The sequence below is a fragment of the Nicotiana tabacum genome, chromosome 9 (assembly GCF_000715075.1).
Source record: "Nicotiana tabacum cultivar K326 chromosome 9, ASM71507v2, whole genome shotgun sequence".
NCBI classification, from domain to species: Eukaryota; Viridiplantae; Streptophyta; class Magnoliopsida; order Solanales; family Solanaceae; genus Nicotiana; species Nicotiana tabacum.
The window spans coordinates 66,235,454-66,307,542 of record NC_134088.1 but is presented as its reverse complement, the minus strand read 5'-3'; the positions used below and the strand labels follow the sequence as shown (position 1 = coordinate 66,307,542).

Below are 72,089 nucleotides of genomic sequence, written 5' to 3'. Positions count from 1 at the left end.
AATAAATTGATATTTGGAATTCTTGAATTGAGGAGAAAAGATATGAAGATGACACAGAAATATATAACGTGCTATGGAGATTAGATAGAGGAAAGACAGTTTGTTGAGTGTCGTCCATGTTAATTACGTGGCTTACTAATAAAATGCATGTTTCCCACTCAAATTAATATAGTTGGGCCAGGGCTTAGGAGGGAGTAAATAAATATAATTTTTTTAACAATAGTGGGGTGTTAGGACACCCGTAAAGTTTAGGTGTATAAGTGATTTTCCAGGACAAGTTGAATGGGGTATTTATGCATTTTCTCTTTAATATTTCCTTTTACAAAATATTCTTCCATAGCCGTATTGATCCTCCATCCTTCGCCTATTTCAGCAACTCGATGGATCCCACTGGTGGTTGACGGTTTGGACCGGTGGGTCCAGAAGATCTTGGACGTTACGACGCCCGAAACTCGCTTGTGGAAAGAGTTGGCCCCTAAATACGGGTGGAAGACCAAAATCATGATAATTCAAACTCACCTTGTTTCAATTTTTCATGTGAGGAACTTGATTGATCCCTTATAACTTGTCTATGAAATTAAGTCTACCTGCGGGCTCTGTTGTTGTTCCCGAGAAGGACATCTTGTTTGATCCTGCTGATGCAGCAAGGCTGCTTCAAGAGGTGCTTACTCGAACAGGTGTCTCTGTGTCTGCTTCAAGCACAAATGTTTCTTTACGGAGTATCCGGCCGGATGAAAAAACAATCAAATAGAAGATGCTCCTCCGCGGCCGGTGAAATGAATAAGAGGGCGAAGACCGATGCCCTCGAGTCATCTCCGGTAGCGATGGTGACTGGCCCTCCTTTCGGGCCGGTCATACACATTGTGATGATCGACGATGATAAAGAAGCTTGTGATGAGGGAGCTTCTCTACATTAAAGACGATGATCCTCATCATCTCAACAGGATGCTCGACCTGTTGAGATAGTTACACCAACTGAGGACGATGCCTCGACGCTTTGGGGAGAGTTTGATTTGGTAGATAATGCCAACTCCCGTCTTCGAGCCCCAATTGTTGTGCCCGGTACTGTGGGGCTGAGTATCGGGTCCCTGCCGTCTTTGGTTGGCGGGCATCCAATAACCAACACTGCATTTGATGCAGCTGCTTCTCACTCTTTAACTCCATCAACTTCATCTCCATCTTCACCAACACCAGCAACTGCTACATCACTTCCATCTTCATCCACTATTCTACCAGCAACTGCTACATCATCTACACCTGCCTCACCTGACCACGAAGAAGTTATTCCATCTCCCCAGTCCCTAGTTCATGGGAATTTGGGGAAAAATTATGTTGCCCCTTCTGAAGATCCACAAAGGAGGAGGAATGTTACTCTTTCGGTCTCTACCGGATGCAACTTTCTATCCTAGCCGGTGGAGCTTGCTAATTATCTAAAGCCTTTGGCTTCAGAGAAAGATTGGAAAAAGATTCAGGCACTCTTGGGAGAGTGTTTGTTGAACAACGCTATGCACAACGCCGCATCGGTACGTTCCTTTCTTCCTTTATTATTTCTTCTATTTTTGGTATGAACATATCATAAATTTTATCCTTCTTGCTTTGTAGGCCAACTTTCTTGCTTCCGAGGGCCTTCAAAGGTTGATTCGTAAGAAGGAAGAGATTAACTCCGCACGGGATTAGCTTTTAGCATAGCAGGAGCAAACATATCGCTCGCCTTTCGAAACTGGAAGCCAAAGCTGCTGAGGTTGTTGTATTGGAGGCTTGTTTGCAGCAAAGCGAGTGTTTCTTCCAAACACACACACAAGTATACGTGGTAGACAAGTAATAAAATGATAAGTCGAGTGTCGAACCCACAAGGATTTGTATTAACTACCCACTAAATTTACCAAGATTGTTATTCAGTCGAGTCAATTCGAGTTCAAAAGTGTGATTATACTAAACAATAATTATAACTAGTAACTAAATTATCAAACAGCAAAATGGTTGTTGTGTATTCAGTAGAGACGAATACTCCAGGGTTGTGATCGATTCACCAATCCTATTGTGTTCTAGTTAACTCTCTCTTTCATACAATTCACTCATGGTTGCTAATTAATCGAACAATTGCTCTCGTAACCTTCTCCAGAAGTACTACTCGCCTATTCAAAATAGATTAACGTCTATATTCCAATGAAATAAATCTATTAAGAACACATTAAGATTACGATATTTAATTAAGCATGGTGACTAGGTATATTCCTATCCTAACCACAAATCCGCCCCCCTTAGAGTTAAGATCGTGCTCTCTTCAATTCTTCTCTAATCTAAACATGGCTTTCCTAAGCATAGCATAGATAGTAAATAGAATCTAACTGTTGGCCAGACAATTAAGTAATTAATCATAGAATTGAAAAACAACCATATGTTGGTGAATTATAATTAAGGTTAAGTCCACGTTAAACAAAAATATTCATGGCTAAATCACAACCCCAGAACTATGGGTTTTAGCCACTCATGATAATATCAAATAATTTCATAAGTGTTGGATAATTGAAAATACTAAGAAACGATGAAGAGAACTGAGATATCCTCTCTACCGAATGTTTCTCGTGTGTATTTTTCCTTCAAAGTGGCGTCTTCCCTCTCAAAATAGGCTTAGTCTTGCTTTTATACGAGTTGGGTAGGTCTAGGGCCGAAATAACCTTTTCCCAGGCAAAAGTTGGAGAAATTTCCGTCACCAGTGTCCAGGGCAGCGTGGGGTGCTGGCCATGATGCTGGCCTCCTGAACATTCTGTAAATGGCGACACAAGTGGCGTGGGGCACTGCTGTGGCTCTGGAATTCAACATTTTCCATTATTCCTCCGTTTTGGCTCTAATCTCGCACATTTCGCCCCCTACTGCCTCCGGATGATGCCTACATATAAAAACACCATAAATTAACAAAAAATCAAAACATTTTTCATCCAAAATCCATGAAACACGACTAAAACATGAGGTGTATACATATAAATATATATATATATATACTTTAAGCTAAATATCAGCGAGCAAGAAGTGGTAACCCTTTGCCAAGAAATTGGCCCGCTGGGGGTTAGATTTGACGAACCCAGGGCCAAATGGGCTGAAGTCCATAACGTCATTTTTGCTGCAACTGAACACGAGGTTGCCTCTGCTAAAAGAGTGATTGACTTAGAGGCAGCCTTGAACTCCAAAATTGAAGAGCTTGCTGCTGCGGGGACGAAACATACCTAGCTGGAAGAGAAGTACACGAAGATTATCGAGCATAATAGGCTCTTTAGTTCAACTATCCGCGACCTTGATTTCAGCATCAAATCTGCTAGGTTCGGCCGGGAAAACCTTTCTGCCGAGGTAACCCAACTTAAAGAAGAACTAAAGAGCCGAGAGGCTTCCCTCATTATTGAGAAAACTTACGCTATGTACAACATGAGGAGAGAACCTTGGAAGAGGCCAAAACTGGTATCATTGTTTTTGATGCCAAAATTGCTAAGGACCGTGAGCTTGAGTTAGCTGCTAAAAGTGGGCTCCCAGCGAGGTCTGATGCTCCTGGTCCTTCTGGTTTCGATTCCAAGTTCTCGGGAACTGTAGAAGAATCGAAGGATGATGATGCTGAAGGCCAAACTGGTGAAATGTTGAGCCATCGGTGGATCCATCTACTTCTCTCGGGGGAGCGGACACTTCTCTTCCTCCTAGTTCCAAAGATACTGCAGTTTAGCTTTTCTTTTCTTTTTCCAATTCTTGTACATGTGCCGTTTTGGCATGTTTTTGTAAATAAAAACATCTCTTGCTCAAGTATTGTTTGAGTTTTCCTTTAATTTGAATATTCATGAAAGTCTTTAATCTTTGCATTTTCTTCCTTTTGCTTAAGAATTTTGTGCAAGCTTTTCTGTTTTGCGTCTTATTATATGAAGCCTTGGGTGTATTATCCCCGAAAGCATTTTTGGCTCTGGGCATCAGCCCTTTTTCGTGAGGGCTTTGATAAGTATTTGTGCAAGTTTACTTTTTGCGTCCTTTCATATACGACTTCGGGTGTATCTTTCCCTGAAGGCATTTTAATTCCGGGCATAAATGTTTCCTGAACGAACCCTTTAATGTGAGGGTTTTTATAAGAGAGCGCCCTCTTATGTTTACGGTGTTCTTGATGAGGACGTCTCATGTTCATTACGGCACTAGCATTTGAAGTACTTGTTTAACTTTCAAATGACAAAGTAAATTCATCGTTCAGACAAGAAATAATATAAAAACAGAAGGATTTCAGTTCATTTTATTCCTTATATTTTCAAAGAGTACATAAGCATTTGCTATGCTAAAAGAAATTGCCATTACTTGTGGCTAACTTGTACAACTTGTTTCTGCGAGGCTGGTCGCGCAGTCCCCGGTCCCGATGATGCAATTATATTTCCGATTTTTCAATTCCTAGTTGACGTGACAGTCATTGTTGCAGTATCCTCATATCATCCCCCCAGTGTTCGAATGCGAAGAGTGCGAATTGGAACATTGAAAGTCTTGTATCTTCGAAGATTCCACTAATGAATTGCTAGATAATCCTTAACTTGGTAACACACTTTACTTCCCATCAGGAATTTATGCAATCGAGCGAAGGATTATCTAAGAACCCTCTAGTGGTTTTTGCTCGTGAATGGTCGGGTAACCTTTGCTCAATAGCAAACTTAACTTCCCGGTGGAAATTTTCTATAGAGCAAAAGATTATCTAACCGTCCCCGAGTGGATCTTTGCTTGTGTGCCTTGCTATTAAAGGTCTTATTGTTGTTGTCTTCGTAGTATGCTTTATGTTGCTGCCTCGCTAAAAACCTTGCTAGAAAACCCCAATTGGGACAAAAACTGAACGAAGGAAAAAAGAGTGCGACACATACATTCTGATCAGATAATGTTTATCAGCAATAATATCTTTTGAGGTGCGCCACGTTCCAATTGCTAGGCAACTTTTCTCCATTTTGGTTCTCCAACTCGTATGAACCTTTCCTGGAGATAGCTGACACCTAGTAGGGGCCTTTCCACATTAGACATAGTTTTCCCGCATTGAGCTCCCGGGTATTTTGAGTTACTTTCCTTAGGACCAAGTCACCTACTTTAAAATAACGGAGGTTGGATCTTCGATTACAATTCCTCTCCATTCTCTGCTTTTTGAGCTGCCATTCTTACATACGCCAAGTCCCTGCGTTCATCGAGCAGCTCCAAGTTGACTAACATTACTTCATTGTTTGATTCTTCATCTGCCTAGAAATTTCTCAAGGTGGGTTCCCCTATTTCCATCGGGATTAAAGCATCTACACCGTACACGAGGGAAAATGGAGTTTCCCCTTGGCTGTTGTTTGGTATGCCCATAGAACTTCGGGTAATTCCTTGGGCCGATTACCCTTGGCCGCTTCCAACCTTTTCTTGAGGTTTTGAATAATCACTTTGTTCATTGACTCCGCTTGACCGTTTGCGCTCGGATGATAGGGTGAAGAAATGATCCTCTTTATTTTTAAATCTTCGAGGAACTTTGTAACTTTGGCCCATTGTCGCATGTTATCTCTTTCGGTATTCCGAACTTGCAAATTATATTTTTCCATAAGAAATCTACCACTTCGCATTCTCCGATCTTCTAGTAAGGACCTGCTTCCACCCACTTAGAAAAATAGTCAGTCAAAATTTAAAAAAATCTTACCTTTCCAGGAGCCGGTGGCAGTGGTCCGACGATGTCCATCCCCCATGGTGGGCGCCAAACTATTTACCCATAAAATGATACAATTGAATTTATACGCAGTTTCTAAACAAGTGAATTAACTTGATTCTAAAATAATAAAATAATTGAAGAATTATGCAATACTTAGCCTTATGATTTAGACGAAACAGCAGAAGCAACAGTTCCAGGAACGGGATTTCTGGGCACAATAACAACGAAATCAAAAATCAAGAAGATAAGATTGTATCAAGATTTGTATAGAATGTAGCATAAGTTTGCCAGAAAATTCATGTCATTTACAATGATAACTGAGCTCACTATTTATAGCTATGTCTAGGAAAGAAGGTCCTAGGATCGTTCCCTTCTTTAAAGTCAATTATGAGGATCATTGATGAAGATGTAATCGTGAACATAAATACCAAATTCCCTGTAACGGGTAATCACAATGCCACAGAATATTCTTTATTAAGTGCTGCCGGGCGAAGAGCATTTATCACATCTTTATGAGCGTTATTCTTTTCGGTGATAAACGAAATACTTGCCTTCGATCTTTGGCCATCCCCCATTTCATGAACGGTCATGGAGACATAACCGAATGTAAGGGATCTGCCGGTTGATTCACCAGAGGTGCGTAGCATTGGCACTTATCACATTTTCGTACGAAGTCTTTGGCGCCTTGTTCCATGTGGGGCCAATAATATCCTGCCCTTACCAAATTCAGCACTAAGGAATCTGCGCCCGAGTGGTTTTCGCATAACCCTTCGTGAACCTCTCTCTTGATATAGTTAGCTTCGGATGTCCCTAAGCATCGGGCCAGCGGGCCTTAAAATTATTTTCTATACAATTGGCCTCTCTTGAAGCTATATCGCGCTGCTTTGGTGTGCAGCACCCGGGATGCTTTGGGTTCTTCAGGTAGCTTCCCATGCTCGAGATAATCGATGATTTCATTTCTCCAGTCCCAGACCAAATTAGTCAAATTTACCTTATAGTAATCATTTGTATCCAGGGCTGAGTTCATCAGTTGTACTACCGTCCCAGACTCTGATCCCTTTATTTTCATCGACGATCCTAGGTTTGCCAATGTGTCTGCTTCTGTGTTATCTTCCCTTGGGATATGAGTAACTGACCACTCCCGGAATCGCGTCAATAGATCCTGAACCTTCACCGTTTATTGTTGCATGCGCTCCTCTTTGGTTTCGAAGATCCCGTATACCTGATTTGCCACCAACTGTGAGTCGCATTTGATTTCGATGACCTTGGAGTCAAGTTCCCAGGCCAATTCGAACCCTGAAATCAAAGCTTCATACTCTGCTTCATTGTTAGTTAAAAGGACCGTTCTGATGGCTAGCCTTAGGGTTTCCCCCGAAGGTGTGATTAAGACTATACCGAGCCCGGATCCTTTTACGTTGGAAGCTTTGCCCGTAAATAAGCTCCAACCCCCGATGTCGGTTCCGACACCATTACTGCCTCCTTGGTTGCCAAAGGCAATAATCCCATACTGAAATCGGTCACGATGTCAGCCAAGACTTGCGACTTAATTGCAGTCCTTGGTTTTATATTCTATGTCGAATTCACTCATTTCGACGGCCCATTTGGCCAATCTACCCGAGAGCTCGGGTTTGTGAAGGATGTTCCGCAAAGGGAAAATAGTCACCACGACTATCAGGTGGCATTAAAAGTAGGGCCTCGGTTTCCGAGCGGCTACTACGAGAGCTAAGGCCAATTTCTCCAAATGTGGGTATCGAGTTTCTGCTCCCGTTAAAATTTTACTAACATAATAAATGGGAGATTGCGTATCTTCGTCCTCTCGGACTAAAACCGCACCTACCGCAACTTCCAAGACTGCGAGGTAAACTAGCAACATTTCACCTTCTTTTGGTTTTGAAAGCAACGGAGGGCTTGACAAGTACTTCTTTAAATCCCTCAAATCCTATTAGAACTTCGGGGTCCATTTAAAATTATTTTCCTTTTTGAGTAGTGCGAAGAAACGATGACACTTTTCTGATGACCAGGAAATAAACCTGCTCAAAGTTACCAATCTCCCATAAGCCTTTGTACTTCCTTCACGTGTGATAGTTGGTCTGGGATGTCTTCTATGGCCTTGATCTTATCGGGGTTTACCTCAATTCCCCTTTGCGATACTAAAAATCCCAGAAACTTACCAGAGCTGACCCCGAACGCGCATTACTCAGGATTAAGTTTCATATTATGCTTCCTTAGGATGTCGAAAGTTTCTTGCAGATGTTTAAGATGATCAGCTATATTTAAATACTTAACGAGCATATCGTCTATATAAACTTCCATATTTTTTCCTATTTGTTTTTCAAACATCCTATTCACGAGCCGTTGATAAGTGGCTCTAGGATGAGCCTTGATGAAAGAGTCCGCGAGCATTTCAAAGGAGTCTATAGAATGCTTGGGTAACATCGAATACCACATCAAGGATCCCCTTATGAGGGTTTGTCCAAATTTCTTTAGCAATACAGATTCAATTTCGTGAGGAGCTAAATCATTTCCCTTCACCGCCATTGTGTAAGTGGTAATATGCTCCTGGGAGTCTGAAGTTCTGTCATACTTTGGCACTTCATGCATTTTGAACCGCTTTGGGATTAACTCTAGTTTCGCACTTGGTTTATATGGCAATTGAGTATACATTTTTGAGTCCGGACTTTTCAGCACTGGTGGCGCGCCCGGGATGTGGTCCATGCGGGTGTTCACTTCCATCATAAATCGTAAAAGTTCATTCTTGAAAGGATCATTCTCGTTATTGAGGCCGTATTCGCTCCCTCCTGCCCCATCGAAGCCATCTTCACCCCTAGGAATGTTATTTTCGACCCTCTGCGTTGTTTGATTTCCGGGGCCCCAGGGAGGAATCGGATCTCGTCAGTTTGCATTATTCGTAGCCCCCGACAGCGCCTGCTTCAACTCCTTCATAACCTTATCATGTCGCATGAGGTGGCCTAGAATGATAACTTATTGCTCTTGCACCGCGTCAACGACATGTTCCTCGTCAGCATCATCGGGATTTGTCTCCCGAACATGCCGAGGATATTGCCTGTCATGCACCGGTGTGGCGCCATTACCCTCATTGTAGGTGTCACTGATTGAGTCCTCGAAATGAGGCTGATCCCCTCGAATCTCGGGGTTGTGCGTATTGTTAACAGTGTTATCTGTCATTTCTTATGATTTTTTCTAAGACAAAATAATCAAAATACGTTAGTAAAAAAGGCAAGGATCAATTTAATTGCACGGGTGTCTAGGCCACACGGTGGGCGCCAGACTGTTTACCCGTAAAATAATACAGTTAAATTTATACATGGTTTCTAGACAAGTGAATTAATTTGATTGTGAAATAATAGAACAATCGAAGAATTATGCAATACTTAGCCTTATGATTTAGACGAAATAGCAGAAGCAACAGTTCCGAGAACAGAATTTCCTGGCACAATAACAACGAAATCAAAAAGCAAGAAGATAAAGATTGTATCAAGCTTTGTATAAAATGTAGCGTAAGTTTGCCAGAAAATTCGTGTCCTTTATAATGATAACTGAGCTCACTATTTATAGCTATGTCTAGGGAAGGAGGTCTTAGGATCGTCCCCTTTTTAATGTCAATTATGAGAGTCATTGATGAAAATGTAACGGTGAACATAAATGCCAAATTCTCTGTAACGGGTAATCACTCTTAATGCCACGGAATATTCTTTATTAAATGTTGTCGGGCGAAGGGCATTTATCACTTCTTTATGAGTGTTATTCTTTCCGGTGATAAGCGAAACATTTGCCTTCGGTCTTTGGTCATCCCCGTCTTGGGTTCCACGTATCCCTTTTTTGAACGGCCACGTGTCATAGCGTATTTTACCATATACAGAAAGGACCGCTCTCCAAAAGGTATATAGTCTAACCTGATGCAAGCATGGCTGATTCTGAATTAGGATAATTAAGTATATCTCTTTTTGCTAACTCTGCACATGAACACTCCTAAAACGAAGTGGATCCCAAATTTTAAGTTACTAGATGTGGATTACCAGCGTAAGGAAACAATTGTCATAATGTAAGAGTGTAATACTCAATAGTTAAAGGTGGAAACAACAACACGTGTATGTAATTTTAGAAAAGAATCAAAATGGATATAAGAATCTGTTCCGAATACCAAAAATTAGCAAAAGAGAAAACAAAATAATACGGCAAGAGAGGAAAAATATTATCTTTCATTACCAGGCTATTTGCCGCAAAAGACATGCAGGAAAAAATTCCGATACCGAAAGTGAAAAGCGCCAAGTATCAGGTGCTAGGATTTCAGGGCTTGCTATCCTTTGGAAAAGAAGACACTCTCAAGAACAAGTTGGAAGTTGGGACCAGTACTTATGCTCCAAATTGCCTAGCCATATATATGCTTTGTAAGTAAATCCATTCTGATGTAAACATTTTACTATTCATTAATCATGTATACATGTACTACAAACAAGTGCCATTCGATCAAGCACAAGGATTTGATCCTTTTTGATTTGACTCTTTGACTAGTTCTTGTTCCTTCTAGCCTTTCTCTTTACAGCTACTATTTCGTCAGTTTTGATCTCGTAGAAAAATTCACTGCTTGTTGATGGAATACATGTTTTTATTCGTTTCTTTTTTTGAACAAGAAAAAGAAGAAATCTTGTTAAATGACAGTATAAGATAGCTGCAGATTTTGGGTCACTTTTTCTGCTTTAATAAAGTTTAATCCATTGATTTAACAGCGATCCTAAAACAGTGCCACCTTTCTTTTGGTGGAGACGATCAACAAATATCGTACAGCAGTATTCTTGTTTAACAGAGCACTAGCTTTTGTTTTCCCTAGCTAAGCAATCTTGAGAATCTGAGATCCTTTGGTTCGTCGATTTGTCCAAACTTTGATGTACATGTATCCAATTCTTTGCACGCTATTATCAAGGCATGCCTATCTTGTCAAAAGTAAGGATCAACTGCTTTACCAGTCCACATGCAAATGCTACCTTTTTCATTCAACACCAATAAAATCCAGATAGTAATGACAAAGTAGATCTGATACAAGTTGTATCCCAGCCAGGAATACTCAATTCCCAGGACATATGAACTTAAAAACTATTTAGATTCACTAGCTCTTGCGCTTGGGATTGTATTACTATATTCATTCCGAAGAACAAGCGGAGAAAAAACAAATTTGAGAAATACCAATGTACGATACAAGGTTCAGAGATATGACCATACATTCCTGCCATTCAATTACATACTTACAAACAGACAGTGTTGAATTAAATTCTTAGGGGTCGTTTGGTATGAGGTATAAGGTGGGATAAGATGTAGGATGACTTAATCCAGGATATCCCATCTTATCCCACCTTATCCCATCAAATGTGGTATAATTCCGGGATAATTTAGTCCGCGTACCAAACGATCCCTTAGAGTAGATACAACGACAACATCAGAGTTTTGACTGCTAGTTCTGGATGCTAAAAATCAATAGTACCTTTCAATTTACATATTATTGACCGCATGACTCATAGTCTAGCATAATCTACAACAATCCGAATTCTTTGCACTACCAGAAGGTTTAAAGCTCGAAAGATTTCTCAGTTGATGATTGACAATCTGTACCTAAAGTTGGAGCACAGCTCCACGAGTTCCACATGCCCATCGGTCAACTTTAGACACACGCAAAACAACAGCCACTAAGCTAAGACTCTGTTAAATGTTTGAGCTACCATAATATGGGAAATCATATATACCCCAGATTTTCCGTACTTTTAACGAACACCGCGGTTAAGCATCCCTTGGAATGATAGATAGAGATCTTTGTTATCTGTCCCAAAAATCTCTTCTGCTTTTTTCAAAGTTTCCTGGATTATTATAATGGACAAAAAGGAAAAGCAGAAAAGCATTTAGATATTGAACAGAACTACAAGGTAATACAGGATATTCTACCATAACTAAGATTATATTATTCACCTCGCGAGATTGCTTTTGAGCATTTAATTCCTTTATGTTAGCTAGAAATGCACTGAACTGCTCATAAGACAGACGACTCCTGAATCAACAATATGCAGATCATCAGGTGAAAGATCTTTTACTCGAAAAAGTCAAACAGAACAAAAGTTAAAAACGAAAAATAGATACCTGGCTTGACGGAAAAACTCCTTCCCATCAACTCGAGGAGTTTGAGCTGACAATTCACACATGCACTAATCAGTACCATTCGAATGAATATGATATTAGCTAAATAAAAAGACAGCCGAATATGTTGTCATATGTGTGTAGAATCATTCTTAAATGTAAGTGAACTTGTGAATGTAATAAAAACATTGGTTGCAACACACGTTTGCATCTCATGCAAAGAAAAGTTCCCTTGTATGTGTGACGACAGAAGTGCATAGCTGATGCAGTAACATTAGCAGAGCTCACGAACCTGGTTTTGCGCGTGCTCTTGGAGGAGAGTTAGCTGCTGAGGACTGTTGACTCGAAGGATAGAATGATGACACTGAACCTCGGCCTTGAAATTGAGGGTTTGTTGGAGTGCTGCTGCCAGATGTCCTCTGAGGAGATACAGCAGCAGAAAATCTTCTGGGGGATACACTAGCAGAAGTTGTTTTTGGTGTGTCAGTTGGAGTAAGCCGTGGTGTTATGTAAGGGATGGAAAATCTTTGCACAGCTTGCTTTGAGGCTGGATACAAAAAGAAAAATATGAATAGAAATTAAACAACTTTTGCTACATTCTAAAATTATCTTGTAAAAAACACATAGAGTCAATTACCATCATCGTAACTGCCTCTGCCATCCATTGACCCACTGAAAGAATGATGCATTGTGTAGCCATTCACCTCCTCTGCAAATAAAATTATCAAGATCAAATTCAAAACATCAGGTCTCCGAGCTTGAAGAAGCAACTCAGATAATATCTTGAACATGAAAAGCAAACAAAATCAAGGACAGATTAATAAAGGCAATGTTAAAGTTACCTATTACAGGATATGACCTGTGAACAGATTGATCGTAAGTGCCAATATCAACAGTTTCAGCTTGCTGCCAAGATAGAAAAAGGATCGCCATAGTCAATAAAGAAGAGAGGATAATTCTTAAAGGGAAACATGTGTTCTAGAAAGGAAACGATTGTGCCTCAAGTTTTTGTACAGTCCTACATGTCAATTGGAAATCACACTCATTCCTATTTAGGAATTTTAAAGATTATACCCATAATAATTTTTGTAGGATTCCTACTTTTTGGTTTACTTCTAGTATACGAGCGTTATTGTGCCCAAACATTTTAAAATTTTATTTACCTTATAAAAAAAGGTTATACCCAAAATTTCTTATTGCAAATTCTTGTTACCCTCTCAATAATATAAAGAAATGCCCAAAACTAGAAGATTATGTAATCTTACAGATGAGTCATCATCACTCAAAGACTGCACCAATTGCCTTTTAAAGGTCTCCAACTGTTGAAAGAAAGAAAAGTAAGTTTATGCAGCTGCAATGGAAATAACAGATAAATAGTGCCCAAGAATTTCCACATTCATTATTCAATCTTTACAGGGAAGATAGGAAGACTACCGCAATACCAGGAGCAAAGCAAAAAACATATAAAGCAGAAAAGCAATTACAAAGCAGAAATTAGAGAGCAAACATGCTCCAATTAAGAGTATTATGTATGACTTATTAGGGAAACACTTATCACAGTCGCTTGGAGTAGTTAGCAAGTATAATATAACAATTTTAGCTGAAATCAAGTAAAAGGATTCTTCTAAAGCATAATAGAGATAAACAAAAAGCATAAGATAACACTTGAAGAATTCAATAAGAAACAAAAGAAATATAACCTTTGCTAAGTCGCGAGCAAGCTTCTTTGCAGTCAAAGCCAGAGAATCCCTCTCTTTGGAAAGTTTCACCTTTTGTTATTCCAGAAAAGTAAAACAAAAAATATTAATTCCGGTTAAATAGAAATGAAAAGCAAAAGCTAGGGGAATAAAAGAATAGATTTTGTTTAATACATTATCTTGGAGAGTGATGTTCAATCGCAATTCGGCGGCGTGAGAGGCCTGCTCGAGCTGAGAGACCTTGTCTTCGAGGTCGAGGATCACGCGATCCTTGTCGTGAAGCTTTTGACGGAGCCTACCCATATCAGACTCCAGATTCGTAACACGAGAAGCGATTGCCATAGAGGTGATCTTCCGGGCTACATCCAATTGGTCATACGGGTCTGTCGGAATGACCGAAAGTATTTCATCGGGGAGGTGAAAGTCCGGCCCGCCATTCCGGCTGCTACTCTCCGACATATTCCGAATTCCAACCCCTAAATTTCGGAAATTGAAGAGAAATCCTCTCCAAGGGTTTGGAATGGAGGAAATATTCGTCAGCTATGCACACGACGTTTATGTTCTCTCTTTTACTTTTGTTTTCATTTTGCTTCTAAAAGGGACCTGAGTTTGAAATTTTATTGGATTTCCCTCCGAAGGTTTGGGGGTCCTTTTCTTTTTGTGTCCAGGCCCCAGACCAGACTGGAGCTGAAAGACCTTTTCAGATCTATGCCTTTTTTCTCATACTAAACTATTTTTAAGTTTTAAACAGATAAAAAAGTTACTATCACATAAAATGAAATAGAGAGACCAATAACAACTCGTGTAGCTCTGGCCTAAATTCCCGAACACATAATTTTTTCTTTTTCTTTCTGAAATAGAGTGCTCGTGAACTAGGAAAAAAAAAGAATTTTTGGGGGTGTATACGGGTAGAACCGAGCTCGACGCTTGATCGAGCATCTGAAACAATAGGTCAAAACTCGGCACATACGTGAGAGATCGAAATTATAGATGTAACCAAGCTCGATATCGAGGATCGAAGTTCGGATAAGATCATCAGATTTGCCCTCGAGTTTATCGAGGGCACGACCGACCCTACTTCTAACGGCCTCGAAGAAAAGCTTTGCCAACTCATCCGACAAGGATCCGTGATTCTCGCCATTAACCTATCATTATGGCAGAAATTACGGGATTAGGTCAAAAAGGGAGTCAATGATCTGCATAATTTTTTATAAAATAATGTCTTAAAGGCTTCATCTCCCTAGATATATAAAGGGAATTGAGTTATTCATGAGGTACATTGTAACATACTTAAAAGCACAAGATACTATTTTTTCAAGCTTTGTTCATATTATTCTGGCTTTAATAAGATCACATCTAAATTTGAAGAAAGTTAACCTTGCGAGTCTTAAGTTGTTCAATCTACATGGTTTGCATTTATTTTTTTACTTATTCTTCCATACTAAATCTGATTTTCCGCTTTGTATCAAATTAGATCACATATTCTTAAACTGCGTATAAATTCAATTGTTATCCGATTTTTGGGGTAAACAGTTTGGCGTCCACCGTGGGGCTAAGGATAATAGTGGTTATTTGATACAAATCTTCATAACACACACTACTTTACACTTTCTCTTTGAAGTATCTTTGATTTCAGGCCAAAAATGACAAACTCTCTATTAGCACCTCTACATATCGACAATGAGGCCGGTCATCAAGGTGAGAATAACAACATGGCGCCCGCTAATGCGGGGCCACCCGCTGATGTCATTGGAATTCAGATTGCGGATCCAATTGATGTAAATTGACACGTGGCCATCTACGCGAACTTGCGTACTGACCCTGAAAATAGCGTCTGGTGGAGCATGATCTGCAGCTCGAAACACACAAAACATTGAAGAAGACGGGATTAGCCTACGCATGATCTTCGAAACGTTGCAAGCTCAACAGGTGGCAATAGATCAATCGTAGAGCCAAACCCAGGCACCGAGCAGGGTTGAACCCAATCCGCCTCAAGAAGTCACCCACAGAACGGAACCGACCGTGGTAAGGTCGAATGAACAAGAGTCGAGGACTAACCCCGAAATTATAAAAAAGCTCGAGGAGTTGACAAAGAGGATAGAGTCAGGGGAAAAGAATATCGAAGCGAATGATAAAAAGGTTGAAACCTATAATTCCACGGTAGATCAAATCCCAGGAGCACCCCCGATATTGAAGACTCTTTCGTAAAAGCACATGTCGGCACCATCAAGGTCGAAACCAGGAAATCGGACCTTTAAATCAAACAGAAGGAGAACGAGATGCTTAGGGAGTTCGTGTCCCATTTTCAAATAGAACGAATGGATCTGCCGCCGGTCGCTCATGATTGGGTTGTTCAGGATTTCACTCAGGGACTCAATATTCGAAGCTCGGTGGCTTCGCAACAATTAAAGCAAAGTCTGATAGAATACCCTGGCATTACTTGGACCGATGTACACAATCGGTATCAATCAAAAATCAGAGTCGAAGATGATCAACTCGGGGCACCTTCGAAGTCTATATATCCTGCCATGACTCTCGATAGAGCCAAGAGGGACATCGATCATGAACCGGGATCAAATGGGGATCGATATCAGCCCTATAATGGAGATCGAATGAGCAGTGGGTCGGGGCGGAACCCCGTAAGAAACGACAAGAGAAGTGATCAAGGTCAAAGCAATCGGGGACTCATGACCAAAAATGGCTTCGACAAGTCCATCGGGCCTAAAGAAGCATCGAGGTTATCAGAATACAGCTTTATAGCGATGCTGCCGCCATCGTATTTGCTATCGGGCGCATCAGTGATACCAAATGGCCTCGACCTTTACAATCCGATCCAACTCAAATGGACCCTAACCAGATGTGCAAATATCATGGCACTCACGGTCATAGAACGTAAGATTGTCGATATTTGAGAGAAAAAGTAGCCATTTTATTCAACAATGGGCACCTTCAAGAATTCTTGAGCGACCGAGCCAAGAACCACTTTAGAAACAAAGATTCTAACAAACAAACAGGACAAGAAGATACTGAAACTCAACATGTCATAAATATGATCATCGGTGGAGTCGACATCCCACAAGGGCCAATGTTGAAACGCATCAGAATCTCCGTCACCAGGGAGAAACGAACTCGAGACTACATACCTGAAGGAGCCTTATCCTTCAGCGACGAGGACACGAAAGGGATCATACAACCTTACAATGATGCACTAGTAATATCTGTACTCGTAAATAAAACTAGAATCAAACGTGTGTTAATTGATCCAGGTAACTCGATCAACATTATTCGATCGAAGGTCGTAGAACAGCTCGGTTTATAAGACAGGATCGTGCCAGCAGTCCGAGTCCTAAAGGGGTTCAACATGGCATGTGAAGCCACCAAATGGGAGATAACATTACTGGTCAATACCATCAGAATCGTACGAGAGGCCAAGTTTTATGTAATCGAGGGGGACATGAGATACAATGCGCTTCTCGGAAGGCTATGGATCTACCACATAAGGGCAGTACCCTCAACTCTTTACCAAGTGTTAAAATTTCCAGTCCCAGGAGGGACCAAGACAATCTACGGGGACACAACCGGCCGCAAAAGAGATGTTTGCCATCGAAGAAGTGGTTCTGATATCAACGCTCACAACACCGAAGGAACCAAATTTTGGTGCCGACCTAGAGGCCAAATAGCAATTACCGATTCCGGTAACGATCTAATCAGATAAGCAAAAGACCTACAAAGACGATGATTACGGGGTTCTCCGATCTTTTATAATCCCCGATGACTCCGACACGACCAAATCGAGATCAACCCCGACAAGATCAAAGCTATCGAAGATATCACGATAGTGGACAACGTGAAGGCCGTGCAAAGGCTAATCGGGCGTATTGACGCCCTAGGGCGATTCATCTTGAGGTCCTCCGATAAGAGTCATCGATTTTTCTCGTTGTTGAAGAAGAAAAGCAACTTCACATGGACCCCGGAATGCCAACATGCCCTGGAAGAACTTAAGCGGTATTTATCGAGCCTGCCACTACTTCACACACCAAGGGCAGACGAATAACTATACTTGTATTTGGCAACATCGGAGATAGCGGTAAGTGGAGTCCTAGTCCGGGAAGAACAAGGTATGCAATTTTCGATTTATTATGTTAGCCGGACCTTGGGTGAGCCGAAACTAGATACCCTTACCTGGAAAGATTGGCGCTCTCTTTGCTAAGTGCCTAGAGGAAGATAAAACCATACTTCTAATGTCACCCCATATGTGTCATAACTACTTACCCGTTAAGGAACGTTATACATAAACCCGAACTCTCGGGCCGATTGGCCAAATGGGTCATGGAAGTAAGTGGGTACGATATTGAATATCGACCTCGGACCGCCATTAAGTCACAAATATTGGCAGACTTCGTGGCCGACTTTACACCGGCCCTGATACATGAGGTCGAAAGAGAGTTATTGGTTAACTCAGGGACATCTTCGGGAATCTGGACCCTCTTTACAGACGGGGCCTCGAACGCCAAAGGGTCCGAACTTTGTATCGTACTAAAGCTATCAACAGGTAATATAATTAGACAGTTTATTAAGACTGTGAAATTGACTAACAACGAGGCCGAATATGAGGCCATGATTGCAGGCCTTGAATTAGCCAAAAGCTTGGGTGCAGAGGTGATCTAAGCCAAGTGCGACTCCCTCCTTGTGGTAAACCAAGTTAACGGAACATTTAAGGTTAAAGAAGAGCGAATGATGAGATACTTAGACAAGTTATAGGTGACATTACATCATTTCAAAGAATGGACTTTGCAACATGTACCTCGGGATCAAAACAACGAAGTCGATGCCCTCGCTAACTTGGGATCGTCGGTCGAAGATAACGAGTTCAATTCAGGAGAAGTCGTGCAGCTTATGAGATTAGTGGTGGAAGAAGGCCACACCGAGATCAACTCGATAAGCCTAACTTGGGACTGGAGGAACAAGTACGTGGAGTATCTCAGGACCGGGAATTTTCCCTCGGACCCAAAAGAATCGAGGGCCCTGCGTACAAAAGAAGCCCGATGTAGCCTGGCCGAAGACAAAACCTTGTTCAGAAGAACATTCGATGGTCCACTTACAAAATGTCTAGGGCCAGGGGATACTGAGTACCTTCCGAGGGAAATCCACGAGGGTACTTGCGGAAATCATTTAGGCGCCGAATCACTGGTTCAAAAAATAATCAGAGCCGGTTATTATTGGATCAACATGGAAAAAGATGCAAAGGAGTTCGTTCGAAGATGTGATGAATGCCAAAGGCATGCTTCGATGATCCATCGACCTAGGGAGCCGCTGCATTGGTTGTCACCATGGCCTTTCATGAAATGGGGGATGGACATCGTCGGCCCCCTCTCTCGGGCACCCGGTAAGGCTCAGTTTATTTTATTTATGACTAACTATTTCTCTAAATGGGTGGAAGCACAGGCATATGAGAAAATCAGGGAAAACGAAGTCATTGATTTTTTCTGGGACCACATTGTATGCCGATTCGGGATACCGGCCGAGATTGTGTGCGACAATGGAAAATAATTTATTGGCAGCAAAGTAAGTAAGTTTCTCGAAGACCATAAGATCAAAAGAATATTATCCACTCCCTATCACCCTAGTGGGAATGGACAAGCTGAGTCTACCAACAAAACCATACTCAAAAGCCTTAAAGAAAGGTTAACCGACGCAAAAGAAAATGTTACCTGAGGTTCAATGGGCATATCGCACAACCTCGAAATCCAGTACCGAGGCCACTCCGTTCTCTTTAGTTTATGGCACCGAAGCTTTAATACCGGTTGAGGTCGGGGAGCCAAGTATCAGATTCCAACATGCAACAAAAGAATCAAATGACGAGGCCATGAATACGAGCCTGAAGCTATTGGATGAAAGACGTGAAGCCACCCTTGTTCGATTGGCTGCCCAGAAGAAGCGGATCGAGAGGTATTACAATCGAAGGGCTAACCTTCAATAATTCAATGTCGGGACTTGGTACTAAGAAAAGTTACGCTAAGCATCCGAACTCTGAACGAAGGGAAATTGGTCCTAAATTAGGAAGGACCGTACCAGATTATCGAGATCACAGGAAAGGGATCCTACAAGCTCGGAACAATGAACGACGATAAATTGCATAACAACTGGAATATAACTCACTTAAAGCGATATTATTGCTAAGGTATGGCCCCAATTCTTTCTTTCATTTTGTTTACATTCCAAACTGACAATTGCAAGCAACCTACAAAGGATAATACGAGATACTAGGTCTGAAAGCACGCGTTGCACTATTTTTCCCTTCGACTGGTTTTGTCCCAAATGGGTTTTTTGACAAGCTTTTAATGAAGCAACAAGTAAATCGTGCTAACTTAGAATCGAAGACTGGCTATGAACCGATTGCAAATGATCACAACAACATTCGAGGCCTCTCTTTGGTCAACCTCAAACACTGGGGGACAAGATCCTCGGGGATATCGAACTTAACATGGCATTTCGACTTCGAGATTAAAGGGCCTCGATTATTAGGGTTTATTGTAAGGGCCAAACGGCCGAAATAACCGTGCCCGCTCAAATCAATCGACTCTTGGAACTAACCATGTATACATGTACAACTATTATGTGCAAGAATAAAAGAGCCTCCTTTGCATATAAAAATCTCGTTCTCAAAAACGTTTCTTGCATTTTTCAAGGAATTCCCTACAGCTAAAGATATCAAGCCTAAGGGAAACCTTAATCCGAGTTCGAACATTCACTCGGGGACTAGACATCGAGCCTGAGGGCAATCTTAAAATCTGAGTTCGAACATTCACTCGAGGACTGCCGATCAAAAAACAATCTCGGACGTTCCAAAATACCAGATTACAAGGGCATAAAAGCTTATTTGGCATTGCCCGAATTTAAAGGCTAAGGTCGTTCCGAGTTAATAAAACTCGAGGGCATAAAAGCTTATCTAGAATTGCCCGAATCTAAAGGCTAAGGCCGTTCTTAGTTAATAAAAGACTCGGGGGCATAAAAGCTTATCTGGCATTGCCCGAATCTAAAAGTTAAGGTCGTTCCGAGTTAATAAAATTCGAGGGCATAAAGCTTATCTGGCATTGCCCGAATCTAAAGGATAAGGTCATTCCGAGTTAATAAAACACTCGGGGGCATAAAAGCTTATCTGACATTGCCCGAATCTAAAGGCTAAGGCCGTTCTGAGTTAAAAACACTCAAGGGCATAAAAGCTTATTTGGCATTGCCCGAATTTAAAGGCTAAGGCCGTTCGAGTTAAAAATACTCGAGGGCATAAAAGCTTATTTGGAATTGCCCGAATCTAAAGGCTAAGGCCGTTCCGAGTTAAAAACACTCGAGGGCATAAAAGCTTATTTGGCAGCGCCCGAACTGAAAAGGCCATGGCCATATTAACACGACTCGGAGACGTCCGAGGCTCGTAACAAAAGCAAGGCCTTTAAAAAACTCTTATAACCGATTCAAAAGGCTTCCCTCGGCAAAGCTATAAACCTAAGATATTTCAGGGGGAAATTATCGGTAATGCCGAACCCCTACAAAGCCTTAACCCATAATGGCGATAAAAGTAAGGTTTGTTCGAACCTTCGAACATAGCCTAATTATCTCATGCTAAGGCATCTCGACCTTTTGCAAGAACAAATAATAAAGCAAAGGAAAAGTTCGTTAAAGGCAAGGTTCGAACCTTCGAACACAACCTTATTATTTCATACTAAGGCACATCGACTTCTGCGAATACAAGTAAAGCAAAGGAGAAATTCGAAAGCTACGAAAGGGAAAAGCCTTATATATATATATATCAAAATTTTCTTTACAAAGGTTGAATAACCCCGTTACATGTTATATACAAAGGTCACAATGCCTCGATAAAAAAGACAGTATAATTTTTTTTGAACAGCCTAATCTTCACCAGGGGCTGCGCCATCACCTTCGGGGTCTTCTTCGCCACCAGACTCACCCGACTCTTTGGACGCCTTGGAATCCTCCTCGAAAAAAGCTAGACTCCGAGCATTGGCTTCGCATGTCTTGGCGTTCTCGATTTCGATCAATATGTCAAAATTCTGGGCATGAACTCCCTCGAGGGTCTCCCTTCGGGATTCCTACCATGCATGTTTCATCATATTGTTTGCCTGCTCCTGGATAGCTTCGGCATCAACTTTAAGTTGGGCCACCCTTTTATGAGCTTCGTTCCGGGCCGTAATAACTTCTGACATGGCAGCCTTGAGCTCTTTGGCCAGATTCTCTTGGCCAGAAATAGCTGAGCTCAACTGAGATTGGAGTTCCTCGATCATTTTGGCTTGTGCCAAGTTCTTCTCCTTTGCAGTCCAAAGCTGAACCTCAGCATAAGCCAACTGTGTCCGGGCAGTTTCTTTTTCCGAGGCTAGAGGGTCCATATTATTCTTCCATTATTCGGCCTCGGCCTTCACCGCGTCCATCTCTACCTGAAGCTGCCCGACCTGGTCAAGTCTTTTTCGAGCCTATAGTTTCGGGTAGTTAGCCAAAGTGTCTGAATCATCATCACTAAGATTGAATATTCGTATTACTTGCTCGACCAAACTGGCATGCTCCTTCTGAGCCGCTTCTAACTCGGCCTGAAGCTTCTCACTAAGAAGCTTGTAAGTATCCTTCTTCTTGGCAAGCTCCCGAGTCTCGGACTCGTAATGCTTGAACTTCCGCCGGTATCGGAGAAAGGCCTCATGATGAAGCACCGAGGCCTGCAAACACAAAGGAAGATGTTAGGGAAGATGTTAGGACTAGTCATTATTGAATCTAAGTATATAGTGAAGGGATATGCGAAATTACCCGATTCAACGCCTGTTGAGCTTCATTGAAAAGGTAGGGCACCTCTACCTCGTTCATTTTGATTTGATCCTCTTCGGTCACCAAGCATCGAAGGTAACTAGCAATCGCAGAAAGAACCCGGGCATCCTACGGAACGGACATAAAAACTATACGTCTCCAAGTAGGATCAACACTCGAAGTAGGGAACCGGTTCACTAATTTCGGGCTCGAAGAAGACCCGCCAGCTCCCGGGGATGGTATCTTCCTTGGCACCGGTAAGTCGCCCAAACCGGTAACATCCTCCGAAGTAGTAGAGTCCAGGCCGCCAAAAAATATTATGGAAAGAATCAGCTGCTCCTTGGGCCCCTTCGCTGAGGTTACCTTTCAACGCCTAAGCCTCGTTTATCATAGAATTTATAAACGAAGGCGACCGAGGAAGGTCAATCACCCCAAGCGCCTCTTTGGGTACATTATCTTCTAACCGAGATGTACCGGTCACATTTTCTTTTACGACCTCATCGGCTCGGGCCAAATCGGTCTCGACCCTCTCGGAGACTCCAACCACTATTTCTTCTACGACCTCCATGGCTCGAGGCATTTTGGAGCCGCTTCTCACGCGGGCCACCAACTCATAATTTTTTTCTTCTTAGGACTCATCCCTCAACCGGTTAAGTAAGTTCGATGAGAGTTCTCGGGATCCATCTTTCTTAGGTTTATACGCCGGCCGCTTCCTCGGCTTTTTCTTTTCAAGGTCCGAGGGACTTGAGGATTTTCTTTTCTTTGGTAAACCTACAAAATGAAAATACAATGGATCAGAGACGGATGATGAAAAAATGAGATCAGATATATTATTAGGGAAAACCTCTTACCATGATTACGGGCCTCTCATCGGCCCTTTGAGAGCTCACACCATCAACGCTCGGAGTAAGGTCTTTGTGTTGCAATTCCCTCGACCCACTCTTTAAGTTTAGGAACGGGGTTCGACATTTGGGCGACAACTGTATCATATAACATCGATGAGAAATCAACTTAATGAAAAGCAATAAAAGGAATACCGAAGGCACAGCTAAACTTACGTTTCATGTTCCATTTCTCAGGAAATGGCATGTCCGCAGCCGGGATTAAGTCTGAGGTCCTCACTCGAATAAATCGACCGAACCAGCCCCGGTCTCGATCCTCGTCGATACTCGAGAACAAGGTCTTGGTGGCTCGGCGTGCAAGCTTAATTAACCCTCCTCGGTAAAGTCGAGGGTTATACAATGGACATCCTTCGACCATGCTCACAAAGAATCGAAGAAGAATAACGATCCTCCAAAATGAAGGATGTATCTGCCCGAGCGTCACATCATACCTTTTGCAAAAGGCTATGATGACCGGGTCTACAGGACCCATCGTGAAAGGGTAAGTATAAACACTTAAGAAACCCTCCACGTAGGTGGTGATTGATTCTTCAGGGGCAGGAACTATTACGAGGTTGGCTACCCAGTTGCAGTCCTCTTTAACTTTATCGAGGATGTTGTCCGTAATCGTACATATGTACCTCGAGACCGGTTCATATCGACCCGGTACCATGGGCGTATTCTCAACCTTGAAGTCAGCCATTATAGGGCACCCAGTAGGGATATATGATCTCAGAGAAGGTTTCTCAGTAGCAGCGTGAAAAAAGTTTTCAGAAGGCTTTGAAAAAGAAGGTGCTTCTTTTTTAGGAACAAACTTTGAAGTCTTTGTCATTTTTATAAAAAACGAAGGAAAGAGATTGTTGATAAGGGGAAGCTTTGAGGTTAACAATGAGAAAACTAGAAGATGAAGAAAGTGAAGTTTTCTTAGAACACAAGAAGGATTTAAGCGTAAAAGTTCTAACAAACAGATTAAAGGGTATTTATAGGTTCCTCAAGCAGCGATTCATCTCCCGAGGTAGTCGACCGTCAACTGACACACATTTAATGCATCGAAGATCGGACTGGCGGGATGTTTCCACTATTCTTATCACCTACGTCATATACCCATCATCATGATTTATCGAAGTGAGGACCGAAGGTTCATATCGTTTTCTATCGATTACTCTCCAAAAAACGAGGGGACTATCTGTATACGGGTATAGCCGAACTCGACGCTTGATCGAGTATCTGGAACAATAGGTCAAGGCTCGGTACATACATAAGAGATCGAAGTTGCAGATATAACCGAGCTCGATATCGAGGATCGAAGTTCGGACAAGATCATCAGATTTGCCCTCGAGTTTAACGAGGGCACGACCGACCCTGCTTCTAACGGCCTTGAAGAAAAGCTTTGCCAACTCATCCGACAAGGATCCATGATTATCGCCATTAACCTATCATTATGGCAGAAATTACGGGATTAGGTAAAAAGGGAAACCAACGGTATGCATAATTTCTTATAAAATAATGTTTTAAAGGCTTCATCTCCCTCGATATATAAAAAGGGAATTGAGTAATTCATGAGGCACGTTGTAACATACTTAAAAGCACAAGATACTATTTTTTCGAGCTTTGTTCATATTATTCTGGTTTCAATAAGATCACATCTAAATTCGTAGGAAGTTAACCTTGCGAGTCTTAAGTTGTTCAATCTGCATGATTTGTATTTATTTTTCTACTTATTCTTTCCCATTAAATCCGATTTCCCGCTTTGTATCAAATTAGATCACATATCCTTAAAACCACGTATAAATTCAATTGTTATCCGATTTTGGGGGTAAACAAGGGGATTTGAACTTTATAGGTTAAAATTAGATCACATATCCTTAAAACCACGTATAAATTCAATTGTTATCCGATTTTGGGGATAAACAAGGGGATTTGAACTTCAAATCTGCAATTAGTTTCATTTACATAATTTGAATTAGAGATAAAATTGAATCAACTATAAGAGAAAATTCAATCAAATCACAAACTTAGCACATACTCCGAAAGACTTGCATTTAGAATTTGTCAAAAACAGTAGAATCCGTGTAAACTCAACTCATGCTGCCACTTCAACTTGATTTCTTTTCCTTCTCTTTGTTAGTATTGTTAGTCTTAGTCCATCTATTTATAGCTTTCTAGAGAAGGGTAACAAAGCCCACTCATCTAAAATATGGTATGATGCGCTTAAAATTTAACTCTTCCATTCATCTATGTCGCAGAAAAAGGCTGAAAGAGTAGATTCCTGCGTGAAGGGGGATGGTCAGTGTTTCAACTTCAGGTATACTCTGAAAGACAACAACAACAAACCCAGTGTAATCCCACATGTGGGTATGGGGAGGGTAGTGTGTACGCAGAGGTAGAGAGGTTGTTTTCGATATACCCTCGGCTCAAGAAACAGTGAAAATAAAGTAACAAACAGTAGCAACAACAATATAATAAGAACAAATGGCACAACATGTAATATAAAGAACCAGGAATAAGAAAAAAATACAAATATAGTACTAGTACTACTGATAAGAGTATAAGACTAAGAAACTAATAACTACTGTCAATCTTCCACCTTAATTCTCGACAAGTATACTCTGAAATAAAGAGGTAAAATGGAGACAGCTTATTACCCAAAGCTGTCTGCAGATATTATTAGTAATTTAACGGGAACATTATAATTCATGATTCATTAACAATACAAGATATGTTACATTTGCTAATGTAAAAAGATACTACAACATAACCCCCAAAAAATAAAAAATAAAAAATAAAAGAAAAGGTATGTTCCTCTTCCTATTGCTGATCTTTGATCTATCGGTAGCCAATGAAATAGGAAAGAGCATTATGGGGATCTTACAATTCATTCATTCAGCAGAATCATGCATCCAAAGACGTAAATCTACATTCGTGCCACCAAAGGAGACCGTACAGCCAGCAGCATGGACACCAGTCTTCAGACATAGGGAACCAATCAAAATAGCACTATAGAGTCGAAGTAACACTGCCAGAAGCAACACAAATCTCACTTTGCCAGCGATTATCTCATTTTCTGTTGCTCAATCACTTCATATAAGATGTACATTGATTCTGTGCTCACAGAAAAAGCAACTATCAACATGACCTGGAGCTTCAATAAGTGGCTCGAGGAATAGAGCCTACCAGAGACTTCCACATATGATGCTGAATGAAACAAGTTACCATCATTCTAATCCCAATGAACTTTCAGCTCTCTTCGTATGAAACAATAAAGAATGATGTAGCCCAATTTATGCAACTTGCATTAAATATTTTTTTCATTTTACTTAACAGCTCGCACACCAGTAGTCTTGAAGCGGAGTCTAAATTGCGGCTGAGAATCCTCTTCATCGTCATCGTCATCGTCATGGTCATCTTCACTAGACTCATCTTCCACCCTGTCCCATCTAGAATAGTCAAGCCGTGAATGTCCCTTTGGCTGTGGAATTGCTTCCCAGCTAGTGGACTGTTGTTCAGATGATTTTTCAGCTGTCTGAGCATCACCAACTTCAGTTGTCAGTTCGACAGTTCCAGACTCAGCTTCTCCTGCGCTTGCTTCCATGACATCTCTGTCGTCTTTCCCTACATCACCTTCATTGGTTTCTTTATTAGTACATTGTTCTTCCTCATCTTCATTCTCATCTTCTTCGAACTCTACTTCAGCTTCAGGTATTGGAGCAAGTGACTTTCCTTGAACAAAAGAAGAAACGTCTCAAATTAAAATCTGTAAAAAGGGACAGATGGCAAGGAAAACAATCTTGTATACCTCGAACTCTTTTGGCCGGGAACAAAGAATCATGAAACCATTACTCTATATGAGCACTTAAACTAGACTCTATGGTGACTCAATTTATGAATAGCTGTATGAAAACCAGGATATAATGAGAGTCCATTCATTTGCTTGACTAACTTATGCCTCAACTCTGTCTTAATTTAGTGGTTGATTCCCCCAAAGATAGCAAGGACGAATGCTTTAATTATGACATTTTGTTAAAGTAAATGAAAACAAACAAATACATTGTTGAAAAAACACAGGCTAATATACAGTTAAGCCATATGCAGAGACATAGACGGGAGCTGGTAAAAAAGTTAAAAACAAATATAAAAAGGAAACGCAACAAAAAAGCAAAATAACTACCAGTTGTGTCTTCAAACGGGAATGAAGATTTTGATACATTTCTGATGATGGATTCAACTCAATCAGCCTATTGACATCGAAAAGTGCTGAATGGTACTCCTTGAGGGTGACTAAGGTTTGAGCGCGCAACATCAGCGCACCTGTGTGTTTCTGATCTAGTTCAAGCACCAATGTACATTCATCCGCTGCCTGCAGCACAAGGCAATACCCAACAATAGGATTAAAACAAGCGCTGAAGAGAGATAATGCTTATCCTCCCTTTCCTCCCTATTTTATCTTTCTAATAGCACCAAGCAGAAAATAGAGTATACTTCATCAACACAAACTACAGAAACAGTGCTCAACTTTTCAATAAAAAATTTGCACAGATAGCAGGCCATATATATCTGGTAGAGAACATGTTCAACGCTGTTGGAATACTGGCCCTCATTGTTAGTACCATCATCAGTTTAACAGTTTACCAAAAGGGAGACTGACCGATCTTCTCTTCTTCAGCTGACTTATATCCTTGATATGTCAGTATGGTATTACATTCTTATATAGGGAAAACCTAAAATAAAAAGACAACGACCAAGCTTACGTGGATATTTCTAATAGGAAAACCAATATGCTATTTTCGACTTTCGTGATTAATAAATAACGTATTCAGAAACTTTTGGCAGTATTCTGGTATCACGAACACAATGGATAGACAAAAGTCCGCAGCTACCCAGTTTGAATTTATGTACACAGCCTGGGTAAAAACTTACCCTCATCCGGTGTTTACAGCAAACTAATGTACTTTACTATGATTAAGTAATAAAGAGGTGATGCACATTAATTAACCATAATTAAGTGATAAAAGACCCTTGCAGAAACAGCCTCTTGCAGAAATGCAGGATAAGATTGCGTATGATAGAACCTTATGGACCGGCCCTTCCCCGAACCCCGCGCATAGCGGGAGCTTAGTGCACCAGACTGCCCTTTTTTTAAGTGATAAAAGAGTATGCAGAAGACACATGTCATGCTATCATTGGTTTGGTATAAACGCCGGGTGCACGTAAATTGAAAAAGATGATTTATTGAATTGGAACTTAAAGCCCTACAAGTAGGGTCAACATTAACTTAAAAGAGAAAATCCTTTTTTGTTTCATTTGCACTATGTTATTAATGAAAAGGAAAAACTTTATAGTCATGCTGAATTCAGTAAAAGGCTAATCTTCAAGCAATTTCCCAAAAGAGTAACCATTTACTCTCACGAACCATAGCAGCAAGAAGTTCCCATTTGAAAGCTGAAAGCATCAGGTTCCAAAGTAGGAGTATCAAGATTTGAGGTTTCAAGTTTTTTATATCGAATTCAACATATTTCTGCTTTGTAATTATCGATGATAGATCTGACCTTTTTGAAATCGTGAAGTTTGAGGAAACAAGCAGCGCGATTGCTGTGGAGAGCGATCTTTTGGGACTTGGTCTTGGTCAAAGAAAGCGCGTCTGTATAAAAACCCAGGGCTTCCGCGTATTTGCCTTCTCTGTACATCAGGTGTGCTCTCTCGATCTTGTTCATGGTACCTGATGATGCCATGTTTGTTTGTATATATGTCTAATTCGATATTTGAGCAAGATATTGAATCGGATTAAACAGGTAACAGTGACTTGAATTTGAAAATTTGTAGAATTGATTTCGAAACAAATCAAACAGTAGGAGATAAGTAAGCGATACTCGGGGCAAATAGCGGTCAGCGGGTAAGCGGCATTGCGCGTCTGAGCGGGAGCAAATTTACGGGTCCACCCCTCTTCCGAATGCTCCCAAAAAAAGTTTATTCTGTTTACTAGAGTCAAAGTTCGTATACTATCAGGGCCTCAGGTCAGCCATTGATTAATATTTTAAAATATAATTGAAAATTTATAAAATTATATTTTTTATGATTTAAAATGTATAAGAACTGTAGTTTGAGGTAAAAAAAATTGAATTCTCAAATTGAAATTGTCATATAAAATATCTTTTTAAATTTTATAAAAAAGAATCAGTTAAAATAGATAGAGTATGACTCACCTCTCCCAAAGTCCTACTAACATTTTAAGTCATTTTCATATTACTGAAGTTTTTCAAGGAACATTATTAAAAAACTCTCTCCAGGACGAGAGCTCCTCTCAGCTAAGGCTAGATGACAAGGAAATTGAAGACTAAAGGGAGAGGGCAAGGAACGAAAGGAAATTTGACGGTGCTAAACATGGGAAAATGGGGATTCCCCAATCAGAGGATGCAAAGAAAACAAAAGGTGTGAATGTGATTCAGGGGGTAATTCCACTGGAATTGAAGCAAATCCCGCCGTTGATGGTGACACTAATGACAACTAGCAGGAAAAATGGATCACCAAATGTGGTCACTGGGCAAAATGACGAACAGAGCACTGGCAAGACATCCTAGGCAGATCTGGTTGATGCTAAGGAGAAATTCACCAATGGAAAAGGTACAACACAAAACTTTGAATCTAATCCCAAATCATGGAGACAATTGAGAGAGGGGTTTGACTTAGTAGCAGCAGAATCACCTGTTACTAATGTTTAAATTACGATGGATGGTACTAAGAATGAGGTGGAATATTGGTATTCTGATGTAGTATGCTATATACTAGGATCGAACCCTCTTTTAACAGTTATAGAAGGGTATTTCAAACGCATTTAGGGAGCCCTGGGAATAGACAAAGTGGCACAAACTAGCAAAGGTGTATTCCTTGTTCGATTCCACATTGTGGAGATTCGAACTAATGCTATTGAAGAGGGGATCCAAACCTTTGATAGGAAACCAGTGATTGTGAAGCTATGGAGACCAGATGTTGAGATGAACAAGGTGATGGTTGAAAAGGTCCTCATCTGGATCAAATTGATAGGGCTTGGCTTAAAGTATTGGGGACAAACAACACTAACAAAAATTGCGGGGTTGGTAGGGAAACCTGTGAAAGCTAATACAACTACAACTATGAAGGAAAAACTGATGTGTGTTAGAGTTTTGGTTAAGGTTCAGTTGAACCAAACATATCCAGATACAATCATGTTTGAGAGTGAAACTAGGCAGATAATCAAGCAACCAGTTGAGTATGAATGAAAACCAATCTTGTGTGACCACTACAAAATATTTGTACATGACAAGCAATACTATAGGAAGCTGACCAAGCAGATAGAAGGAACCCACACAAATCAGGTGAATAACTTGTAGAAAGGTAAGGTACCAGTTGAGAAGAAATTGCTAGAAAGTGATAAAGTAAAGGAGATGCAGCATAGCCTAAGAAGACCTAAACAACAGTTACAATACAAAGAGGTAGTTGTGACTACCAGTAACTCTTTTGCTTCCCTTCCCTTGGGAAGAAAAATAGTTCAATGATGAACAACAATTCAGCTGGAACACCTACAAAGGATGACTCAAGAGCAAATATGAAACAAATTGAGATTGCTACTAGTACAGGCCTGGGGACTAGTTTGAGTCAGGCAAAGGCCTCAACTAGCAATATGACTAGCATAACAGGTGTGAGTTCAGGTACATGGAGGGGTGGGGGAGACCTCCCTCATGCTAGATAAAATTGGATTTTGGAACACCGGGGGCTTAAATAGACAGGATAAGCAGAGAAATGAATTTGTTTATGCACAACTATAAAGTTGGTCTATTTGGGCTCTTGGAAACTAAGGTTAAGAGCCACAAAGTACAAGCAACGACCATTAACCTATGTAGTGAATGGTCTTTCACCACAAATCCTAGTCACCACCTTGGTGGTAGGATTTGGTTACTCTGGAAGCCTTTGATTTTAAATGTCAACATAATGTTAATGACCTCACAACTGATACACTATGAGGTGGTACATAAAGGTACCAAACTGATGTTCCAGGTGACACTAGTATATGGTTTCATTGATCATGCCTTAAGAAGAGAACTATGGTAGAAAATTGAGAGGATTCATGGTACAATTCAAGGGGCATGGACAGTAATGGGAGATTTTAATTGTATACTTAACAGAGATGAGATAATAGGTAGTCTTGTGTCCCTATCTGAAACAAGAGAATTTAAGCATTGTGTTGGAGTATGCTCTTTAAAGGATTTGAGATAATTGGTAGTCTTGTGTCCCTAGTAAAATTGACAGATTACTGGTGAATGACTTGATTACTAGTTTGCCAAGTGTCACGACCCCCAAATTTTCTCCGTAGGATGTCGTGATGGCACCTAGTCTCTAAGACTAGGTAAGCCTATCAATGCGGAATAATAATAAATATCTGAAATAAATAAAATACAATTCAAACAATTTCAACTCCCAAAATCCGGTAGAAATAAGTCACAAGCTTCTAAGAATTTATTCTCAATGTCTCTATATGTCAAGGTCTAAATAAAATATAAGGAAGCAACATAAAATAATAGAAGGGGACTTCGGAGTCTGCTGACGCTGGTAGATATACCTCGAAGTCTCCGAGCGCAGGTAGCTTCACTAACGTCTAAACTGGTAAGATGTACCTGGATCTGCACAAAAAGATGTGCAGAAGTGTAGTATGAGTACACCACAGTGATACCCAGTAAGTGCCAAGCCTAACCTCAATAGAGTAGTGACGAGGTCAGGTCAGGCCCTACTGGAGAATAGATAATGACATGGAAATGAATCAAATAGTATGTCACATTTAATGACACCAATTAATTACAAATAATATCTCGTGGAATCAAAACAGAATTTCCTTCAACTTTATGAAAATCACAACAATTAATCGAAAGCAACTATGGCCATAAATCAATATCAACAAGGGCACTCCCGAGGTACCGCCTCGTAGTCCCAAATCATAAATAAATTCACAATATCTCATTTCCTTATATCACCGCGGGAGCCTTCACAATTTATTTAAAGAAAATATTTTTTCCGAAATAGCATCCCGCGTTTTAGCCACCCTTATCACACCGCATGACTTCTAGTAGTTACCCCTACTAGCCACGCGTATCAAGCCACCCTTATCTCACCGCATGCGTTTTAACACCCAGACCTTATACCACCGCATGCGTATCAATATCACAATATATCACAATTTGCACCTCAAGTGCTCAAATAATTTAACTTGCCAAAATAATTCAACAACAATATTTTTCCACAATAAAGAGCTCACTGCTCCATCACAATCAGTACGAAAATCTTACAAAAATATTCAGGAGTAAATAATTCAGAAAAATAATATTTTAAAATGTTTAACACATTGCTTCAATATCAAGTTTTAAAATGCCGAATACTTCAAATTAATAATATTTAATTTAGAGAAAATCAACCTTCAAATAATGTACAGAATAAAAAAAACCAAGTTCCAACTAAACAGATAAAAAAATTAGCAGAAGAAGATCAAACAAATTTAAAATATAAACATTTAATTAATGATGAAGAATATAATAACATAGAATATTTTAATAAATGCACAATAATGATTTACACAATTTAAAAATAAAATTCTTCAAATTTAGCCCGTGTACACACTTGTCACCTCGTGTACACGACTTTCAACACAATTCAAAAATTATATTAATATCAATCCTAGGGAAAATTTCCCCCACACAAGGTTAGACAAGTCACTTACCTCGACTTGCTCCAATTTAACCAAGTATTATGCTTTTTCCTCGATTTTCCGACTCCGATCGACTCGTATCTAGTCATAATTAATTCGATACAGCCAACAAAAAATATAGTAATCAATTTCATAAGAAAATATTATATTTTCATTAAAATTCGAAATTAGCTCAAAATTTGCCCGTGGGGCCCACATCTCGGAATCCGGCGAAACTTATAAAATCCGACAACCCATTCAATTACGAGTCCACCCATACCAATTTTATCAAAATCCGATAACAACTCGACCTCCAAATCTTAAATTTTCGTTTTTGGAAGATTTTGCAAAAATCTTGATTTTTCTTCCATAAATTCACGGATTCATGATGTAAATGAGTATGGAATCATGAAATATAATCAATATAGGATAAGGAACACTTACCCCAATGTTTTCCCGTGAAAATCGCCCAAGAACCGTGCTCCAAAAATCCAAAATGAAATGAATGAAATGACCATTTTTGGTCCTTAAGTTTCTGCCAATCCGTCACTAAAAGTCCATTTTCCGTCACTAAAAGTCCACCAGAAATAGCTCTACTAGACTTACTTCAATTGATCATAACTCTATGTACAAATATCCAAATGATAAATGGTTTAACTTTCTGGAAACTAGAATCCACCGACTACAACTTTCATGTTTTGCAATTATTCTGATTCCTTATGCATTACGAGATATAAGCTCCCAAAGTCGGCTGCATGCATCAGAATTTCTGGCGAAATTTCTGGCGAAACTGCTCTACCAGCCTTCATTCAATCCGTCATAACTTTCTGTACAAATGTCCAAATAATGAATGGTTTAACTTTATGGAAACTATAATCAAACGACTACGACTTTCATGTTTTGAAAATGTTCTGATTCCTTATGAATGGCGAGATATAAGCTTCCAAAGTTGGCTCCACGCACGAAATTTCTGCAACAGAAATTTCCAGCACTCTGTCCGAAATCCATTCCGTTTACCTTCCGAAATCCATCCGAGACCCTCGGGACCTTAACCAATTATTCCAACATGTCCCAAAATACCATACGAACTTAGTCGAGGCTTCAAACTACATCAAACAATATCAAAACGACGAATCGCACCTCAAATCAAAATTAATGAACTTTGAACTTTCAAATTCTATATCTTGTGTCGAAACACATCAAATCAATTCGGAATGACTTCAAATTTTGCACACAAGTCATAAATGACATAACTGAGCTATGAAAATTTTCAGAATCGGATTTCGACCCCGATATCAAAAAGTCAACTCCTCGGTCAAACTTCCCAAAAATTCAACTTTCGGCATTTCAAGCCTAATTCCACTACGGCCTTCCAAATAAAATTCCGATCATGCTCCTAAGTCCAAATCACCATACGGAGCTGTTGGAATCATCAAAGTTTTATTCCGGGGTCGTTTACTCATAATTTGACATCCGGTCACTATTTAAACTTAAACTTTTAATTTTTCATCAAAATTCCATATCTTGGGATAAGGACCTCGGAATTTGATTCCGGGCATACGTCCAAGTCCCAATTCACGATACGGACCTACCGGAACTGTCAAAATATTTATCCGAGTCTGTTTGCTCAAAATGTTGACCAAAGTCAACTCAGTTGTGTTTTAAATATCTAATTCATATTTTAATCCATTCTTCACCTGAAAACTTTCTGGAAAATTTTTACGGACTGCACACACAAGTCGAGTAATGATAAATAGTGCTTAGATCACATAATTAATCATTAAATTTAAAGATGATATTTTTGGGTCATCATATTCTCCACCTCTAAAACAAACGTTCGTCCTCGAACGGAGTTAGAAAAAGTACCTGAGCTGGTGAATAAGTGTGGATAACAGCTGTGTAAATCATTCTCGACCTCCTAAGTCGCCTCCTCGACCGGATGACCCCTCCACTGAACCCTTACGGAAGCAATGTTCTTTGACCTCAGCTTTCGAACCTGCCTATCTAAAATAGCCATTGGTTCCTCAGCATAAGATAGATCCTTGTCCAACTGAACCGAACTGAAGTCTAACACATGAGACGGATCGCCGTGATATTTTCGAAGCATAGAAACATGGAATACCGGATGAACCGCAGAAAGACTAGGTGGTAGTGCAAGTCTGTAAGCCACCTCTCCAACTCTCTCAAGAATCTCAAAAGGCCCAATATACCTAGGGCTCAACTTGCCCTTCTTCCCGAACCTCATCACACCCTTCATAGGCGAAACCCGGAGCAATACCCGCTCACCAACCATGAATGCAACATCACAAACCTTCCGATCCGCATAACTCTTCTGTCTAGATTGGGCTGTACGAAGTCGATCCTGAATTAACTTAACCTTTTCCAAGGCATCCTGAACCAAGTCTGTACCCAAAAGTCTAGCCTCACCTGGTTCGAACCAACCCACTGGAGACCGGCACCGCCTACCATACAAGGCCTCATACGGAGCCATCTGAATGCTTGATTGGTAACTGTTGTTGTAAGCGAACTCCGCAAGTGGTAAGAACTGATCCCAAGCACCCCCAAAATCTAACACACACGCACAGAGCATATTCTCCAGTATCTGAATAGTGCGTTCGGACTGCCCGTCCGTCTGAGGGTGAAATGCTGTACTCAACTCTACCCGGGTACCCAACTCATGCTCTACTGCCCTCCAAAACCGTGAGGTAAACTGTGTACCCCGGTCAGAGATGATAGATACTGGTACACCGTGAAGTCTGACAATCTCGCGAATATATACCTGAGCTAGCTGCTCTGAAGAGTAAGTAGTAATCACAAGAATGAAATGAGCTGATTTGGTCAGCCTATCCACAATCACCCAAACTACGTCCAACTTCCGCTGAGTCCGTGGGAGCCCAACAACGAAATCCATAGTGATCCGCTCCCATTTCCATTCTGGAATCTCTAACTTCTGAAGTAATCCACCCGGTCGTTGATGCTTATATTTCACCTGTTGACAATTTAGACACCGAGATACATACCCCACTATGTCTTTCTTCATCCGCCTCCACCAATAGTGTTGTCTCAAGTCCTGATACATCTTTGCAGCACCCGGATGAATGGAGTACCGCGAACTGTGAGCCTCCTGGAGAATCAACTCATGCAAGCCATCCACATTAGGCACACATAGCCTGCCCTGCATCCGTAATACATCGTCATCTCTAATAGTGACTTTCTTGGCATCACCGTGTTGAACTGTATCCTTAAGGACAAGCAGATGGGGGGTCATCATACTGACGTTCCCTGATACGATCATAAAGTGAAGACTGAGAAACCACGCAAGCCAAAATCCGACTCGGCTCGGAAATATCCAATCTAACAAACTGGTTAGCCAAGGCCTGAACATCCATGGCTAAAGGCCTCTCTACTACCGGTAAATATGCTAAGCTGCCCAAACTCTCTGCCTTACGACTCAAGGCATCGGCCATCACATTGGCCTTCTCCGGATGATAGAGAATGGTGATATCATAATCCTTAAGCAACTCCAACCATCTCCGCTGCCGCAAATTAAGATCCTTATGTTTAAACAGATGCTGTAGACTCCGGTGATCGGTGTAGATTTCACAATGGACACCGTACAAATAATGCCGCCAAATTTTTAAGTCATGAACAATAGCTGCTAACTCCAGGTCATGTACATGATAATTCTTTTCATGCACCTTTAACTGTCTGGACGCGTAAGCAATCACACTACCGTCTTGCATCAACACTGCGCCGAGACCAATACGCGACACGTCACAATACACAATATAAGATCCTGTACCTGTAGGTAATACCAATACTGGGGCTGTAGTCAAAGCTGTCTTGAGCTTTTGGAAGCTTTCCTCACATTCCTCGGTCCACCTGAACGGAGCACCCTTCTGGGTCAATTTGGTCATAGATGCAGCAATAGAAGAGAAACCCTTTACAAATCGGTGATAATACCCAGCCAAACCAAGGAAACTCCGGATTTCCGTAACTGAGGACGGTCTGGACCAACTCTGCACTGCTTCAATCTTCTTTGGATCTACCTTGATCCCCTCGCACGAAACTATATGACCCAAAAATCCCACTGAATCAAGCCAGAATTCACACTTTGAAAATTTTGCATATAACTTCTTTTCTCTCAAAATCTGAAGCACAGTCCTCAGGTGTTGTTCATGTTCTTCCTGACTCCGGGAATACACCAGAATGTCGTCAATAAACACAATGATGAACGAATCAAGATAGGGCTGAAATACACTATTCATTAAGTGCATAAATGCTGCTGGGGCATTGGTCAGCCCAAAAGACATCACAAGGAACTCTTAATGACCGTATCGAGTCTTGAAAGCAGTCTTCGGGATATCTGGATCTCGAATCTTCAACTGATGATAGCCTGAACGCAAGTCAATTTTTGAGAATACCCTGGCACCCTGAAGCTGATCAAATAGGTCATCAATACGCGGCAATGGATACCTGTTCTTCACTGTAATCTTGTTCAGCTGGCGGTAATCAATACACATCCGCATAGAACCATCCTTCTTCTTTACAAATAAGAGAGGAGCACCCCAAGGCGATACACTGGGCCGAATGAAACCCTTATCAAGCAACTCCTGTAACTGTTCTTTTAATTTTTTCAACTCTGCTGGGGCCATACGATATGGTGGAATAGAAATGGGCTGAGTGCCCGGTAACAAATCAATGCCAAAGTCAACATCCCTGTCGGGCGGCATACCCGGAAGATCCGCTGAAAATACATCAAGAAAATCCATTACTACAGGAACTGACTCCACATTAGGAGTATCAATACTAACATCCCTCACATAGGCCAGATACGCATCACACCCCTTCTCAACCATTCGTTGAGTTTTAAGAAATGAAACAACCCTGCTAGGAACATGATCTGAGGTACCTCTCCACTCTAGCCGCGGTAGACCTGGCATAGCCAACGTCACCGTCTTAGCGTAACAATCAAGAATAACGTGATAGGGAGACAACCAGTCTATGCCCAAAATGATATCGAAATCCACCATACTGAGCAATAATAAATCAGCTCTGGTCTCAAAACCACTGATAATAATTAAACACGACTGATACACACGATCCACAATAATAGATTCACCCACAGGTGTAGATACATAAACAGAAGAACTCAAGGAATCACGTGGTACGCCCAAATACGAGGCAAAATAAGATGACACATAAGAATAAGTGGAGCCTGGATCAAATAAGACTGACGCATCTCTATGATAGACCGGAATAATACCTGTGATAACAGAATCATATGCAACAACATCTGTCCTAGTAGGAAGGGCATAATATCTGGCCTGGCCTCCCCCTCTAGGGCGACCTCTACCTGCCCGACCTCCACCTCTAGTTAGTTGTGCAGGTGGAGTGGCAACTGGTGCAGAAATCATGGCCTGAGAAGCCGGAGGACCCTGTGGAATAGGTGGGGCCTGAGAAATCTGTGGAGCTGCACCCCTCCTAAATCTGGGGCAATCTCTCATAATATGGCGAGTGTCACCACATTCAAAACTAGCCCTCGGAGGATGTGGCTGCTGGGACTGGCTCGGGCCTGATCAACTAGATTGTCCGCTGAAAGCACCCTGTACAGGAGGTACAGAAGACACTGGTGGTGCATAATATGGAACCTGAGGTCTGGGAGTAGTCGGAATACCACCGGAAGCTGGAAGTGCTGAATGAATAGGATGACTCACATAACCTCTACCATGTCGGGCTGTAACTGGGGCACGAGAATTATTATATGTGCCAGAATCTCGGGGTCTCTTAGCTTCCCTCTCTTCCCTCTCCCGAGTCCGCATACCTTCCAATCTTCTAGCAATTGACACCACCTGTTGGTATGTGATGTCCATCTCTAGCTCTCGGGCCATACTGTATCTGGTACTAGGGTGAAGACCCTCAATAAACCTACGAACCCTCTCTCGAACAGTAGCAACTAAGGCTGGTGCATGCCTAGCCAAATCACTGAATCGGACCGCATATTCTGACACGGTCATAGAACCTTGGTGCAGCTGCTCAAACTCTGTGCGCCAAGCATCCCTAAGACTCTGAGGAACATACTCCTTCAAGAACATATCTGAAAATTGAGTCCAAGTAAGTGAAGCTGCCTTAGCCGGACTATCCAACTCATATGCCCGCCACCACTGGTAGGCTGCTCCTCTAAACTGGAATGCCGGGAGGGTGGTACTTCTTATACCTCTCGAGCCTGAGCTGCTCTCCCTCTGAAACTACTGTCCTAATCTCAGGCCGAACTGGGATAATTGGCTGCACTGGTATAACCTCTGGGGCATGGTCAACTTGGGCTCGTGGTTCTGGAGTACGGGCGGCGGGAGTCTGTGCTCCTCCCCCGGCCTGAGATATGGCAGGAGCAAGTGGAATTAACCCTGCCTGAGCTAGAGTGCCAAACATGCTAAAAAACTGGGCAAAAGTCTCCTGAAGTGTAGGAGTAGTAACAGGCGTCTCAGGTGCCTGCTCTCCAACTGGGGCTACTGGTGGCTCTGGTGCAGCAGTTCATGCAGATGCTCTGGCTGCACCACGTGGTCTTCCTCAGCCTCTGGCTTGGCCTCTGCCCCGACCCCGGCCTCTTGTGGCTCCAACAGGGGGCGCGAGTGTCTGATCATCAGATCCAGTTGTGCGTGTCCTCACCATCTGTGAGAGAATAGAAAGACAATTGTTTAGAACTTTGAAATCAACAAAGGCGCACGATAAGGAATCAAAGAAGTGAATATTTCCTAACAGTCCCATAGCCTCTCGAAGATAAGTACAGACGTCTCCGTACCGATCCACAAGACTCTACTAAACCTGCTTGTGACTAATAATACCTATGAACCTAGTACTCTGATACCAACTTGTCACGACCCCAAATTCCCTCCGTAGGATGTCGTGATGGCACCTAGTCTCTAAGACTAGGTAAGCCTATCAATGCAAAATAATAATAAATATCTGAAATAAATAAAATATAATTCAAACAATTTCAACTCCCAAAACCCGATAGAAATAAGTCACAAGCTTCTAAGAATTTATTCTCAATGTCTCTATATGTCAAGGTCTAAATAAAATATAAGGAAGCAACATAAAATGATAGAAGGGGACTCCGGAGTCTGCGGACACTGGCAGATATACCTCGAAGTCTCCGTGCGCAAGTAACTCACTGACGTCTAGGCTGGTAAAATATACCTGGATCTGCACAAAAAGATGTGCAAAAGTGTAGTATGAGTACACCACAGCGGTACCCAGTAAGTGTGCCAAGCCTAACCTCAATAGAGTAGTGACGAGGTCAGGTCAGGCCCTACTGGAGAATAGATAATGACATGGAAATGAATCAAATAGTATGTCACATTTAATGACACCAATTAATTACAAATAATATCTCGTGGAGTCAAAACAGAATTTTCTTTCAGCTTTATGACAATCACAACAATTAATCGAAGGCAACTATGACCATAAATCAATATCAACAGGGGCACTACCGAGGTACCACCTCGTAGTCCCAAATCATAAATAAATTCACAATATCTCATTTTCTTATATCACCGCGGGAGCCTTCACAATTTATTTAAAGAAAATATTTTTTCCGAAATAGCATCCCACATTTTAGCCACCCTTATCACACCGCATGACTTCTAGTAGTTACCCCTACTAGCCACGCGTATCAAGCCACCCTTATCTCACCGCATGCGTTTTAACACCCAGACCTTATACCACCGCATGCGTATCAATATCACAATATATCACAATTTGCACCATAAGTGCTCAAATAATTTAACTTGCCAAATAATTCAACAACAATATTTTTTCCACAATAAAGAGCTCACTGCTCCATCACAATCAGTACAGAAATCTTACAAAAATATTCAGGAGTAAATAATTCAGGAAAATAATATTTTAAAATCTTTAACACGTTGCTTCAATATCAAGTTTTAAAATGCCGAATACTTTAAATTAATAATGTTTAATTTACAGAAAATCAACCTTCAACTAATGCACAGAATAAAAGAAACCAAGTTCCAACTAAACAGATAAAACAATTAGCAGGAGAAGATCAAACAAATTTAAAATATAAATATTTAATCAATGATGAAGAATATAACAACATAGAATATTTTAATAAATGCACAACAATGATTTACACAATTTAAAAATAAAATTCTTCAAATTTAGCTCGTGTACACGCTCGTCACCTCGTGTACATGACTTTCAACACAATTCAAAAATCACATTAATATTAATCCTAGGGAAAATTTCCCCCACACAAGGTTAGACAAGTCACTTACCTCGACTTGCTCCAATTTAACCAAGTATTATGCTTTTTCCTCGATTTTCCGACTCCGATCGACTCGTATCTAGTCATAATTAATTCGATACAGTCAACAAAAATTATAGTAATCAATTTCATAAGAAAATATTATATTTTCATTAAAATCTGAAATTAGCTCAAAATTTGCCCGTGGGGCCCACATCTCGGAATCCGGCGAAACTTATAAAATCCGACAACCCATTCAATTACGAGTCCACCCATACAAATTTTATCAAAATCCGATAACAACTCGACCTCCAAATCTTAAATTTTTGTTTTTGGAAGATTTTGCAAAAATCTTGTTATTTCTTCCATAAATTCATGGATTCATGATGTAAATGAGTATGGAATCATGAAATATAATCAATATAGGATAAGGAACACTTACCCCAATGTTTTCCCGTGAAAATCGCCTAAGAACCGTGCTCCAAAAATCCAAAACGAAATGAATGAAATGACCATTTTTGGTCCTTAAGTTTCTGCCAATCCGTCACTAAAAGTCCATTTTCCGTCACTAAAAGTCCATTTTTCGTCACTAAAAGTCCACCAGAAACAACTCTACCAAACTTACTTCAATTGATCATAACTTTATGTACAATTGTCCAAATGATAAATGGTTTAACTTTCTGGAAACTAGAATCCACCGACTACAATTTTTATGTTTTGCAATTGTTCTGATTCCTTATGCATTACGAGATATAAGCTCCCAAAGTCGGCTGCATGCACCAGAATTTCTGGTGAAATTTCTGGCGAAACTGCTCTACCAGCCTTCATTCAATCCGTCATAACTTTCTGTACAAATGTCCAAATAATGAATGGTTTAACTTTATGGAAACTATAATCAAACGACTACAACTTTCATGTTTTTAAAATATTCTGGTTCCTTATGAATGGCGAGATATAAGTTTCCAAAGTTGGCTCCATGCACAAAATTTCTGCAACAGAAATTTCCAGCACTCTTTGTCCGAAATCCATTCCGTTTACCTTCCGAAATCCATCCGAGACCCTCGGGACCTTAACCAATTATTCCAACATGTCCCAAAATACCATACGAACTTAGTCAAAACTTCAAACTACATCAAACAACATCAAAACGACGAATCGCACCTCAAATCAAAATTAATGAACTTTGAACTTTTAAATTCTATATCTTGTGTCGAAACACATCAAATCAATTCGGAATGACTTCAAATTTTGCACACAAGTCATAAATGACATAACTGAGATATAAAAATTTTCAGAATCGGATTTTGACCCCGATATCAAAAAGTCAACCCCTCGGTCAAACTTCCCAAAAATTCAACTTTCGGCATTTCAAGCCTAATTCCACTACGGACTTCCAAATAAAATTCCGATCGCGCTCCTAAGTCCAAATCACCATACGGAGCTGTTGGAATCATCAAAATTCTATTCCGGGGTCGTTTACACATAATTTGACATCCGATCACTATTTGAACTTAAACTTTTAATTTTTTATCAAAATTTCATATCTCGGGCTAGGGACCTCGAAATTTGATTCCGGGCATACGCCCAAGTCCCAATTCATGATACGGACCTACCGGAACTGTCAAAATATTTATCCGAGTCCGTTTGCTCAAAATATTAACCAAAGTCAACTCAGTTGTGTTTTAAACATCTAATTCATATTTTAATCCATTCTTCACCTGAAAACTTTCTGAAATTTTTTTACGGATTGCACACGCAAGTCGAGTAATGATAAATAATTTTTAGATTACATAATTAATTATTAAATTTAAAGATGACATTTTTGGGTCATCACACCAAGCTCTGAAGCACACTTTGGGAATTAAGGAATATGATACCACTGCCCAGCTATAATTAATTGGGATAGTGGGCAAGGGACTAACCAACATAGATTCAAATATTTCAATATGTGGAGTCAGGCACCAAATTTCCAGCAGGAAGTAAAACTTAGCTGGGAGAGAAACATAGTTGGATCCAAAATGTTTGGACTGGTGGGCAAATTTAATAGACTCAAGGCAACTCTTTAGGGCATCAACAAAACTAACTTCAGTGATATAGAAGTTAATACTAACAAAATCAAGGTGTAACTGGATGAATGCCAAAGTAAACTACAAAAAGACCCAAGGAATCTACAACTGATAGAACATGAAGCAAGACTAGCTGAAGAATACCACAATTGGAAGGTGGCTGGAGATCAATACTTTAAACAGAAATGTAAGATCCAGTGGTTGAATTATGAGGATCTGAATACCAAACTCTTCCATAGTATACTCAAGGCTAGGAAGAATACTAATAGGATCTTTACAATCAGAAATAATAATGGGAACATTATCAATGAACTACCAGGGATAGCACAAAGCTTTATGGATTTCTATACTTCCCTACTTGAAACCTCAAGTTCTGAAAGGACTAGAGTCTACAGTGCAACTGTGAAGGAGGGTCCAATGATATCAACTGAGCATAGGAAGCTGCTAATAGAAGATTTCACAAAAATAAAGATAAAAACATCTCTATGGGTAACAGTAGGAGACAAAGCTCCAGGGCCAGATAGGTACAATAGTCAGTTCTTCAAAGATTGTTGGGATATCATCAAAGAAGTCCTCTTAGCTGGTGTGATGGAATTTTTCAAGTTCGGAAGAATTTTAAAGATATGGAATGCCACAGTACTTACCTTAATACCTAAGAAGGATCATGCTGAAACTGTTGGAGATTATAGACCAATAGCCTGTTGTTACACTATCTACAATATAGTATCCAAAATGCTGTCTATCATATTGAAAAAAGTGTTACCAGATATAATTTCAGTCAATTAGAATACAGTTGTGGCAAGGAGATCTATTGCCCAGAATTTCCTTATTTACCAAGATCTGGTCAGGTTATACAACAGAAAGCAAGCCACTAGTAATTGCTTGATAAAGATTATTTTGAAGAAAGCATATGATATAATCGAATGAGAGTCTGTTGAAGAGATGCTGCATGCTTTGAATTTCCCACACCAGTTCATTAAATGGGTTATAAACTGTACTACTACTGTCAAGTACTCCATAGCTATCAATGAGGGTCTATATGGAAATATAACAGGCAAGAGAGGGCTCATACAAGGTGACCCCATATCTCACATACTATTTATTATATGCATGGAATGCTTTACAAGTATAATAAGTCAGGTGGAAAAACATCAGGGATTTGGGTTTCATGCAAAATGCAAGACCTTAAGGCTGAATTGTCTTTGCTTTGCAGATGATGTACTGTTGTTTAGTAAATAGGATTTCCCAATCTGTCCTACTAATACTAAAGGGTTTGAAGACATTCTCAAATGCTTCTGGTTTATGCCCAAATTCATCCAAATCCAACATATTCTGTGTAAGCATGCCTCAATGTGAGGCGGACCTAATAAAGCTGACTGGATATGCTGAAGAGACATTACCTTTCAGATACTTAGGGGGTACCAATCTCAGCTAGAAAGCTATCTAAAATGGATTGTGATGTTCTGATTGAGAAACTTACATCACGAGTAAGAAGCTGGGATTCTAGACACCTCTCGTATGTTGGGGGAGTAATGCTAGTAAACTCAGTTTTACTCCACATTCATAGCTATCGGGCTTCCATATTTATTCTCCCAAAATTGGGGCTCAAAGGTATTACTGCAATTTGTAGAAACTTCCTATGGGATGGAAAAGTGGCCACAAATAGATCCCCACTTATGGCATGAGACCTGGTATGCAGACCAAAGAGGGAAGGGGGATTGGGAATAACTGAGTATATCAGATGAAATAAAGCTGCTATAGCTAAGTATGTATGAAACATTGCCCAAAAAGCTGATAATCTTTGGGTAAAGTGGATCAATAATGTTTGCTTAAAAGACAATGACTGGTGGCAGTACTCACAATCACAGGATTGTTGTTGGTACTGGAAAAAGGTATGCACTACGAGAGACACCTTTGCACCTAGCTTTGTTGAGAATGGATGGCTAAAGTCCAAGGGCAATATTCAGTTAATAGTGGGTACAAATGGAGAATGGGGGAACAAGAGGATTCACCCTGATTGAGATGAGTATGGAGTAGAAGAAATATGAAAGCATAATTTCATATGTTGGTTGGTTCTGCATAGGCGACTATTAACCAAAGATAGACTACATAGACAGGGTATTAGCCAAAATAATAGATGTATAATGTGTGGTGCTAATATGGAGACTGTAAAGCATCTATTCTTTGAGTGTGCTTTCTCCATGAATTGCCTACAAGGGATCCTTAAATGGACAGGGAGAGGAGTATAACACACAGACATTAATTGGATATAGAGGAGGCTGGCTAGAAGTACTGAAGAAAGAAGTTGCAGGGCTTTTGTCATTGCAACCTTGGAAGCACTAGTATATCGTATCTGGAAAGCAAGAAACAATGCTTATTGGGATCTCAAACTACCACGACCTGAACTTGTGATTGAATAAATATGACAAGAGTGCAAACTGTGAAGGAACATGTTCTTGAGCATGAAGTAGAGTAACAAGGAAAGAGACTGGTTAAACAATATACTTAAGTAGAATTGGATGATTTTCTCTTATAGGGGCCATAGTTCACATTACATGTTTCTAGTAGATAGATAAATGTGTAAATTTATATATAGAAAGTAGATATAGGGGGTAGATATTCTTAAAAGAAGATTGTACGTGGTCGAAGAAATTGTTATTGTTCGTAGAGATTAATAAAAAAATTCTTCACCCAAAAAAATAATGTTTTTCAAGGAACCAATTTTGTTCACTTCTATTCCTTCCATCTCTATTTTTAAATATATCAACTTGATGCAATACATTTATTTAATTAATTTTTTAGACAAAATACTTTCAAACTATTTCATATAATCTTACTATCATTACGTTGTTGTGTTTGTTTGGTGAAAATAGTATGGGCTAACCAGTTTTCGGATTGGTAATAAAAGAATAGCAGTGTTTGCAAAGTCATTGAAAAATAGCCACTATTTTATGCGGAGATAAAATCTGGACAAAAATACCCTAGCTGAAACACAAAAAGTTCCAGCATAATATGCTGGATTTTGGAGCTCTTGCGTATAAGTTTCCAACATATTATATTGAAACTCCAGCACATTGTGCTAGAATCTCATATGTAAAAAAAATAACATGTTATGTTGAATTTCTTCGAATTTTGAGTGTGTTTTTGTTCATATTTTATCTTTACGTAAATAATTGGCTAAATTTCGATTACTTTTGAAAGGGTGACTATTTTTTAATTACCAGTTGTAAATCAAGTTATTTCTAATTTTTTCCCATTTGTTTGGGATAAGGGAATGGGTCCGAGATCACCAAGCCCGGCTCAGGCCCATCCCAAGCATCGCCAAAGGTCAAAGTAGAAATTTTTCTAATCTTCACAATAGCATGTCAAGATTGTTCTTTACATGGGGTATTCATAACAGATAATGAAATGGCAACAAAAGTCAAAAAGTAATTCCTGAAAATCATGTACATCAACTCATCTCCAAGCCTTTCCAATTGCATGTGAAGATGTACATCCAACACTTACGTCATTGCTTATCGAAACGCATTCCATGGAAGTAATAAACTTTTCGCAAAATAATTGCAATGACCCGATCGATAATTTTGAGTATTTTCGCTCTGTTTTCTCTCTATTTGATGCTTTACATATGTGTATTTATGGTTACGTGACTTGCCGGGTGGTTGATTTATTTTCGGGGAAGTTTGGGAGTAAATTAGGACACTTAGTCTCAAGGTTGGGTGCTTAAGTTGTTAGGGTTGGTCAGAGTTTGAGTTTTATGTAGACGACCCCAAAATAGTATTTTGATTATTCCTATAGATTCGTATGATGATTTTGGACTTAGGCGTATGATTGAATTTGGATTTAGAGGTTCGTAGGTGAATTTGGTGCTTTTTGGCTTAAGTTGGTAAGTAGAACGTTTGGAAGGTTCATACGTTTGACCGAAAGTTGACTTTGTTAATATCAGGTTCGGATTGTGGTCCTGAGAGTTATAATAAGCCAGTTGTGTCATATGGGATTTGTATGCAAAATATATGTCATTCCGAGTTGATTTGATGATTCGACATGAGTTTTAGAAGTTGAAAGTTCATTAGGCTTCAATTGTGGTGCGATTCGTGGTTTTGATGTTATCATGTGGGAATTGAGGCCTCGAGTAGGTCCGTGTTATATTTTGGAACTTGTTGGTATGTTCGGAGGGGGACCCGAGGGGATCGGGTGTGTTTCGGATTGGTTTCGACTTATTTTGGATTGTGTTGCATTGCTGGAGTTTTGCTGAGTCTAATGCTTTCGCATCTGCGGATACTAGTCACAGATGCGACGTCGCAGATGCAGCCATGAGGGCGCAGATACGAGAAAGGGATGGAGGAGTTGTGTCCGCAGATGCGAAACTCTTGACGCAGAAGCGTGACCACACCAGTGATGAGAGACTACATAAGCGGGTGCGCATATGCGAGCTTGAGGCCGCAGAAGTGGGAGGTTGAAACTTAAGTGGGGACCATAAATATGGGCCTTTAACCGTATAAGTGGAGCCGCAGATGCGGCAAATTGTCCGCAAATGCGGAATCACTGGGCAACTTATTATATTTCGAGAGTGGTTTCATTTTTCACTCTTTGGAGTTGTGGAGCTCGATTGGAGGCAATATTTGGGAGACTTTTCAATACAATTGAAGAGGTAAGTTCAGTTTACTTAATTTTGATGTTAAATATTGATTACACATGGATTATTACACCTAATTTATGTAAATTAAAGGTGGGATTTGGGATTTTTTGGACTATGATTTTGAAAAGTGAGAATTGATGATTCGAGGGTCGATTTGAGTTTGGAAATGGATGAAACGTATATATTTGGACTCGTATAAGAATGGGTGGTCGAAATTTATGAATTTTGTCGGGTTTTGGGATGCGGGCCTGGGGTTGACTTTGCTAATTGATTCAAGATCATAGCTTTATTATTTGGGCTTATTTTCTATGACTATTATTGATGATATTAAGTTGTTTTGGCTAGATTCGAGTCGTTCGAAGGTCGATTCGCATGGGAAGGGCTTCTTGGAGTATTGATTCCCATGTTTTAAGGTAAGTAACATATCTAAACTTATATTTGAGGACAATTATCCCTGAGAACTATGATATTTGCATGCACCGGGGTATTTATAATTCAGGTTGTTCTTAGGCTATTATATGTCTTGTTTTGCTATCATGATTCTTTGATATCATGCTTTCTTCATTTGTATGACTACATGAGTTGTTATTCATGCTAGAAATCATGTCTAGTCTATCTACTTAATTGTTTGAGTAATGATAGGGCTATTTTGCCATATTGATCTATTTGCCTTAAGCGTAGTCATACTGTTCAGTCATGATAGTCATATTCGCATGTTATATCACTGTCTTTGTGCACTTTTGATATGATGTCTCACATGTTATTGGTGTTCTTGTACGTGACACGAGTGTTAAATTGAATTTGTGGCACATTTGTGATATTTCGTGTTGTATAATTGGATTATGTTGTCGTGAGATATTGGCATATGGAGACTTGAGTAGATTGATGACTAATGTGGGCCATAGAGCCGTGGTGATTGATAGTGAGGCGAAGCTTGCATCAAGGCTCTGTATTGGGCTGAGTGTTATTGGTATTGAGGTGACGCATACACCAGGCCCCACGTTGGGCTAAGTGGTACTGTTTAGGGGCGACGCGTGTACCAGGTCCCATGCTGGGCTATGTAATATTGATTATTGATTAGTGCTTGAGCAATGATCCGCCCTTCTAGAGTCTGGTATTCACAGTGAGTGCAAGCACATAGATATATATGTGTTTTGGTGAGGGACATTGGTGCCAGTCACCCGTAAAATGCTGAGTGTGGTTGTTTATGTGATTGTGAGTGGCATTTGTGCCATACACCGTGAGCATGCTGAGTGTGAGTATAGTTGATGGCTTCACTATGATGTTTTTGACTTGACATGTATATTTGGAGATGCGTTTTCCTTATGCTAGCTGGTAAATGAAATGTCTTATCTGTATTTGAAAGTTTGGAAAATCGCAGTTTTCTTGCTGAACTCTCATTTTTGAAATTTCGGTGAAAGATTGGGCTTTGACTGTTATACTTGGAAAGCATGTCTAATGTTCCGTATTTGTGAACGAGTTGATCATGATATCTTTTTAGTTGTTTTCATTTTTTTACTGTCATCATTATATTATGTATTTTTATTCATTATTGGTGTTGGACACTGACCTTCTTCCGAGTTCGTCACTGCTTTCAGTCTGAGGTGAAGTTTGTTACTTATTGCGTACATAGGGTCGGTTGTACTCATACTATACTTCTGCATCTTGCATGAATATTTTGGTGTTGATATTGCGGTATATGGTGAGAGTTGGCATTGAAGATGTACCTACTTTCTGGACATAGCTACCACTTGTCCTTGGTAGTTTTAGATTCGTATTCTGTTTATGTATATTCTAAACAGATGTTGACTTATTTTCATATCAGCCTTGTACCGATCCTTGGGATGTTATATGGAAAGTTTAGCTATTTCATTTGTTTTTTATTTATGATATTCAATAGAATCGTGTAACTGTTATTTGGCTTACCTAGCGGGTTGGGTTAGGTGCCATCACGACTAGGTGGAATTTGAATTGTGACAAGTTGGTATCAGAGCACTAGGTTGCCTAGGTTCTGCGAGTCATGACCAAGTGTCTAGTAGAGTCTTAAAGATCAGTATGATGACGTCCATACTTATCTTCGAGAGCCTACATGGCATGTAGGGAAATTTCCCATCTTTCTTTCCTTATCGTGCGACATTGATTCAGCTTGAAGGGTATCTCTTTTAATTTCTTCCATCCGCTCGTATGTTATGTTGAGCACTCAATATCATCTGTGCATCGACGACTTGTGATATCATGGATGAGGTGTGAGATGTGTTCTTTGTGTTGAGGAGATAGGCCAGTCTGGAGGACTTGAGGCCAGGTTCAGACTACAGCTTGGGCTCGGTGATTTTAGTTGTGTGAGTATGCGCTTTTAGACTTATATGCCCGATAGTGTCCCTAGGAGTGAGACTGATGGCTCCGTGAGTGGTTGGATAGTTATATGATGAGTATTATATGGTTGTAGAATGTGCTTAGATGGTTTAGGTATGACGAGAAGAATTTTGCTTGGGATGCGAAAAGGTTATGGATGCTTGATTCCTATCTGGATGTGCCACATCGTTTCGAGATATGGATTTATTAGTGGATGGTTCAGTTGCTCATTTGGGAAATTAAGTAGATTTTTATGTCTTGTTGACGAGTTCAGGCTCAGGATTTAGTGATTGCTTAATGGTTGTGACCATGATAGGGCATAGAGAAATTCTAGTTTGAGGCTAAGCAGGTAGGTTATCTCCTGCGGGTTGTTCTAAGGTTATGTAATCCCTATGATGTTTCTGTGAAGAGTTTATGTTCTACCAGTAGGGTGTGTGTGCTACACTTAGAGTTAAGATTGCTAAGGGAGTTCACACAACTGTCATGATGATGGATATGCGCTTAGCAGATGATTTGAGGTATCTTATGATTAGGGCTACATGAGTTCATGAAGGATTTAATTGAATTATAGTGCGAGGTCATGGAATTTAAGGAGTACGGGTATTGTGGGTTATTAGATATGGTGTTCTATTTCGAGCCAAGTGCGGATTGCATGGTCATGTGTTATATTAGTTTGTGTCTGAGGCATATTTGAGGATCGGTTTTGACTTGAAGAGGGTGATTTCGAGGATGGCCTAAGCAAAGGAATTGCTGGATGCATGATGTGTTATACTTTATAGGCATATTTGAATCTTGGAATGATTCGTGTTTGTTATTCGTGGTGAATGTAGTGTGCATGGAGTAGGGATTCACTCGGTTGCTTATAATGTAGGGGTTACTTCTTTCAGTGTTTGTGTTCTAATGGGGAACAAGTCACTCGGCTTATTTGGGCGGTGGATTGGAGCTTAGAGCGGAGTGGATGACTCTAAAAAAGATTCTAATGAGATCAAGATTCATTTGTGGTATTTGAGGATTCCCCGAAATTGTATATGGCTAAGATCTGAGATTGCATTGGATGGTGCTGAGACTTGCGGTATTTATGTATCATTGTTAATTCTCCATTTTAGTATTAGAGAGGTTGAAGAAATAGCTTCAATTTCACAGAAGGTCTCTTCAGAGTAGGTATCTCGGTTGCAGTACTATTAGGTGCTTAAGAGGGAATAAAATGGCTTATGGACCTTAAGACGATGTGGTTTCATGCTAGGATCACTTGTGGTGAGCTTGGGGGTTAAGGATCATTGTGTAATGGCGAGGAGAAGTGTTACCTTGAAGTCAAGTTGAGAGGGACTCGAAGAAATATGTCAGCTTGGTAGAGGTTTGGATCATCATAGTAATAGAAGTGATCAGTTCCTTTGGTGGTGAGACTCTATAGGTGTTTTGTAGAAAATACTCTTGGGTTTGGCGACCTGCGTGACTTCGTTGAGTTAGAGGGATTTAGTTCTGATGTCTTGGTTTTGTGATAATGGGTTCGAAGAGTTCTCGGTAATTTTGACCACGTCTTGGGACATATGTTTTCGACAGGCATGAGGAGTATGTTGCATGTTGTGATTTTCTCTAGGATAGGGGTCAAGTAGAAGGTTTTTGGCTGATGGAATATGTATTCTACTTGTGGTTCAAGGTTTATAATGGGGTTTTCGTGTTTTCATACGATGACATGATAGATGCGGAGCGACGTATGGGAATGAGGTTTGCATGTACAAGGTTGCAGTTCCGTTCGAAGGGAAAGTCATGAGTTCTAGACAGAATGGACGATTTCAGATGCTTAGAAGAATGTTGGCACTATCTGGTATCACCTGAGAAGGGTGCATATTTCAGAAGGCGCACTATGTTTTGACTTGCGGATTCTTGCTGCTATTATGGTAATCGCCTGGTTGATCGACTGTTGATGTTCAAATTTTGCTTCATGGAGCGAAAGATTCATGGGAGTTTTTCTCGTGAGATGATTGTGTATGAGGAACGTGTTAGTTATTTGAGTGGTGGAGTTGGGTTCGGATGTGGAGATTCTTGTATTTTTGGGATTTAAAGAGTGGGAGTTCTTAGAGGTAGATTGTTCCTTGATTGTGGACGGTGAAGATATGTTAAGAGTTTGACGGCTAATTGTATGTGTTATGGTTAGGTTACTATGGACTTTGTGAAGGTTATTTACCTGATTGTAGATGATCAAAGTTGATTTGGGGGCCCATTGTTAGGCCTACTGAGAATGTGTATTTTAGATCGGGTTTGTTTACTCTGCACAACTAGTGTTGAGAGGTGTGCCATCAGCTAGAGTTGATCTTATTTGTGTTCTTATATGTTCCATGTGTTACTCTCCTAAGCTACGATGGGTTGTGAGACTGTTGACTATTTACACATGACGCGGTTTTGTTTGGTCTTTGTGGCAAAATTCGAGCGAGACGGTTCTTGAGGTGTTGAATGATGGATTACGCCTTTGTTATGGTATTCATGTTTGTGATATATTGTGTTATGCGTTTCTCCAAAGTTATGGTCATGCACTTCGCGTGCTTGTTTTTGATATGCATATGGTTGTTGATTGTGGGCATCATGGCTCTAGGTATTACATGTGGATCGATGTATGGATTGGGTCACACATGCAGCTGAGTTATGTTGGGATATGGTCCTTCGTTCTTATTTCGTGTGTTTTATTTCTTCTCTGTGAGATGGGTTCATAGCATTGTGCTTTGTGGTGGTATCTGTTGAGCTTGTCCGATAGTTCTCTCATTTTATTCTCTTTCCATCATTAGGTACATTCGAGTTGTTGCTTGTTTGGTGCACGCATTGCACAGTATGTGACTTGAGGTGGTGCTGGTTTGGCGTGTCAGTCGAGCAGCTTGTACCAGATGAGATGGGGTTATTGGACCTGGAATGAATGTTATCGGATTTGATTAAGGTGAGTTGGGAGAATAATGTCATTAGTCAACTTAGATTTTGGCAATAGTTCTTATCGGGCAAGAGAGCTCCACGACTTGTTGATCTGACAAGTGGTTATGAGTTTCTGTGTGTTTCATTCATCATGGGCAGTGTACGAAGGTTTAGAACAAGGTTTTATTTGATATGAGATTTATTACCGGTGCCGGTTTTGTTATTAAGTAGCTATTGTGGTCGAAAGCTATTGCTTTGAGTATCTGAGTTATGTGGTATATCATGTGATTATATTATGGGTTATGGTTATGGCTTGATAAAACTTGTTCAGACTTATACAGTGTATATATGTGAGAATAAGGTATTATAATGAATTCCGGATGTTGGAGATTGGGTTCTAAGGTTTATGGACTAAGGTTGAAGTAAGAAACTTCAATTAGGTTGTGTTGTTGGGCTTATATGGATTGAGGTGACGTGAAATCACCCATGTGTATAGTGAGTTTATACAGTGATTTGATGGCTTTAGAACGACTCTTGGCGCGTTCAAGGACAAACATATGATTAAGTGGAGGAGAATGTAACGACCCGATGTCGTTTTGAGCATTTTAGTCATGTTCCCCCTTATTTGATGCTTTACATATGTGTATTTATGATTACGTGACTTGCGGGGTGGCTGGTTTTGTTTTGGGGAAGTCTGTGAGTAAATTGGGACACTTAGTCTCAAGGTTGGGTGTTTAAGATGTTAGGGTTAGCCGAAGTTTGACTTTTGTGTAGACGACCCGAGAATGGTGTTTTGATAGTTCTAATAGATTCGTATGATGATTTTGGACTTAGGCGTATGACCGAATTTGGATTTGGAGGTTCATAGGTTGATTTGGTGCTTTTTGGCAAAAGTTGAAGGTTTGGAAAGTTCATAGGTTTGATAGGAAGTTGACTTTGTTGATATCGTGTTTGGATTGTGGTCCCAGGAGTTAGAATAGGTCCGTTGTACCATTTGGGACTTGTATGCAAAATTTGAGGTCATTCCTAGTTGATTTGATATGGTTCGACTTGAGTTTTGGAAGTTGAAAGTTCGTCAGTACATTTGGCTTGAATTGATGTGCGATTCGTGGTTATGATGTTATCTTGTGGGATTTGAGGCCTCGAGTAGGTCCGTGTTATATTTTGGGACTTGTTGGCATGTTTGGATGGGGTCCCGAGGGGCTCGAGTGTGTTTCAGATTGGTTTCGGCTTATTTTGAATTGTGTTGCATTACCGAAGGTTTGCCGAGTGTAATGCTTTCGCACCTGCGGAAGACTGGTCGCAGATGTGACGCTGCTGATGCGGCCCTGAGGGCGCAGATGCGAGAATGGGATGGAGGAGTTGTGTCTGCAGATGCGGAACTCTTAGCGCAGAAGCGTGACCGCACTTGCTATGAGAGACAGCAGAAGTTGGTGTGCAGGTACGAGCTTGAGGCCGTAGAAGCAGGAGGTTGGGACTTACGTGAGGATCGCAGATACTTGCCTTTGACCACAGAAGCAGATCTACAGATGCAGGCCTTTGACCACAGAAGCGGAGCCGCAAATGCAGCGGATTGTTCGCAAATGCGAAATCACTAGCAGTTTATTATATTTCGAGTGTTTGGTCATTTTTCATTATTTGGAGTTGTGGAGCTCGGTTGGAGGAGATTTTTGAGAGACGTTTCACTAGAATTGAAAAGGTAAGTGAAGTTTACTTAATTTTGATGTTAGATATTGATTAGTCACGGATTATTACACCTAGTTTATGTGAATTAAAGGTGAGATTTGTGGAGTTTTGGACTATGATCTTGGAAAGTGAGAATTGATGATTTGAGGGTCGATTTGAGGTTGAAATTGGATCAAACACATATATTTGGACTCATAGCGAAATGGATATTCGAATTTGTTTGAGTTTTGTCTGGTTCCGGGGGGTAAGCGCGGAGTTGACTTTACATAATTGATTCAAGATCATAACTTTATTGTTTAGGCTTGTTTTCTATGATTTTTTTGATGATATTAAGTTATTTTGGCTAGATTCGAGTTGTTCGGAGGTCGATTCGCATGGGAAGGGCTTCTTGGATTATTGATTCCCGCATTTTGAGGTAAGTAACATATCTAAACTTGAATTTGAGGGTAATTATCCCTAAGAACTATGATATTTGAGATGTGTTGGGGGTGATGCACGTGCTAGGTGACAGACGTGTGCGCGTGCACCGGGGTATTCATCATCCGAGTAGTTCTTAGGCTATTATATGCCTTGTTTTGATATCATGTTTTCTTCATTTGTATGACTACGTGAGTTGTTATTCATTCTAGAAATTATGTCTAGGCTATCTGCTTAATTGTTTGAGACATGATAGGGCTACTTGCCTTAGCCGTAGTCATACTGTTCAGTCATGATAGTTATATTCACATATTATATCTTTGTCTCTGTGCACTTTTGATATGCTGTCTCATATGTTATTAGTGTCCTTGTACGTGACATGAGGTTTAAGCTGAATTTGTGGCACATTGTGATATTTCATGTTGTATAATTGGATTATGTTTCCGAGAGATGTTGGCATATGGAGACTTGAGCGGATTGATGAATCATGTGGGCCATAGAGACATGGTGATTGATAGTGAGGCGACGCTTGCGTCGAGGTCCCGTTTTGGGCCGAGTGTTATTGGTATTGAAGTGACGTGCATGCCATGCCCCACATTGGGCTAAGTGGTAATGTTTAAGGGCGACGCGTGCACCAGGACCTATGCTGGGCTATGTGATATTACACACACACACACACACACACACACACACACACACACACACACACACACACACACACACACACACACAAATATATATATATATATATATATATATATATATATATATATATATATATATATGTGTGTGTGTGTGTGTGTGTGTGTGTGTGTGTGTGTGTGTGTGTGTGTGTGCGCGCGCGCGTGCGCGCTTTGGTGAGGGGCATTTATGTCAGGCACCCGTACAGTGCTGAGTGTGGTCGTGTGTGTGATAATGAAGTACATTTGTGCCAGGCAGCATGAGCGTGCCCGAGTGTGAGTATACTTGATGGCTTCACTATGATGTTATTGACTTTCCATGTATATTTGACATATAGGCATTGAGATATATTTTTCTCATGCTAGTTGGTAAATGAAATGTCTTATTTGTTGTTGAAAGTTTGGAAAATCACAGCTTCCTCGATGAACTCTCATTTTTGAAATTTCGGTGAAAGATTGGGCTTTGACTATTATACTTGGAAAGCATATTTAATTTTTCGTATTTGTGCACGAGTTGATCATGATATCTCTTTAGTTGTTTACTTTTTTTAGTGTCATCATTATATCATGTATTGTTATTGATTATTGGTGTTGGACACTGACCTTCTTCCGAGTTCGTCACTACTTTTATCTTGAGGTTAGGTTTATTACTTATTGAGTACATGGAGTTGGTTGTACTCATACTACACTTCTGCACCTTGCGTGCAGATTTTGGAGTTGATGCTGCTGTGTATGGCGGGAGGTGGAATTGAAGATGTACCTGCTTTCCGGACATAGCTACCACTTGTCCTTAATAGTTTTAGATTCGTATTCTGTTTATGTATATTTCAAACAGATGTTGTACTTATTTTCATATCAGCCTTGTAAATCTAAGTCTTAGAGGCTCATGATTTGTACTACCAATCTTTGGGATCTTATATGAAAAGTTTAGCTATTTCATTTATTGATTATTTATGATCTTCATTAGAATCGTGTAACTGTTGTTTGAATTACCTAGCAGGTTGAGTTAGGTGCCATCACGACTAGGTGGAATTTGGGCCGTGACAATAACATCAAACCATATGCTTACTTAATCGATTATTGCAACTTTTCTGCGGGCAACATATCAAATCGAATTGATACGTTGAGCGAGAGCAGACAACACGAACATTAATCATATATACGGGGAGGGAAACAATATTGCTGATGAATTAGCAAAGCATGTGACAACTACAATGGACTCGGAGAGAATATAATTTAGTATTTTGTATTTCTGTACCTTGTACAAGAAATAGATCCTATATATATAGTAAGATAAATATCTTATTTATAGTAAGATATTATTTTGTAAGTGTGTTTGTATGTATATATATGTATGTATATACAAGAGCAAACTCAAAGAACAGTCATAGGAATGAAGGAAGAAAATATACAAAATAATATCTTACAATAAATAATTTGGAATTTTGGTACAAATAATATCCTACCATAAATAGGTAAATCGTGCTGACACCCTTACCAAACGCAAGGTGCGATAGTGGATGTCAACTTGAGTTTGCTCAGTAAATCGTGGAATCAATTAGAACAATGAGACCTGATGTCAGTTGTTTGATTGGCAGAGGTAACATAGAACAATTTCAGGGTACCATGATGAACATGCTAGCAAACAAAATGACAATTAATCTCAGTATATTTATTTTGCTCATGAAAGACGTCATTATGAGCTTTAAAGTTCTTGGATAGTTTGAGACTTTTAGTAACTTTAGATAATGTATTATGACTTGCGTATATGGTCAGTTTTGGTTTTCGAGTAGTTCGGGATTGATTTGAAAAAATGATTCTCAATTTAGAAGCTTTAAGTTGGAAGATTTGACCAATGTTTAACTTTTGGGTAAACGGACTCGGAATCGGGATTTGATGGTCCAGATAGGTTCATATGATGATTCTGGACTTGTACGTATGTTCGGATTTGGGTTTAGAGGTTCTTAGAAGAATTCGACACTATTTGTCGAAAGTTGGCAATTTGAAGAACTTAAGAGTTCATAAGTTTGATTAAGAGTACTTTGAAGTTATTGGACACCAATTAGTGTTTCGAGACTTTGGATAGGTTTATATAATTGAGTTGAACTTGTTTGCAAAGTTTGGAAGTAATCCGAAGTGGGTAAGTGTGATTCAAATACTCTTTTCAAAGAACGAAGATTTAATAACTTAGGAAAAATTCTATTTGGTTTGAGCCTCGATTCTTTGTTGTGATGTTTTCATGGGTGTTTTGAGCATTTGGATAAGTTTAGATAATATATTTGTACTTGTTAGTATGATTGGATGGGGTCCCGAGGGGCTCGATTGTGTTTTGGATCATTGATTAAGAGACTAGTTAAGTTAAGGATTTGGAATTGATCGCGGTTAATATCGGGTCAAGAAGACCTCTTTCAATATTTTGAGTGCGCGAGCAATTTTGTAGTGTATTTTATGATTGAAATGCATATATTATTTGTGTCCGGGAGATTCCAAATGAGTTTTGGTGCTAAAACGAAGATTTTGTGATTGCTGATTTTCTGGTGCAATAATTATGAAAATACCAGTTATGTCCCTGAAATTTTCAAACCTCCTTTAAAACTTCAAAACATCATATCTCCCTCATTTTATGGTCAAATTGGGTGATTCAAAAGGCTGTCTTGGGTGTAATCTCGCAAGGATTTTATTGGAATTATTAAATATGAGTTTCAGGATCATCTAGAATTTGATTCGAGCTGGGACAACTGCTGTATTTTCTTTTATTTGTTTTGAAATTTAGTCACTTTCTCTCACAAAATTTTGGAGCTCGGGATGAGAAGATATTTGAGGGGTTTTCATCTACTCCATTGGGTAAGTAAACCTAACTTGAATTTATGATTATAACATAAATCTATTATTAATTTTGGCTCTAAATCAAGGAATCTTAAAGAAGAAAAGAGGGTTTTGGCTTGAAAAATAAGAAAGTGCATATTGGCGGGGTTTTTGGAAAAACATTTCTCGAGTGGATAATTGGATTTTGAACATCGATTCATGGTTGGACATGAATTTGAATATGTTATCGAAATTTAACAGCCTCAGTTGATACCGGGTAGATCCCGAAGGGAACGTAATCAACGAGAGCGAATGAATATATGTCACCAGATGATATTGAATGAAGAATATTCCTCACTATTAAATCTCTCTAGTCTCTCGAGCTCACAAATCTCATGTCAAATAGCTCAAATAGTGATAACATGATGTGACAACAACTGATAACAAAGACTGAGATATGATATGCCAATGAATGAATATGACTGAGTATGTAAATGCAATTTAAGCAAATAACTCAATAGTAGAAATGACCTCCGTGGGTTCCAACAGGATAAGCATGTAGCCTAAACATTATTTCTAACATGAATCACAGTTCCATTACTCTAGCACGTAGAATTTTTATGGATAAAAACAAGATTAGGTAACTACACAATACCACAGAATCAACCGAGTCATAATTCACGTGGTGCACGCCCACATGCCCGTCACTTATCATGGGCGTCACCTCAACACCAAACACATAACATGTATATTCATGGGTTTATACTCTCAACACCAAGTTTAGAAGTGTTACTTACGTTGAACAAGCCAAATCCAATACTGAGCAAGCCAAACAATACTCCAAATATGCCATCCCGCGTGTACTGACCTCCGAACGACTCGAAACTAGCCAAAAGCAACTCAAATATATCAAATAATGCCTAAGGAAAAAATTCCAAATGATAAAGGTCGAATCTTTAAGAGAAAACTACTCTCTATAGCCCCTCAAAATTTTAATAGCCCATATTTTTTTCCACTTACACGAAATGGCCTTTCGGCCCAAACATATTACATCTAATAGCCCGAAATGTCTATTTTGTATATATTTTGTATAATGATAGTCTATTTTATATATTTTTTATATAGTGACAGTCTATTTTGTATATATATATTGTATAATGACAGTCTATTTTGTATATATTTTGTATAGTGACAGTCTATTTTGTATATTTTTTGTATAGTGACAGTCTATTGTATATAAATTGTTACAATGACAGTCTATTTTGTATATTTTTTATATAGTGACAGTCTATTTTGTATATATATTGTATAGTGATAGTCTATTTAATATATTTTTTATATGAGAGTCTATTTTCCATACTTCTATGCTAAGTATTGACTTTAAACACTGTTCAAACTTAAACGTGTCTCTTTCGCGTGAAATTGCTCTATATTGAACTACAACAACTATTTGTGCCGGATTTTGTCAGAAAATTCAATTTTTCGGCCATGTTAGTTCTGCTTCCTCCTCCCATCCTTCCAATCTTATTCTTTCAGCCACTTTTCAGCAATAGTGATACAACTAAGATCTGTTTTAAAGGTTTTGAACAATTTGTGTGGACATATATTTTTTCTTTGGTCGTTGAGGAGAGAGGTCGACGTCGCTCATGAAGGCATTCTGCCGCTGACGAAACAGATCTTGTGGCTAGCCACTAAACTTACTTTTGGGTTATAAAATGTATATTACAATTTTGGGCTACCGGGTGATATATGTTTGGGCCGATAGGCTATAAATAAATTTTGCTCAATCTTTAATCAAAAGCCCAAATTCAACCAAAAAGTCAAACCCGGGCCCGCACCTCGAAACCTGACAAAACTCCCAAAATCTAACAACCCATTCAATTACGAGTTCAACCATACTAGTTTCACTTGAATCCGACTCCGAATCGATGTTCAAAACACAAAAATTCACTCTATGGAACTTTAGACAAAACCCCCCAATCTCTCTCTTGAAATCCTCAATCAAATGCCAAAAACGAAGATAGATTCATGAAATAAAATTAAAACCGAGTAGAGAACACTTACCCCGATCCATGTGGTGAAAATTTCTTCAAAAATTGCCTCAATCCGAGCCTCAAATCTCAAAATATGATAAAAGAAACAAAACCTCAAAATATATAGAATATGCCTAGCAATTTCGCATTTGCGAACAAAAGGGCCGTTTCTTTGGCATCGCTTTTGCAACAAACCTCCGCTTTTGCATGTTTTCCGGAACTCCGCCCTTCCGCACCTGCGCAACATGACCCGCTTCTACGCAAGCGTAGGTGCGACACAAGCTGTGCTCCTGTGCACATCCCCTCTTCTGCGATCACGCCTTCCGCTTCTGCGCTACCACTTATGTGGTCCACTACCTCGCTTCTGTGGAAGTCCTGCTCTAGCTTTACTTCGCTTCTGCGTTCACATGAATCGCACCTCAAATCAAACTTAGTGAACTTTGAACTTTCAATTTCCAAAACTCGCGCCGAAACATATCAAATCAACTCGGAATGAACTCAAATTTTGCACACAAGTCCCAAATGACATAACGAAGCTATTCCAAATTCCCGGAACCATAATCCAAATCTGATATCCTCAAAGACAACTCTCGCTCAAACTTATAAACTTTTCAAACCTTGAAATTTTCAACTTTCACCAATTAGCACCGAAACCTTCTAATAATATCGAAATGCAAATCCGGGCCCCGAGTCCAAAATCACCATCCGGACCAAATGGAATCATTAAAACTCCAATCCGAGGTCAAATACTAAAAAGTCAAACTTGGTCAACTCGTCCAACTTTAAAGCTTAATTCATGATATTTATTCTTCTACATCGATTCTGAATAACCCGAAAACCAAAATCGATGATTCACATAGGTCATAATGCATCATACGATGCTGTTCAAGACTTCAAATAGGTGAACGGAATGCAAATGCCCGAAACACTGGAAAAGCAAATAGGTAAAATAATGGAAGTGTACATAGATGATATGTTGTTTAAGTCTTTGAATGCAGGTGACCATTTGAAACACCTCCAGGAAACCTTCGATATCTTAAAAAAGCACAAAATGAAGCTTAACCCCAAAAATTATGTGAGTTAGCTCCGGTAAAAATTTTGATTTCCTAGTATCACAAAGGGGGATCGAAGTCATCCCCGACATGATTAAAGCTATCGAGGATATTCCAAACTAGCTGACAAATGTGAAAGAAGTCCAAAGACTAACTGGGAGACTCCGCACTATGCAGGTTCATTTCTCGATGTTTGAAAAAATGTCATCACTTCTTCTCACTTCTGAAGAGGAAGAACAACTTCGAATGGACTCCAAAATTCCAATAGGCTCTAAAAACCCTAAAACGATATCTATCAAGCCCTCCGTTACTATCAAAACCGAAGGAAGGCAAATAGTTGCTAATATACTTAGCGGTCTCGGAGGTAGCGGTAAGTGCCGTTCTAGTCCGGGAGGACAAAGGTACACAATATCCTATCTATTGCATTAGCAAAATTTATCGGGAGTGGAAACTCGTCATCTGCATCTCAAAAAACTGGCCTTAGATCTCATAGTTTCCTCTCGAAAGCTTAGGCCTTATTTCCAATGCCACCTGATAGCCGTGGTGACAACTTTTCCCCTACAGAATGTACTTCACAAACCTGAGTTGTCAGGTCGACTGGCCAAATGGGAAGTTGAAATTTGTTAATTTAATATTACATATAAGCCCAGGACTACGATCAAATCACAAGTTTTGGCCGACTTCGTGGCTGATTGTAGTCCCGGGCTACTGTCTTTGGCCACAAAGGAAGCGGTGATGGTGTCGGAAATTACATCAGGAGTTTCGACCTTGTTGACGAACGGATCCTCAACGTGAAATGGTCTGGGTTCGGGGTGGTCTTAATCACGCCCTGGGGAGAAGTTTTGAGGCAGGCCATAAAAACTGTTCCCTTGACTAATAATGAAGCTGAGTCTGAGGCTTTGATAGCAGGACTCGAATTGGCCCGGGGACTAGATTCCGAGGTCATTGAAATCAAATGTGATTCCCAATCAGTGGTAGATCAAGTATATGGAATCTTCGATACCAACGATGAGTGCATGCAGCAATATGTGGTTAAGGTTCAATCTTTGCTTGCAAGGTTCAGGGAATGGTCGATCACCCATATCCCCGAGAGAAGAAAATGCAGAAACGGATGCATTGGCCAATTTGGGATCATCCACAAAAATGAAGGGATCATATTTCGATACCGTCGTTCAGCTCATGCATTCGGTATTGGATGTGGATGATTATTATGAAGTAAATACAACTAACCTAGTCTGGGACTGGAGGAATGAGATCATCGACTACCTTGTGCCTGGCAAGCTGCCCGAAGACCCGAAGGCATCCCGAGCACTCTGCACCAAAGCAGCTCGTTACAGTTTCTAGGGAGGTTAGTTATACAGAAGGTCATTCCAAGGCCCGTTGGTCCGATGCTTAAGTTCTTCCGAGGCTAATTACATCACGAGAGAGGTTTACGAAGGAATTTTTGGTAATCATTCAGGTGCAGATTCATTGGTGTTAAAATTAGTTAGGGTAGGATACTACTGGCTCCGGATGGAACAATACGCTAAGGCATTCGTTCAGAAATGCGACAAGTGTCAACGCCATGCACCGTTAGTGCACCAACCGGCAGAATTACTGCATTCGATACTATCCCCATGGCCATTCATGAAATGGGGGATGGATATAGTCGGACCGCTGCCACCGGCTCCCGAGAAGGTAAGATTACTTTTATCTTCAACTGATTAATTTACTAAGTGGGTTGAAGCAGGTCCTTATCAGAAAATCAGCGAGTGCGGAGTGGTAAATTTCCTATGGGAAAACGTAATTTGCCAATTCGAAATACCGAAGGAGATTGCCTGCGACAACGGGGCACAGTTCATAGGCTCAAAGGTCACAAAATTCCTTGAAGACTTGAAAATTAAAAGAATCACGTCTTCGCCATACCATCCGAGCGCAAATGGACAAGAAAAATCAACCAATAAGGTGATTATTCAAAAACTCAAAAAGAGGTTGGAAGCAGCCAAAGGCAAGTGGCCCGAAGAGTTACCGGGAGTGTTGTGGGCATACCGGATGATGGCCAAATCAAGCACGGGAGAGACACATTTCTCTCTCGTATACGGTGCAGAAGCTCTGACCCCGGTGGAAGTAGGAGAACCGACCTTGCGGTACTTCTGGGCAGATAAAGAAACAAACAATGAAGCATTACTGGTCAAATTGGAGCTGCTCGACGAACGCAGGAAATATCGAGAGAACATGTTGCTCCCAAGCGCACACGCAAGTATACGTGGTCGACAAGTAATATAGGATTGTAAGTCCAGATATCGTACCCACAGGGACTTGTGATTAACTATCAACTAAATTAAACTAAGACAATTAATCTATTCAAGTGATTTCTAAAGATTATTAACTGCAACTAATCTAGAGTTGCAAACTAAGAAATTAAAGGAACAAGGTGGAAAAATTAGACACGAATTCAATGCAAGACGATATTCTAGATCTATGGGTTACCTAACAATCCCGTTGAGTCTTCTACTTAAATTATCTAATTAATTTATCTGGTTTATTGGTTGACAAGGTTGATATTACTCGTAGCCTTCTCCCGAAGTACTACTCGCCTATTAAAGTTAACCTAACGCCTATATTCCAATGAAATTAGTATTAACAAGAACGCATTAATAATTACCGTACAATAACCAAGCAACGCGATTAGGTATATCCCTATCCTAACCGCAAATCCGTTCCCGATAATCAAGTTCATAATCTCGCTCTACTCAATCTTATATTCAATCTAGAATTCCCTCTCCCAAGTTCAATCCTAGATTCGTAAATAGTATTCAATTGGTGATCAAGCAATCAAATAATTAAGCGCAATATTGAATAAATAAACTAATATGATAAAATAATAAGAACAATTCAAGCTTCAAACTACAACGTTCATGTAGCACCCAAAATTCTAGAACTAATAAACTATGAGATTAAAAGAAGAGAAGAGAAGGAAAACTAGTTAGAAGCTTCCTCCAAGCATGGTGTGTGTTCCTCCACGTAAATTCTCATTCAAAGTCTGTTAGATCCCCTCCAAATTAAGTTTAGAACCCCTTTTATATGAGTTGGGACCGTGTAGAACCGAAATAACCTTGTTCCGGACGATATAGGAAAACAAATCCCACAATGCAGGATCCAGGCCAGCGCGTCGCGCTGGCCCTAGCGCTTGAGGCAGTGAGCAATTTGCAGTTTTGCCTTCTTTCAATTCCGTTAGTTTCTTAAATTAGGTTTCCCTTTTTATTGTCCTACATTTGGGGGAACAAACACCAAAGGGTGTCCCCCATTTGTCTTTTTTGTTTTTTTCTTTTTTTTTCCTTTCGTATTTTATTCAATTTGCTCCAAATCTCTTCATCTTCACATCGCTTTATTCCTACACAGTTAAATATAATATTAAGTATAAAGTAATATAATTAATACTCGAAAGAAGATTAAAAATACTAAAATATGAGGCAACAATGGATAAATATATGCATTTTTGGCTGACTATCAGCGAACATAAGGATGGTGGCCCAGAAATGAAGAATGGAACGGTACTATAATCGAAGGGCCAATCCCCATTATTTCAAAGTGGGAGACTTGGTTTTGAGGAAAGTGACTCAAAACACTAGGGAGCTCGATGCAGGAAAGCTGGGGCCAACATAGGAAGTCCCCTACCGAGTTTCAGCTATCACCGAAAAGGGATCATACGAACTAGAAAACCAAGACGGAGTCAAATTGCCGAGCAACTGGAACGCGACTCACCTCAAAAGGTATTACTATTGATGGGCACTGCTTGTACCGAAAGTATGTGTTGTACTCTTTTTTCCTTCGCCCAGGTTTTGTCCCAAATGGGTTTTTCTGGCAAGGTTTTTAATGAGACAACAATGGAAAGCATACTACAAAGGAAACGTCATAAACAGAGACAAGACCTTTAAATGAAAATGCATTGAAACAACAAGCCACTGCGGGATGGTTAGATAGTCTTTGGCTTGGTGCCAAATTCCTAATGGGAAGCAAAACTTGCCATCAGACCAAATACTATTCAACCGTTCACGAGTGTTCTTTCTTACAAGCCACTAGGAAGTGGTTAGATAATCTTTTGCTCGATAGAAAAGTTCCTAATGGGAAATGAAGCTTGCTATCAAAACAAAGATTATCCAACAATTCACTAGTGTTCTTCCTCAAAGGAGAAAGACATCCAGTATTCCAATTTGCCTTCTTCGCATTTGAACACTGGAGGGGATAGCATGAGAATACGGCAACCTTCTTGCCACGAAAATCGTGACTACGAGACCCGAATACAAAAATGTCTCATCAGGATCGGGGACTGCACAACTAACCCCGTAGAAATAAGTTGTACAAATTAGCCACACAAAATGACAATTTCTTTTCTTTCAGCAAACATATACTTATGTACTTTTGAAGATAGAAGGAATAAAATAAAGTCCTTTTATTTTTTATCTTATTTCTTGACCAAACGATGAATTGATTTTATCACTTGAAAGTTAATCAAGTACTTCAAATATTATTGTCGGAATGAACAAGAAACACCCTCTTCAAGAGCACCACAAACATAAGAGGGCCCTCTCTTATGAAACCCTCATGGTTAAAGGTTGGTTCCGGAAGAGTTTATGCCCGGAACCCAAATGCTATCGGGGAAAAATGCACCCAAAGCCCTGCATAATTCGATGCAAAAATAATAAACTTTGCGCAATGCTTAAATAAAAAGCACTTTTATTTATCAAATGTGCCAAGCAGAACAAGTACAAAAATACAAAAGGAAAATAACATACGAAAAGAAAGCAAAACGTTAAACTACGTCGCCACTAGAACTCGGGGGAAGAGAAACATAAGCGCCCCAAGGATAAGTAGGAGGATATACCATCAGCTCAGGATCTTGGCCTTCATCGTTATTATCTTCAAGTTCCTCCTCGGTTCTTGAGAACTCGAAACCAAAACCAGAAGAGTCAGTTGCAATAGGCTGAGCTGGGAGGCATCCTCGAGCAGTTAACTCTAGCGCTCGGGCCTTGGCGATCTCGTCGTCAATATCAATGATGACCTCTTTGGCCTCTTCCAAGGTTTTCCTCCACATATTATACATAGAATGTGTTTTTCGATGATGAGGGAATCCGCTCGGCGCTGAAGTTCTGATTTAAGCCTATCAACCTCGGTTAGAAGGCCATCCCGCTCGGATCTCATGGCACTGAGGCTAAGATCAAGATAACTTATAGTAGTTATATGAACCTTATTATATTGCATGATCTTCTTATACCTATCTTCTATCTGGGCACACTTCTCTTCGGTAGCAGCAGCCTCTGCAGTCATGGAATTCAAGGTTGCCTCCAAGTTATTCACTCGCTCAACAGAGTCAGTCTCGCGCTCGGCAGTAGCAAGCACAATATCTTGAACTTCAGACTACTTAGCCTTAGCTTCTTGGAATTGAACATGTAATTGAGAATCTTCTTGGCTAGGGGCCACTACCACCTGCTCGCTAATCTGCAGGAAGTCCTCGAGTTCACTCGCTTCGGTGGCCTTCACTTCTAATACTGGGAGTTGCGCGACGAGTTGGTCCCTTGCATCCAACAGTTGATTCCGCTCGGACTTGAGCCCTTATTTATCGAGGATTAATTTCTGAAGTCCCTCGGAAGCAAGGTAGTTGGCTTGCGATGAAAAAACCCAAGTTAGAAACCCTGTCATAACAAGTCAAGAAGAAACAAACAGTAAATGGAACAAATACAATACCGCTGTTGCATTGTGCATGGTGTTTTTTCATCATACACTCCTCCGAAAAAGAGTGTATTTTCTTCTTATCTTTCTCTGAAGCCAGTGGCTTCAGATAATTGGCGAGTTTCACCAGCCGGAACAGCAGATGGAACTCCGTGGATACCAAAAGGGAGACATTCCTCCTCCCCTGGGGACCTACAGAAGGGGGCGAGTAGTTGTGCTCGAAATTCCTATGGTCAGGGGACTGTGGAGGAGGGACATCCTTCTCTCGGGCGTCTGCGGCCGGTGGGGGAGATGTAGCAGTTGCTGGTGATGAAGGTATGACCGGTGTAGAAGGAAATGAAGCTGATGGTGTTACAGGTTATGAAGCAGCTGCGGCAGAGGCAATGTTGTTTGTGGGTTACTCTCCAACCGAGGAAGGCAAAGGCCCGATACTCAGCCTCATATTATCAGGAGCAGCATCTGGGACCAGAAAAAGAGAGTTTGAATTCTCCATTAAGTCAAATTATCCTTAGAGAGCTCGGGTATCATCCTCAGTTGGGGTTCTAAGCTCTTCAGATTAAGCATTCTGTTAAGCTGATGAAGATCGTTGTCTCCTTTGAAGGTAAGCCTCTTCATCACTGGCTTCCCAATCATCGTCAATAACCACAATGGCTATGGCTCATTCAGGAGCGGCTTTCTTCACTTTCTTATTTTTATCCTTGACCGAGGAAGAACGCCGCCTTTTTGGTTGCTTGTTCTCTGGACGGGGACTCTGAAAAGAAGCACCTAAACCAGACGCAGACCCGAGGGAACCTATTCGGGCGAGAACCTCCTGCAACAACCTCGTAGCCTCTGTGGGATCGACCAAAACATTTTTCTCAGGGGCAGAGATAGAACCCTGAGGGATACCTGAATCAAACAAAAAGGAAGGGTTATCCAGTTTTCTTGTGTACAAAGATGAAATGAAGGCAGAATCAGTTCTACAAGTTAGTTTATCATGGTTTTTGGCCCTCCATCCGTATTTGGGGGGAAATTCCTTCCACCGGTGGGTATTGGGCGTAGTAATGTCCAGAATCTTCTGAACCCACCGATCCAAGCCTTCAACCCTTGAGGTGTCTACCGAGTTGCTGAAATAATGAATGAAGAAAGATTAACAATGACATGAAACAACCTATATTTTTGGAGAAAAAGATAAGTTGTAAACTTATGTGGACGAGTCCAGGATTCGTTGAAAGACAGAGTTATAGCCAGGATGATGTCCCTGGTGGCAATAATGACAAATCACTCCATCCACCCACGGTCGTTGTCGTCATCCATGTTGGTGAGCAAAGCATGGTAGCCACACTTTCTGATATTTATTACTCCCCCACGAAAAACCTTGGGGGAGTAGAGGTTCATCATATGAGCCAAGGTAAGGTCCTCCTTCGTTTCCTGGCACAGTCGCCATATACAGGCCACCATTCGCCACACCAAAGGGCCCACCTATGCCAAACAGACCTGGTACCGATGGCACAGTTCCAAAATCGCGGGGACAAGTCTCCGCCCAAAGAAAACGCACCCAAAGTGAAGGGTTACATGTAAATGTACATGAAGCGCTTCTTAGTGAAGGTTACTTGCTCCACCAGATCGGGAGCAATGATGTTTAAGTCCCGACAATCATAGTCCTCCTTCATAGCAGGAATGCTGGAAGGGCGAATAGAAGAAGGGAATTTGCCAATGGCCCAAGTACGAGGGTTTGAAGTAGGGAACTTCTCTTCGAAGTCCTTGGATGTATTGAGATGTTTGGGGATGATGGTGCTCACCATAGGAGGATCAACATCGACTTCTTTGTCTTTGCTCCTCTTCGGGCCCCCACCAAAGAGAAGTCCGAAGTTCTTGGAAGAGTTAGTGAAAGAAGCCATAATCAGCAGAAGATGATAGGGTTGTTTTGCAGAAGATTAAAGAAAAATGAAAGCAGAAAAGAGTTGAATGAAAAGAAGTTGGGAGAGTTTTGTGAAACTTTTAAGTGTAAAATAAGTAGAATGAGGTGTATAAGTAAAGAAATAGAAAGCTAAAATTGTGGCCATGATTACCACTAGAACCGGCAGAAATATTGCTAAATCGTGAAGTAACACGTATTCAGGGTATTAAATGCGAGGAGACGTGCGTCTTATCAAGCGTTAGAAACTTTTCAGAAGGGTTCAAAACATTTCCCGCCAAGAAAGAAATCTTCACCAACTTCCCGGTGGCACAAAGATATGCCACCAAAAAGAAGGGGGACTATCTATATAGTATAAAATCAGTTTATATTAAATGCTCGAATAATCGCGTGACACATGGAACCGGAGGCCGATGAAAGATGAAGCGAGTGGAAAGTAAGACCGAGGACAACAACCTCAGTTGACACCGGGTAGATCCCGAAGGGAACGTAATCAACGAGAGTGAATGAATATTTGTCACCAGATGATATTTAATGAAGAATATTCCTCAATATTAAATAACACGGCTATTGCAGAGAATTTTGGCATTCATGGTCTGCCGTTATATATTGATCAATGACTCCCATTATTGTCATTTAAGAGGGGCTTGATCCTAGGATCTTGTTCCCTAGGTATAGCTATAAATAATGGCTTCAACAACCATTATAACACACCAAATATCTAACAAACTTATGGTACACATTATTCAAAGCTATATAATACTTTATTTTCTGTCTAACATTATTTTTATTGCTGCCTTCGGAAACTTTGCTCCCGGAACCAAGCTATCTATTATTAAATCTCTATTTCAATGTTAAGTCCTGCATTTTATTTAATTTATTTATCATTTTGGGATCAAATCGATTCGCTTGTCTATAAACGACGCTATAAATTCAACGGTACTGTTTTACACGTAAACACTTACCAAACAAACATTCAAAAGGGGGGAGATTCGAAGTATTAAAGTAGGAAGATGGTTAATAACATAAATAGAGATATTCTTCACCCTAAATGTTTTTAGGACAAGAGGCAGAAAGAAGAAGAGCAACATAATCAAGAATGTGACGATAGTTGTGTTCAGTTTGCCCCTTTTTCCTGAGAAATGTAAGGACAAGAATGCTGAATAATAGTTCGCTGACTAAGGTGTTAGTATTACTGTGTTCAAAATCAGAAAATCAGAGAAGCAAACAAACGTTAGTTCAATAAACAAAACATACAATAATTCCGAACCCACAAGTTGCTTGTGTGTCCTTAAGAAATTTAATCCCCTTACTGTTGCCCAAGGTTTTGGATTAATTCCTCCTAGGATAGAACGGAATAACTATTATGTGATAGCGGCACTACAAATCACAGAACATCAGCGAACTCAACAAACGAAGCAAATCACAATTGACACTTATGTTTATTTAGAAAATAATGCAACAATGTAGAAAAAATGGGAGAAGATTTTAGATTTTTCATGTATGAAAACTGAGGCCAAGCTTCTAAATTTATAGGCAATGAAAGGATAAGATGAAGAGGTTCAATCCAAGAGGTGCCTCTTCCATTTCCCATTCACACCCTTTAGAAATAACCCAACAATCCCCCACATGAATAAGGAATGACCATATTTAAAAAACATGCATAAAAGTTGAGTGATTCGCAAGTAAGGATTAATCATATCTGGATAAATAGATTTTTCTTTGAACTTTTCGTAGTGAACTTATGTCGGATATACTCGGTCAATCGGTAGATTTGATATCTTTGAACCGTCTAACTTTGTTGTATACCTAGACAACCATAAGTCACACAATCAACCCTTAACTGTCTTTGGTTCTCATTGTTGTGTTCGTTTCAGCCATGAACACTGCCTGATTTCATAAGTGCACAGAGAATTGGCCTTACAGAACTCTCCTTGAAGCGACTAACACTTTACACTTACATAGGTGATTTCTAAATGTGTTATTCCGTAGATACACTATTTGATATACCCCGTATCAAACTTAAAAACCATTAAAAAGCCTTAACACTTTATCCTTGTTACTGAACATTGTCTCATCACGATAATGGACAAAAAGGAAATTATATTTGACAATGTTGAACCGTCATTAATGACTTTGTTTGAGCTCCTTGAACCTAGATATTGGGATCTCCAGTCTTCTAGGTAGAGTTATCGCCACAATGACTTGTCCTCGGCCATAGTCCCATTCCCCTCGATGAACTTTCAACTACCTCTCTAGTTAAGCATTTCATAAGTGGATCCGACACATTATCTCTTGACTTTACGTAGTCAATTATGATAATTCCCCTAGAGAGTAGTTGCCTAACGATTGTATTTCTTCGTCGTTTTTGACAAGATTTTTCGTTATACATAATGCTCCCAACCCTTCCTATTGTTGCTTGACCATCACAATGTATGCATATAGGTGCCATTTTGGACTAGGATAGAATTTCTTCAAAAAATTTCGGAGCCATTCAACTTCTTCACCGGCCTTGTTTAAGGCTATAAACTCAGCCTTCATTGTAAAGTGGAAATATACGTTTGTTTGGACAATTTTCAAGACACTGCTCCTCCACTGATTGTAAAAATATATCCACTTGTGGATTTAGTTTAGGTTAATCCGGTGATCCAATTTGCATCACTATACCCCTCAATACCCGCAAGATAC

General features: G+C 40.1%; 2 protein-coding genes and 1 long non-coding RNA gene across 9 annotated transcripts; 1 reads left to right on the top strand and 2 right to left on the bottom strand.

Annotated features, from left to right (window-relative positions):
- Nucleotides 1-10,848: 10,848 nt before the first annotated feature.
- On the bottom strand, nucleotides 10,849-14,230 carry LOC107823189 (uncharacterized protein At4g15545). The gene is made up of 9 exons (XM_016649784.2): nucleotides 13,687-14,230; nucleotides 13,516-13,584; nucleotides 13,081-13,134; nucleotides 12,658-12,721; nucleotides 12,453-12,524; nucleotides 12,108-12,362; nucleotides 11,819-11,864; nucleotides 11,651-11,729; nucleotides 10,849-11,541 (listed from the first exon to the last, which is right to left on the bottom strand). The coding sequence occupies exons 1-9, from the start codon at nucleotides 13,969-13,971 to the stop codon at nucleotides 11,449-11,451; spliced, it is 1,017 nt and encodes a 338-aa protein (XP_016505270.1). The 5' UTR covers nucleotides 13,972-14,230; the 3' UTR covers nucleotides 10,849-11,448.
- Nucleotides 14,231-25,813: 11,583 nt separating this feature from the next.
- LOC107773707 (uncharacterized) lies at nucleotides 25,814-29,031 on the bottom strand. Its single transcript, XM_075221721.1, has 3 exons — nucleotides 28,745-29,031; nucleotides 27,367-27,555; nucleotides 25,814-26,913 (listed from the first exon to the last, which is right to left on the bottom strand). Exons 1-3 carry the CDS (start codon nucleotides 28,925-28,927, stop codon nucleotides 26,512-26,514), a joined length of 774 nt encoding a protein of 257 aa, XP_075077822.1. The 5' UTR covers nucleotides 28,928-29,031; the 3' UTR covers nucleotides 25,814-26,511.
- LOC142164230 (uncharacterized) lies at nucleotides 27,555-56,848 on the top strand. Of its 7 annotated transcripts, XR_012694915.1 has the most exons (7): nucleotides 27,555-28,679; nucleotides 28,763-28,885; nucleotides 29,019-29,209; nucleotides 29,483-29,816; nucleotides 48,218-48,285; nucleotides 55,156-55,223; nucleotides 56,614-56,848. It is a non-coding gene; the product is annotated as an uncharacterized LOC142164230 (long non-coding RNA). The 7 variants fall into 7 exon arrangements; XR_012694911.1 differs by lacking the exon at nucleotides 55,156-55,223; XR_012694916.1 differs by lacking the exons at nucleotides 55,156-55,223; nucleotides 56,614-56,848 and adding an exon at nucleotides 53,005-55,149.
- Nucleotides 56,849-72,089: the final 15,241 nt, after the last annotated feature.

Coding starts and splice junctions, on each gene's coding strand:
- LOC107823189 (XM_016649784.2), bottom strand. CDS start 13,971: ATGTCGGAGAGTAGCAGCCGGAATGGCGGGCCGGACTTTCACCTCCCC. Junction 13,135..13,515: donor TTGCTCGCGACTTAGCAAAG/GTTATATTTCTT, acceptor TTCTTTCAACAG/TTGGAGACCTTTAAAAGGCA. Junction 12,363..12,452: donor CAGAGGCAGTTACGATGATG/GTAATTGACTCT, acceptor TTTTGTATCCAG/CCTCAAAGCAAGCTGTGCAA.
- LOC107773707 (XM_075221721.1), bottom strand. CDS start 28,927: ATGGCATCATCAGGTACCATGAACAAGATCGAGAGAGCACACCTGATG. Junction 27,556..28,744: donor AACTTCACGATTTCAAAAAG/GTCAGATCTATC, acceptor CTTGTGCTGCAG/GCAGCGGATGAATGTACATT. Junction 26,914..27,366: donor CCCGTTTGAAGACACAACTG/GTAGTTATTTTG, acceptor GTTCAAGGAAAG/TCACTTGCTCCAATACCTGA.